The 72,089-nt window shown below is 36.4% G+C and overlaps 5 protein-coding genes and 1 long non-coding RNA gene across 11 annotated transcripts; 4 read left to right on the top strand and 2 right to left on the bottom strand.

Annotated features, from left to right (window-relative positions):
- Positions 1-14,304: 14,304 nt before the first annotated feature.
- Positions 14,305-20,183, top strand: LOC118268927 (uncharacterized). Its single transcript, XM_035583746.2, has 5 exons — positions 14,305-14,509; positions 14,640-14,813; positions 16,427-16,633; positions 16,953-17,159; positions 17,843-20,183. Exons 1-5 carry the CDS (start codon positions 14,341-14,343, stop codon positions 18,058-18,060), a joined length of 975 nt encoding a protein of 324 aa, XP_035439639.2. The 5' UTR covers positions 14,305-14,340; the 3' UTR covers positions 18,061-20,183.
- A 4,032-nt stretch (positions 20,184-24,215) lies between these two features.
- Positions 24,216-41,101, top strand: LOC118267208 (protein Teyrha-meyrha). Of its 2 annotated transcripts, XM_035581053.2 has the most exons (8): positions 24,216-24,368; positions 25,270-25,338; positions 35,440-35,633; positions 35,922-36,087; positions 37,436-37,614; positions 38,304-38,517; positions 38,704-38,806; positions 39,272-41,101. In XM_035581053.2, exons 3-8 carry the CDS (start codon positions 35,454-35,456, stop codon positions 39,492-39,494), a joined length of 1,065 nt encoding a protein of 354 aa, XP_035436946.1. In that variant the 5' UTR covers positions 24,216-24,368; positions 25,270-25,338; positions 35,440-35,453; the 3' UTR covers positions 39,495-41,101. The 2 variants fall into 2 exon arrangements, with proteins under 2 accessions (XP_035436946.1, XP_035436956.1); XM_035581063.2 differs by lacking the exon at positions 25,270-25,338 and having other exon boundaries at positions 24,221-24,368.
- Positions 41,089-51,853, bottom strand: LOC118267168 (uncharacterized). Of its 4 annotated transcripts, XR_004782925.2 has the most exons (18): positions 51,675-51,853; positions 51,228-51,308; positions 49,998-50,115; positions 49,501-49,577; positions 49,019-49,188; positions 47,907-47,982; positions 47,362-47,473; positions 47,021-47,115; positions 46,225-46,326; positions 45,695-45,865; positions 45,290-45,354; positions 44,670-44,864; positions 44,004-44,070; positions 43,557-43,600; positions 43,267-43,451; positions 42,860-43,082; positions 42,425-42,777; positions 41,089-42,028 (listed from the first exon to the last, which is right to left on the bottom strand). XR_004782925.2 is itself a non-coding variant. In XM_050704595.1 (17 exons), the coding sequence occupies exons 1-17, from the start codon at positions 51,700-51,702 to the stop codon at positions 42,661-42,663; spliced, it is 1,926 nt and encodes a 641-aa protein (XP_050560552.1). In that variant the 5' UTR covers positions 51,703-51,853; the 3' UTR covers positions 41,089-42,660. The 4 variants fall into 4 exon arrangements, 3 of the variants coding, with proteins under 3 accessions (XP_050560552.1, XP_035436884.2, XP_035436895.2); XM_050704595.1 differs by having other exon boundaries at positions 41,089-42,777; XM_035580991.2 differs by having other exon boundaries at positions 41,089-42,777; positions 42,860-43,079.
- A 102-nt stretch (positions 51,854-51,955) lies between these two features.
- Positions 51,956-54,143, top strand: LOC118267288 (uncharacterized). 2 transcript variants are annotated; one of them, XR_004782938.2, is made up of 3 exons: positions 51,956-52,188; positions 52,288-52,451; positions 54,029-54,143. It is a non-coding gene; the product is annotated as an uncharacterized LOC118267288 (long non-coding RNA). The 2 variants fall into 2 exon arrangements; XR_004782937.2 differs by lacking the exon at positions 54,029-54,143 and adding an exon at positions 53,795-53,929.
- Positions 54,144-54,180: 37 nt separating this feature from the next.
- Positions 54,181-60,286, bottom strand: LOC118267256 (cdc42 homolog). The gene is made up of 5 exons (XM_035581165.2): positions 60,126-60,286; positions 57,745-58,032; positions 57,513-57,622; positions 57,163-57,360; positions 54,181-56,693 (listed from the first exon to the last, which is right to left on the bottom strand). Exons 2-5 carry the CDS (start codon positions 57,920-57,922, stop codon positions 56,604-56,606), a joined length of 576 nt encoding a protein of 191 aa, XP_035437058.1. The 5' UTR covers positions 57,923-58,032; positions 60,126-60,286; the 3' UTR covers positions 54,181-56,603.
- A 295-nt stretch (positions 60,287-60,581) lies between these two features.
- Positions 60,582-67,201, top strand: LOC118267240 (peroxiredoxin-6). Its single transcript, XM_035581128.2, has 5 exons — positions 60,582-60,903; positions 61,472-61,647; positions 63,193-63,394; positions 64,951-65,023; positions 66,982-67,201. Exons 1-5 carry the CDS (start codon positions 60,818-60,820, stop codon positions 67,114-67,116), a joined length of 672 nt encoding a protein of 223 aa, XP_035437021.1. The 5' UTR covers positions 60,582-60,817; the 3' UTR covers positions 67,117-67,201.
- Positions 67,202-72,089: the final 4,888 nt, after the last annotated feature.

The raw sequence follows: 72,089 nt of genomic DNA, 5'->3' as shown, positions 1-72,089 counted from the left end.
TAGATACCGCATTTACGAATTAATATACAAAAGTGGCTTTTACAGGGACTTTGGGTTGAGTTTACACGAAATAATCTACAATTTTCTCATTTAGGTCATTATTTTTACTGATTGGTTTAAGTTTCTTGATATTGAGCTGAGTTTTATTTAGAACTTCAACAACAGACCTTCGGTTTTAATCATCAAATAATAATATAATTTTCGGTACATGTAGTAGCGGCTAATCAATCGTACCTACATTATTATAATTATACTAATCTCTGCGGAGAACAATAGGCCTTGCGCGATTTTGATTGCTAGTTAGGTAACAAACCGTCAGCAGTAGCGAGTAAAAAATAGAACAAAAATGGAATTTAATGAATTTCGAAACAAAACCGTGGCGTCTAAAAATGTTATTAACGTTTTCATTAAGGTGAGACTGTTCATTTGCAAAATGATAAATATGGCATAAATTATTTCATTTAATATTCAATTCGGTTCTTTCGTCGTGGCTTCAAATATTACAGTAACGGTAACGAGAAGCTACTTAGTCGTCGACACCCTTTTTTTCTGATACTGTTTGCTCACTGGCTCTTAATTTTCTGTTTAAATATGGGGGAGAGATACGTTCAAAAGAACACTCGACAAATCCTAGGCTAAGCGCATGACTTCACCTGCTGCTCTGCGCTGTCATTTACTGTGCTAATAGTTATACTGTTGTATTTTAGCAGTGTTAGTATTTGTGACGTCACAAACTGGATGAGGCATTGTTCCACTACTTCATCTATATTATAAAGCTTGACTCAAAATCCTTAAGTCTTTCGCGTCAAAGAAGGATAGTTTCAGAAATTTATGAGCTGTTATATTATAATTTAGTGTCGCGAACTAGCAGTAAAATCGGGCTTAAAAGATCAGGGTGGTGGCGGCGAGCGGCGCCGCGGGGCTTCTCACTCTCTACTGCCGAGGTAGCTGTAGTGTACACATTTATTAATAGAAGATATATAGACCATTGTGTATGAAAAATCGCCACAATACGCCTTTCACCCCAGAAAGTATGTTCTTATGAAATAATATTGTCAATCAAAATGAAAGTATTATAATTTCACTTCAAACAAGTTTCATTTCTAAAACCAAGTGATGTTTTCATAAAATGATATTAAAAGAAAGGCTTAACCCAATACAACGACCGCGAGATGCTCCCTTAATCGTGTCGCAGCAAGGCATTTTTCCGTCGCGTCAAGTCGTCGGTCACCGCGACCCTTGCGAGTTTTATGAAATTTCCAAAGTTTTTACCGCGCCGCCGGGGAAAAAATGTGATTAAATATGTTTTGTTCAAGAGCAAGACATTAAAGCGATGTTAAGGGTGTGATAATGAGGGCGTTGATAAGCGTTTATTAGCCGGGCGGCCCGTGCCGGCGATCTCAATAATAGCAGCGCCCGTAACGCTATCAGGGGGGAATTAAATCATTTTAACGTAGTTTGCTCGAGACTCCTTAAGAAAAACTCTGTGATACGACGCTTATTTGGCCTTTAAATTGCACTCTTTGTTCGCAACGAGTTTGAGGGAGTTGGCGTTGTTTTTAAAAAGATATTATTTTTAGTTTTAAGGGTGCCTTGTTTAATGAAAGAAGAAACAATTGTGTGGTTTTGGAAGCTCATTCTTTTTTTCTTTCTATCAAAAGTTGGAAAAATTTCACGGTTTATCAAAAAATCTAATAATAATAACTTACTGACAATAGCATAACAAACCACATGCTGTATTACTGAGGAATTATTGAGTATTAAGCAGGCTTAGATCATGTGTCGTACAACAGTAGCAGCGGTGTGACGAGCCCGGGCTGTGCGATGGGGTGCTAAGTTGTGGGCTTAGCTCGCGGGCCGCAGGTGCGCGGCCAGGCTTACCGCACGGAACCGCACTATTGATGACCCCTTTCCACACTCCGCGATGTGATTTACGCGCTCATACCATGTACACACGTACTGGTACTGGGTAGTAAGTAGCAATGTACACGGTGCGTGTACCGTACCTATATATGCAAATACCTAGGTTTACGAAACTTTCTAGAAGTTAAATCAGAGTAAGTAAGCAGTTCGTTTGGAGAATTATTTTCGGATTAAGCACCAACAACTTGATTCTAAATTAGTCACATCGGCTCAAAGATACGAATTCATACAAATGACTCTAAATATGAAAGGGGTGACGTTCGGTGTTTAATCATGCAAACGTCATTGCAACTGTACGAATTAATGCTGAACCGTAAAACATGTCGGTCGCAATTAGTTGAGTAAAATTGTGATTTGATTGGTGTAATTGCATCTCTTTAATGTCGGCGGTGCCACAGTTGTTATTAAGCGTTCCTAATTTAATATCATTTGCATAGACGTGATCTCCGCGCGCCTTCCGTTTACCTCACCGATATGGACATGTTTTTATATCTATATGTTCCCGTGTGTTGTTTTTTTTATTTAAGTTGTTTGGTTTTTATGAAAGTTTCCTTTTATTACCTAGTTGTCTTTATTTCTTCATGTCAGAAAGTTGACAATTTGACATCTAATTAGGAGGGGACAATATAAATGTTTGATCCATAATCAGGTCCGCATAAAAAGTGATGGGCAGTGCCATTACGATGATATTAATTGAAATGATTACAGCACATTACGAAAATATTAGCATTTTAATTGTGGAAGTGTAGGTGAGGGCTCGCGGAGGGTAGGGACGTGCGGGGCGCGGGGGGGGGGGCGGGCCCGCACTCCCCTGTCACAGATACAAATCGCGCGGATTTACGCGCACTCCAGCCCCACTGGAATTTATCTGACGCTTCTATTTACGTATCCTTTTATTTGTTTCACTCCTATTAGTCCCGATAGAGAATTTTTATGTTTGCATGCTCGCGGCCCGGCCCCGGCGCCTGCCCTCGTAAAGCGACGACTTGTGAACGCTTTACAGCGACGATAACACAATTTTCGAGGAAGCGATCTACGTTTATCGGATTATACGGCAATAACTTAACGTTGTTGACTCCAGTAAATATTTTCATTTGCACCGCGGCCTGAGCCTGACTAATTACACCCGTTTGTTGTCCGTATCCAGGTGCGCCGACACGCGTAATCCTTGGCCTATGCCAGCCCCGGTACCTAGCCACCGTTGAAGTTGAATGCAAATCTTACGTGAGGCCACGAGTTCCATCAGTAACAAGAAAAATATCTATACCAGGTGCCTATAACAGGTGCAACTATATTAAATTTTGCGATCTTACATTTCGCAGCCTGTGATCAATATGTTTTGTGGAATTCATTAGAATAGCTCGTTGATCAGTTTGTATATTTATGTGGTACGCAGGGCGGGCAATCCCGCGCGCAAACATTTAAATTAATGTAATAAAGAGGCGTGAAATATACGGCTCTCGCGGATCCGAGGATTAGCGTAGCGGCTCGTAGCATGGCGCTACGTCGATGAGCTACGAACAATATCTGATTCGATGTTCTAATTATAGAGGTAGTCATTTTTGTGGGTACATATATGATTTATTATTAAAGATCGAAAAAAATACTTATATTCATTGAACGGTACTTAATAGTCGTATAAGTAAAAGAACCATATTTTCAGAAGTTACATATCCCACGGCGGTTAGTTTAGAAAAATCCATTGCAGACACATAAACAATTAAGACAATCAAGTTTTTACGAAACAAACAACACGGCTGCACAATTCTGCAATTCACGGCATTCAGCGAGTACGGTTAACCGTTACAATTAGTTAGACTGAACGAGCCGGCCAATAAACGATCAGGATCGGCAAATTGCGTCCGTGCGATCATAAATCGAGCGATGTCGGGGCGGCTTAGCGTTGACTAAGCCTCGGCTGATAATGGGGTTAACACGTCTACACGACTTAAAAGTGTTACCCGTGTTACACGCTCTCACACCTATTTCAAACGATTACTATGCTTAAGCCTTTGTATTTACTATTCCGTGACATAGTTCAGAGTAGAACGTGACGAAATTACCATTATTTATTTGTTTAAAATGGATAAGTAATATGATATATTGCTTTAGGTTTTAAATAACTAAGTTCTTCTGTGATTCTATCTTATAGATTCGGTAACGATTAAAGTAGGTATCTAATATTTTTTTTATGCCCAGTTTTGATAATAAAGTTTTAGAGTGATCGGATAATAGTGGGTGAACAGGTGGCCGCGAGTCACGCCATGCGCCACTACTCTTGTTATTGCACAAGTTTCACGAAGCTAGGGCGGTCTCCGCAACTCACAACCCACCCCTACGTGATCATGGAAAAGTCTTATCCATATCTACCATAATCTACGTTAAAGGGACAACATAAACAACTATCATTAAGCATCCGAAACTAAGCGACACGCAAATCGTAAAAAGTGTCATCAATGTATAAATCCCACAAAAAAATTAATTACATTAACACCTAAATTATACGGCGATAAATTCCACATCAAAAGGAAAACATACATCATAACGGTCTCATATGTTCCGAGGGTCGAATAAAACATTCCAATCACGTTGGCTCGCTTGTTTTACAAACCGATACGACGTGGTTTCCGGTGACTTCGACATATAATCAAAGCAGTATAAGCCTTATATCTAAGAAGGTAAGGCATGGAATACGTTTCTACAGTTTTGGCTAGTAGACATGACAATGCAATCAGCGGTGACCGGGCGGGATTTGTTTCATACATGATCGGATTTGCGGGATGAATAAGTTTCGACCCCACAAAATAACAAAGAGCCTTATTGCACGGTAACGTTTTACAAGGTACTTTGCGAAATTCTTTCCTTTGAACTGTTTTATGTAAAACTATCCATAAGTGCTATTTATGGATAGTTTTTTTCAGAAGCTTTGCTTCAACAGACTATTTATCTTTAAAGTAAACAAAATGGTGTAGTGTAGGCGCAGCCCATTGTGTGACCAAAGCCGTGCGCCTCATCAAAAGCCGGACACAGATGAAAACGATGGGAAACCGCGATTTTAGAACAGGGTTTTTGATTGCTTGCGTTGTGTGGGGGGAACGGGGCGCACTGCTGGTAGGAGGGGGGGTCTGTGGCGACAGATTAATGTCGTCGATCTAATATTCTGACAGGTGCGGTCGCAGCGCTCACGAGCACTCGCCAGTTGTGCTGAAACCGCTGCTGGATGCGGCTTCTGACTGCGTCGATCACCAGAACATTACGAAACCTATTAGGGAAACCGAAACGACTATCAGTATGTTAAACGACTTACATAAAACTTCTAGCACTTACAGAAAAATAAAGAATAAACAATCAACACTTTTCATATTATTATATGTACATAATATACTGTTAAATCCTTCCTTTTACTCTCATTTGTAGCAATTTATAAACATGCAGGTCACACTGAACTTCCGACTTTGATGTCGTCAATAAATAACATATTCGCTAGGTATGACAGCTGCTGCTAATCGAGACCCCCCACCATCAGCTCCAACATTAGTAGGACTCGCGGCGAACTAAAATTTTCTCTGCAAGAAACTTTCCAAACACCATTAAGTCAATCTGCTCGTTTTACAGATGTTCTGCTGATATTAAACAGGGCAGTGGTGGCTAGGGACTTGCCGGCTACACGTCTCTCATTCATCAACTTGTAGGTATGTTAGTGAAAATATCATCAACATTAATAAACATTATTATAATTAATGTATATCGTTGATTTTGAATCCTTTTTGTAACATCATCTTTTGAAGGTATGGTGAAATACATAGTTTGTTTTGTTTGGTATCATATCGATGGTTGAAAGGTTAATTGATCTAAGCAACATTTTTTTTGCGATATTAATTTATGTAAATATTTTTTCTCCATCGAATTAAGTATTTAATTATTATGCGATATTGAGTTACATACATACGTATGTAACTCAATATCGCATAAAATGTCTGTTAGATTAATAGTAAATAGTCTCTCAACCGTCGATGTAAAAGGTGAAATATCAGACAATTCAACTTGAAATATCTAATAATTCAACCTTTGACCGCATAATTTCTGTTTTATTATAATTTGAAGTATCACGAGTAATTAATAGCCGAGTGACGGGCTTCGATTGCTTGCAACGGCGGGTGATTAACGATTTGGTTTTAATTATAAATTTTCGGGCAGACCGTGGGCACCGCATAATGTGGTGCGGATGTCGCACAAAAACTGAATGCAAACGGTCACTGACTGATCTGATTGCCATTATGGTGATTAATTATTTTGACATTTGACGATATTGATATTGACAATGTGTAAAAAGTTATGATGAGGAAGAGTATGAATCGGGTTGAAGAAAATGTTTGTTGCATGTTTTTCTTAAACAAAATCTTGTAACGATTTGTTGACTGTATGTATCGTATCATATCGTACAATTTACACAATAGTTATACAGTCTTTAAATAAAACTTAGTATTATCGTGCCGATTTCATCATCATAAAATGTAGGCCACAATATCATAGTCTTAACAAGACCAGTATTATCTCAAACTGAGTCCAGAACAAACTAGTTTTTCGTAACCTTAAGCATAAAAAATACCAAGTTCTCATATACGTTCGCATGTTTAATGATTCTGGTCGTATGTTCGCGTTTCCCCGCGGCTCTACGCGCCGTCGGCATTTCAATTCCTCTCGCGGCTCGCTCGTCAACATCTCACTTATTTACGAGATCCGACCCTAACGACTACAGCTGACGTCGAACAAAATACACACTTTCCCTCAAAAAATAATCTAATAGTTTTTTTTCTTAAATTGATAAAACATTTTTCTAACATGAAACTACAAGATTATTGGAAATACTTGTACATTTATTACAAGTTTACTGACACTTCATTCACCTTTGCAATGATGACGACATTTCGTTTCTATGCACATAACATAATGTGTACTTAGAAGTGAAAAGTTATTTAGAGTTCAATATCCTGAAGTCTAAAAAGGCTGGTCTAATAATAATCTATGTTTAAGTTTTAAAAATAGCATTATTACAATAACACATTTTGAAATGTTTGTAACATTACAATATAATAAATAAAAATTTTGCTCTATAATAGCCGAGCGCGTAGTTCGTAGCCGTAGCGGCTAGCTACGGCGTAACCGCGGCGGTTAGTCGCGCGCCGTAGCACCAGCTGCGTGTAAATTGCTTACGCTCGATAATGGCCTTTTCAATTTGCAGGGATTTGCAACTTGAGCTTTGAATAGACGTGACTATGATTTATTTGTTTACAAATACACTTTTTATAGCGTTGTTTCTTTGACTTAGAAAATAGTTACCATCGTATAAATATGTATGAAACAAGTAAGTACACAAGCTAAATTATGTAAAAAAAAGTGTATGCAATCAGCACCGTTGAAATTTGTACGAGCTGCGTAAAAGATGTTTTTGTACGAAACGCTTTGATACGGATAATCCGGCCGCGACATAACAGAGATTGTATTACGGCAATAAGTCCGCCTCGGAGCCTGTTATACGGGCTCTTAATCCTGCTAAGATTTTTTTCACACGTCCCCCGCGATGGCGGAGAGCTCGCCTGCCTCGGGGAAAACTAATAAAGAAACCATTTCGTAGTCAGCTGAAGCTTGAAATGTATTTTTTATATAATTTGCTGCGAACTGATTGTGCCACAGACACATCTGAAACCCTCTCGATTTTCAGTTAAACAGCATAGACGCCGCCGTCGGTACTCTGTTGCAGGTCTTGTTGAAGATTTTGATTTTATAAACATGTCGTATTTGTAGTGTCAATATGTTTATGAAAGTGATTTTATACATTTACTTTACTTTTTTATTTATATGTGTACAATTTATTATATTTTGGGGTTTGAAAACAATAATTTTATTTAGATTCTTACTAATACAAAACCCAACAACAACTGGCCAGGCAACTCAACAAGAAATAAAATCACTGGAACGTATAGGGCTAATAATGTAAGCGCAGACAATTTTAATATTATCTGGCGTAATGAGCATAAACAATTTGTATCCGTGACGTTGCGGGTACGCTGCGCGCGACAGACGTGACGCAGAGCGGCGGTCATGCACTAATTACGGCGTCACGTGTCACGGCAAAACACGTCGTCACCCGCCGGACGCGCGCCGGACTCCCGCCGCACTAGGCCCGGGCTTGCAACATCGATCAAATCCAAGAATCATCCTAAAATTTAAATATCTTTTAACGACTTAAACTGCTCTCTCTATTATTTTGTGATGCCAACAATTAAATCCGCATCTATATTTTTTGGTATTGTAGTGTCGAAATCTATCAATGTCAATTTTAAGGTTGAGATTTTGATCTTAAGATTTCAATCAAATCTGTCTTTAATAGTTTGGTTTTAGTGCTAGATTCTATCGTTTTATGTCGAGCGGTATTGTGCTAAGTGCGAACAGTGTATCAATTGGTTCCCAGAACGCATGCTGTAAGGATGCCGAGATATAATTAAATTATTTTAAAACTAAAATGTTAAAGTTAATTCTCGTGTGATTTCCACAGGTCACACCCCTACGTGTCGCCTGACATACGGCGTGGTTAGGGGTGTCCACAATGCCGCGCGCAGCAAAAAGCATCGGCAAAACGCAACCGAGTGCCGCTGCACTACTTGACCGCAAACTGCGCCCTACGACACTTGTACCAACACTATTTACATGCTGACTGTTCCGCACTGTTTTGCTGTTTATTTTACAAATGAATTCATAAAGTAAACATTTGGTTTTTTACGCACCAACCCGTTTGCATAGTTGATGTTGGATAATTTTCATTTGTTTAGCAAGTAACACATTATTTCTTTATGATTACGGTTCACTATAATTCAAGGTGTTAGTATTTTAGTCCAAAAGCAGCACAGCTAAAATATATTTGTGAAAGTTTGTGTAAATACCCTATGTGTTAGTGTATGATACAAAGCACAACAGGAGTGTACGGGAGACAGGGGCCGCTTTGAAACGTTTCAAATTGCATTACACTTGCTGTGATAGGAGTGGGGCTCGAAGCCTTTTTCCACTTACACGTTACAACTGCATTTTTATGTCCCAACGACACTCGTACGTAGGTAATTACCGATGTAGCTGGTTGTATAATATTTTTATTACATTTTGTAGTGTTTCGCTTGACTTTGGCCGTGTCTACTAGTAGCTACAAAGACTGTTTAGTGTTTGTATTGGTAACAGTAACTCCATAGCTCTATAAGAATATTTTTTTCAAGACTGAAATTTGTGAGTAAGCATGATTGTTCTAGTCTTCGTAACCTGACGTTGTCTTTACTGACTGATAAATAGAAATATTTTATTAATCACCATTAATATCTTCTTCCTTCCCTTAGGTATCACATTACAATTTTATGCAAGAAAATGTGTGTTGTAAGGTTTAATTTAATTACTAGAGCGTATTTGTATCGTAATCACTATGAGTCAGACTGTCAAAACGTGTTTACTTGTCTTTACGTCTGTCCGTATTAATTTGTTACAATCTCCTTTAGGCGTGTAGCCAGGACCAGGGCAATTGATTCAATTATGTCACGTTTGGAGTACAGTCGTTCACGCGAAAAGATGGGGAAAAACGGGAAAAATGTCGGCATTAGATCGCGTTGATAAGTGAATGACTTCTCGCATGGCTAGCCGTCAAAGAGCGGGCAGCGAGGCGCGAACCGGCCAACGCGACCGACACGACGCGCCGCCGCCCGGCACCCGGCACAATCCGCACAATCCGCACGATCCTTCCCACAAACAACGTTCTTTATGCCACCATCCAATTCATTTACGTTTTTAACTGATCCACAATTGTTCTAGTCTGTTACAATGGGTTTGCATTTACATATAAGCTTTTGTTGAGTGATCGACAGATTTTCATTGAGTTTCGGTCTCTTTTACATCAAAAATTCTGAGTGACTTAACATTAAACAAGCGTATTATAATAAAACTGCTCCAACCTATTAAAGGATTTTGGCAGCTTCTATCAAACCTATTTATTACCTGTAAATTACATAGTAATAAGAATTGATCGTCAGATTCAGCGTACGATGCTCCCGTTAACGTATAGCCGTAAAGCAAATCCTTTCTAAATTGCGTGTCGCGCACACATCGCCTCGTACCACAGATATGTCGATATTTTAAAAGAACACAAGCTCCGCATGACATAAAAAAAGATACGCGAGTTAGGACTTAGTATCCATTTGCTGAAATTGGCCTCGTTCAAGATAACAACAAGTTTTCGCACCCTCGCAACTAAATGTGCAATTCATACGTGTGTAAATTTATACGCGTGCGTGCTAGTTCACACCCTATGGCGTTTATCAGAAAGTTCGAAATGCATTGACTTGAAACAGTTTTAAGCATATGTCATTGCGGATGCTTAGGTAGTCTTATCAGATCTTGTTGGACAACGTGCGGTGATCGTGAATTCTTTAACGTTTGAGATTTTTATGGAAAGTACACAAGCAAATCCATTCATATTAACTACATGATTATAGTTTAAAAACAGTTTTCGCTTTCATTTAAAATTCCCACCGAGGCGAATAGCTTGAAGGAAATGTTGGACATCGTTAAAAAAATAGTCAAGTTATTTCAACTTAACGTTGGTTCACGAGTTACATCAACCGTCCAGTAGCCTCCCATATCGTTTAACATGTGATTATGTACGCTTCGACGAACAAAGAAAACTATCCGTCGCGTCGCGCCTTTCACCGGCATTGCATACTTCCTTCGATATTGAAATGCTCGAACACTTAAAAAGGGTTTTATGTGATGCGAAACTCACTTTTGAGTTGCATAGTAAATAGAATATTACGATACTGTTACTAGAGACGTATTCGTGACTATAAGATCTGCAGACCTTTATAATTCAATAAAATGTGATGATATCAGAAAGGGAGAATAGCGTAACATAAAGAATGGGAGATGGCAATAAACGAGTTAACAGGACGTCTCAGGCGCGGGTGTGCTTTCATAACCCTCCGCGGCTCCCACATACCGGGCCTTTTTGTATAACTGTCATCTTGTCAAACTATAACACGCTGCAAATCCCCACATTTCCATACAGCCGTATTTTACGGCTCACCAGAGAAAATAAATAACAACGATAATATAAATATGAGAATTTTCCGAACCTTTAAGTTTGGAGGTATTTACATATCAGTTGTTGACGGAAAAATCCCTTCAACAATTTAATAGTGTTTGGGACGCATGTATTATTTTTATTTTTTAGGTAGCCGGTTACAACGTAGATAACTATGGCATTTTTTGAATGAATCCTAATACTTTTCATTTTCAGATGGTGAAAATAGAAGGATTGATCACTACTAATCTTTACTAATTTTTTGCTGCATTAAGATATGTCTGCTAATACCATTCCCTCTTTCGTTAATAATACTAATTCTTATTTTTACCTTAGTAAGTTAGGCTCAGAGAGCCAACGACGATGTTAGGTGCCTGTACAGAAATTGAGTTTTGCAACCACAGAAGCCGGCGGGCTGGGCAGCTGGCCGGCCGTCGGCGGTTGCGTGGCGTCGGCGTTCGATCCGCGTGACGGATGTTGATGTCGGGGGCAATTTGGCCGACCCTCACCGTTGACCTGACACTAACGCCTCGTCACTACTAATATACATCATGTCAGCAAACTGGAAAGAAAACAGAGCGTAAGTATTATAAGTCATATTATATTGTTCGTTTTTACAAAGAGAGTAAAGATGGGATTAGGTAACTTATATTAAGTAATGTCTTAACTGTTTGATTATGATATGATATGGTTTGTATTGGTTAATAAAGTTACGTGTTAAACTTGTAACTATAATGAGTTTTAATATGAATTGTTCATAAACGAATAAATATGCTGACCGGTCTCGGGTTCGGTTGCCAGGGTAAGGTAAAGTATTACTTGTCCGATTTCAGTTTTTCACCACACTCACACAGTACATGGACACATATAACTGGTGAAAAATGAGTGTGACAATGTGTTTACAATATCTCTGACAACTCTTTCGGGAAGACATCGTATAAGTGGATGCTTTTCATCATATTATTATGTACGATGATTGAATTAATATTTTCAATCACTCTAGGTTCATTATTAGCACTTAGCTGCTGAGAATTTCCTCAAATGGAACATGGAATTGCGACATTTTTTTAAACGCATGTATTGCCCAACACTACATTTTTTTCCTGTGTCGTGGGTGCATATAAAAACATGACATGACACCCAAACTCGAAGCAGCAATTTTAATATGGACCATACAAAAAGTTGCTCCGTGCGGGAATCGGACCCGCTATCCGTTGCACGGCTGCCAGTTGCCCAACTACCACGTCAATAGTGCTGTCATTGCTAGGTTAACGAAATGCACAAGTCAAATGATGCCATGTTATCTAATAAAATATCGTTCGTGATTTTTAGCAGTTGGTTTTGATGTACGTATGTGATAATCTGTGCTGTCGCATTGGATCTGTTGTTCTCTATTTTGTAGACATGTCTGAGCTGGTGGAATATTGTCCAGGCTTAGTTTTTTAGATAGTTTTTACTAATGTTCAATTTTATTAAAGGTGGTTATGGGTCCTTAAAATACGATACGTATTCATAGAGTAGCTTGCTTACTTACAATTTTTCGATGGCCTAGTGAAGAGGGATCGTATTCTCAAAGTATTAGAACATACTCAGCTATGAATATAACAATTTTATTTCAATGCAGATATCTCGATTTTAGTGTGAATTCCGAGGCAATGGCGCGAGGGCGGGACTCAGTACTTTCGCTGGGCGGAGTTACGAGAAAAATATACCGCCTTTCTGGCGCCACGCCCCTGAGCTCTCGCTTTTCCACTCGACTATTTTACTTATTTTGCTTTTATTATGTTCTGAGTATAAGCTCATATGTCTGGTCACACACACACACACATACACACACGGTGCGAGGACACCAACGCCACACTGCGCCACTGCAGTACTTGCATTCCAGCTCAAAATGTAGCTCTTTACTAAGTCAATATTGAAGTCACGTTTTCAAGCTCTAATGTGTAAAGGTCTGTCGTTTTAAATAGCTGTTTTCAGAGTGCGTATTGTATAATTCTACTAAATTGTACAATTTAATAATAATCTTTAACGGTTAGCGTATTAAACAACGACGTCATTAAAGCCAAATAATCAACGAAGCCACATACGATTTCATTCTGTTTACGATTTGAAAAGTACAAGTTAGATATACATACAATGCATACATAATTATAATGGGTACCTGATTCATAAGTTCTTTCTTTGTACGTTATAAAATAATGTAACACAGACCACGACATGAAAACTGAATCCATATAGTGATGTAAGCTATTTTTAATATAATGTTAATGGCACCATCGATTAAAGCGTCTATTGACATCGATTCCCGAGTCTGATATACATTATTAGGTATTTCGGGTTTAGTTATCTCAGTCAGGAACAGTGGACGATGTATGAAAATGGGATTTACTCTTTATCACGTAGATATTTGGGAATGAGTATTACATTAGTAGAACAATTATACATATTAGTAGAACTATAACATGACTGAAAAGTTTGAGATGAACATGCACCTCTGCCTATTTGCTACTAATTAAAGGTGCTGTTATATTATGACTTTGACACCTTATTTGAAAGACTATTTACCTATCCTTAAGATTTATGATACGCTCATCTAGGTGATCAATAGGTAACTAAGCTTTAAAAGTATAAAATATAAAATTATAGCATATTTGTGTGCGTCTTTAAAGTACGTGTACCTATCGTGTATGTTGTATTGACAACAACAAACTAACTGGCATATTAATGCTTTTGGTAGTCTCAGTGACTATTTTCATTTACTAGTACCAGTTGTGCCTATGTTACTGAAAAATATCAATTTGTATTAGTCAGTCAGTCTAACCATTTAAAAAAAAAATCTTGAAATTAATGAAAATCTAAATAAAAATATTTTCAACAACTAAAACACCTTAGACCACTCGCAATACAGACAGGAGCATAATTTAAAAAATTCAAAAGTAGAATGCAGTCATGCTGTCTTACGCCATACTATTTTGAAGTTCGAACATGTTTCTTTTTCACCAGTCAATACTGCCAGTTATTGCAAAAGATACTTAATTTAATTTTCTACATAAATATTACAGATAATATTAATAAATTATGACCTTACTTTTATAATAAAATTATTTTATAAAAAAAATATATTACTTAACAAAATATTTATAAAAAGTTTATTCATATTTTTAAAGAAAATAAATACTAAAAATTACGAATGCCAAAGATTTGACAGTTTTAATTAAGACTAATACCGAATTGTTTATGGTCACCTAATAAATATTGTAATGAGATGGTGCAGAGTAAACAACAATCAATTATAAAAACAAATGTGGGTAGCAAATAAAACTTTACAAGTACGTTGGCTCTGTGAATTAAGATCTTCACACTTTCATATTCCGTGGTGGGATGGTTTTAAAATGGCAAATTACTTAGAAATAGCAAGTTCCACCGATTCTGAATGGATTGAAGTTTTGTGTAAGGAATACCAAAGGGAAGGTAACCAAATAATGCGTATCCTGACGAACTTTAAGTCATGTTTGTGAAATTGTAATATTGATAGGTGTGTTAAACGAAATAATTGTTTGTTTACACCTTCCACAAACATATTTTTTCTATAAATTTCCAGTAAGAGAATACGCCCGCTGGCCGGTGCTACTTTTACAATCAAATGCTCGGAGACTCGTGTGGGCAATAAGTGGAGTTCTTGGAGTCGCTGCCAGAGGTGTGCCAGGTAGCTCCTGCAGACTACTGGAGCATTACCTATCACGGAAAATTGAACAATTCTTTCAACAATCTCGCAGTAATTATATTTTATGACATTACATTATTATGTTTACACCGTAGTCTGACATTTATAATTAGGTATATTATTGATTCAATAAAAGGACAATGTCAGTGTTATATGGTAATAATGACTCAGTAATAACTTTGAAATTGTGAGAATGTACTACAATAAAGAGATGATATTTTAGCTCGATTAATCGAATTAAAAATAGCGTATTATACTATTCTAATTATTGTTGACATTGAGGTACTAGTGCTACTTAGTATATTACTTTGTGTTGGTTTATTTAGGTATACCTATAATCCTTATTGATTTCAAAAATTGGTCAATGGGAATATTTTTATTTCGTTTCTTATACTTGGTTCTTTATATTAGCTCAGTGTATGTGTGGTGTGTAGACAAAAAGCATCCTCCGTTTTTCTCCATACGATTTATGAATGAAATTTCTTTAGATGCAATCCAAAACAATCGTATTCATTTTATAAACAGATAGAAGTTCAGTGTTGTTCGATTATTATAATGCTACATTATTTAAGTCTTTGACTGCCAATAGAAAACTGCTGAAGGCAAATCCTCCGCTAACGTCTGTCACCGGTGACCACCAGGACGTTCAATGTGTTAAGTAGCTATTGCAGTACACTTCTACTATGTTAGGTGATTTATTTCATGAAAAAATCTTAAAAATTTGTGAGTATGTTACTTAGTTACCTATTCTTTGCGATGTCAACACATGTTTTGTAAAGCTTAAGCTTAATCTTATTGAGATATTTTTAAAACCATTTACTCAAATGACCTAGTTTAAAATATTAAATATGTATTACAATGAATATTTTAGCTAGGTATACTAAATTTATAATGGACAGGTGGTATAACAGTTAGTAGATAAGAAATATCTACTTACGTGATGCAGATGACATTATACTCTACAAGTAATAGTCAGCATTCAAGATCTGGTCTGCTTTATATTCGGGCTGAAAATCAATTAAAACAAGACTAAAATAATGATTGTTACTGTAATAGTAACTCGCAAAAAGTGACTCAGTTCAATTTGTCATTTAACTTGATGCATTGATCTCCAACAACTTTATCACGAGCTTGGCTAAAGACGAAATGAAGAAAACAAGGAGGAATGATAGAAGGAAACAACATACCGAAGGCTATGAAAACTACACTTGTGTGTGTACCAAGCTGTCTCCCATTTTTTGAACAATGCTGAAACGTAGACCCTTCGAGAACTAGACAGATAGAAGATAGATGCGCTAGAGATGTAGTACTTACTGAAGAAGAATGCTTTGCCTGTCGTGTATAGTTGCGTACTCCGAGAACTTGGCATTTAACAGCGTTTATTTCTCACATTCTGCCATTTTTAGATGAGTTTAAAGAGAGACAATTCTACCTCTGGAAACGGCTGGTTAGCCGTGGCAAGACTGTTTAGAAGACCTCTCAAGACAAACAATTAGAAATCCCTGTAAACGAATGAATATTTGTTTTAATACCCATTACAATAAAACCATAAAGTTTCTATTTATCTGTACTTAGATTGAATATAGTTGTACAAAAGGTATGTGGGTATAATGGTGGGCAATATATTATATGCAGAAGATTATCAGTCAGTTCTATGATGACAGATACTGAAGAATGGGATGCATACAAGAATAGGCTGGCTGCCAGGTTCATCCTGCTGGCTGTGTCCTGCATCCAGTTGACGGCCAAGATGCAGGATTTGATGGCACCTCTCACCGCGTCCTTGGTGCGATCCTCTCTCATGAAGGAGGGTATCGACCTCAGCAGAGAGGACATAGTCGCTATGGAATTCCACGTTTTTCGTGCTGTAGGTAAGTACTTGTAATTATTAAGTACTCATAAGAACATCATTCATTCGAATTTCATGCATTTTGTGCAGAATTGTAAGCTATTTTCAGTTTGTCAATGTCGTAGTTATGTTTGCGGAATTGTAGTCATGAAAAATGATATTAATATAATTCGCTAAGTTACGTGAGGTTTTTTGTTAATCAAATTGTGAATCCTAATTTTTATTTTCACGTTATGGGAGAAAATACGTGATTTGGGCATAACAGCAATTGAAGTCAGGGAAAAATACTACATCCACACATTATCAATTTAGAAATAAAAAACCATTCATATTTTTTCCAGATTTTACGTTGCCCCTTTGGACAAGTCTAGAAATATCAGAATTCCTGGCGACTCAAGTGGGGCTAGTGAAGCGGTCAATTTTGGAGGCAGTGGGGCTCATAACGAATATTACGGAGTTCTACCGGGACGAGCTGGAATTACAAATGAAGGGCTGGTTGACTCGCAACCCAGCCGGCACTCCAATAACTACAGCACCACAGAGACCCAGTAAGTGCGAATAGGCTACTTTTCCTACTAGTCAAATTCAATACTTTTTTCGAAACATTATTTACTATGAATTTTGTATGTATTTTGTATAGTGCGTTATGACGCCATTAATTTTTTACGTCAAACTTTTTTCTAAAAATTACGGTTTAAGACATTTATTTCTCATTAACAATTTACATTGGCTTGACTGAGAAATACAAAATATACATAAGTAGGTATAGTACCTACCCTACTGTATACCTACCTGTATTCATAAACACCCAAAATTAGCTAGAAATAAAACGAAAATTAAGTAGATCATAAAACTATGAATGAAAGTGTGATTATTTTTGAATATTTAATTGTATTGAAAAGTCGAAATTATTTATTTTTGTCTGAGGAAATTACCCTATCGCCAAGTTGAGTATTTAGTACGTTACGTTACCGAATAAAAAAGAAACACCACGTACATAAACTGTCTTACTTACAGACTGGCTGTATTCTAGATCATAGGAGAAGGTGTTATGTCCGAATACTGAAATGCTACTCAATTTTAAGACGTTCTCAAAACTAGTTCTGTCCCTATCAATTCTTTATAAAATGGCAGAGATAGCACGACATTTAAGTACAACTTAAAATTGAGTAGCATTTTAGTATTCGGGCGTTAGACGTTTATGTTAACAACTGCTTGCTTTACTTCGTAGGTCCAGACAGTGTGACTATACACAACTTGCACATGTGCGCAGGGGTCGTGCTAGCCACCGCTCGCTACTTTCGCTCACAGTTTCCCGACCTCGTCCATCGTATGGCCATCTTGATCAGGACTATACCCGATTACATACAAGCTATTTCTGACTACGTACTCAATAATGTTATTGAGGATACATACGTGCCTACCCTCAAAAAGAGACGCCTTAGGTAGATTTACGTCTTAGGTTAAGGTATTAAATAGTTTTACGCAACAAAAATGTAAAGTGTTGTGAGCCAAATGGTATGAACACTATATTCGTGTTAAGATTGGACATTAAAGAAACCTTTTTTACTATCTTTTGAAACCATTTTAACGTATATTCCGTAGATATAAGTGACGACTGACTGACCTCTATTAAGAGTTCAAATTTGATTGAACGGACAGTAAAAAAGGTTTACTTAAATATCTAACGAAGTATAGTCTAGATATTGTATAAATAGAAATGGATAGAAAAATCCATCCATATTGCACTCCCCAAGTTACGTATGTCTAAGATTTTTAACGAGCTTCAAGCCCGTACATTTATTTTTCTATTCAATTCGACCAGTTTGTGAAAAATTGTCTACATTCACGTTGTGCTTGTATCTATAGAAATTAGCAAACGGCTCAATGTGGTTTAGACAGAGAGGGCGATTAATTGACATATGTAATTGAAATTAAATGAATACACATTATAATGATTGTTAGAATATTTCTTATATGAGTATTAGTTTCATGTTAATTATAATGACTGGATTAGGGGCAAAAATATTTGTAGATTCAACAATTATTCCATTAAACATTAAAATTTGACTGCACCAGTGACTTTGTGACTCCATACATTTATATGGGTTTACAAAGTTATTAATGCAGTTGATTTATCTAAAAAACTGGACAGACTTTACAAAATATTAGATTTTTCCCTGATGTAGGTACTAAATTCAGGCTGCTTGTTTTATCCACAACGGAGTTATAGATGGTCGAAATTGGCCTGAATGGCTTTGAGAAAAGGATGGTATGGCCGTGCCGCTTTTTTTGCTCGACTTGACGGGGGCACTGCCGTGCCCCCAGATTTTCCTAGACTTAAACTCATCTTAAGGTTTCATACAAGGTTTCATGTATCCTTTATTTAGATATGTAACAGAAATAACACCATACGTGTTTTATTATTAATCTTATTACTTATTATTAATACTTAATTATTCTATTATTAATAATTATTAATTACAATACTAATAATTAATTATGATTACTTAATTTGTAACAACAGTAAGATATTAATCTAAAAATACTATAGAAGTACGTATATTATATTACTTTTCAATACAACGGTATTTAGGCAGTAAGAGAGAGATATATAATTTATCTATACAACTACATGTATTTGTCTTTAACACTGTTTTGTGATACTACATTCAACAATTTACATATTTCGTAAAAAAAATCTTCTATAAATACTATTCTCCTAATACGACCTTCTTGTAAGGTTCGTGTTACAATTTATTTTACTTAATACATATGTAATTTAAGTTATTTTAGTATAATAGTGAAGTATAATTTTGGACAAATTCATAAAATATGCATAAAAATGTATCCTATTTTTGAACATTCGGTTACGCACAGTGTTATATTAAAAAGCTATTTCTTTAGACGGCACTTATTTCAATATTGAAATATAGCAATACATTATATTTTCACCCATTTCCAAATATTTTTGAAATATAGGCAGGCCTATATTTTGCAACAAATACATAAGAAGGTAAGAAACGATCTGATCTGTATGTAAGAAAAATTTAACTAATTTGTAAGTGTTCGTTCCGTAGAAACTATTTAAAATCTATATATTAATACGTGATGCAAAAACTTTGGACCGCTTTTTACGAAAATTGCGCGGACGTAGGAGCATAAAATTTGGTACATTTATAGTTTATGTGTGGGAGAAGTGCAGAACGCTAATATTTTTCAAAAATAATGCTTATAAAGTACATTAAATCAATAAATAAAACATTACACACATATGCATAGTATCTGATCGTATTTGACAAAACGTCAAAATCGATAGACATTGCGATGATATTCTTACGTCTCATATGAATAGAGTTTTATAAAAGAGTTTGTTTGAGTTTGAGTTAAATAAAAATTATCCTTGAACGTGTGTTAAGTGGTATTGTAAATTAAATCGTATATGGTTGAATTTCGACCACTAGGCGACCGCTAGTGATAATAATAATATATGATAAATTTCCGCCAAACATTACAAAAATTGTATCCCTCGTTTAATTCTATTCTATTTATAAATAAAATCAGTAATTTTCCACTTGTGTTTTATTGAAAATCTCTTATAATAGTGAAGTTCTTTTCGTCTAGTGTTTTCTCTTGGGTTTGATTCTCGAGTGAAGAATTTGAAGTTTGGATTCTGGAAAATGGTCCATAAATGCCAATAAGCTTGCCCCTTGTAATTTGGGGATCATCGCATGGACAATAACCATTGAATGGTTAATATATTTGCACCACTGGCAACTCTGTTGAAGAATGAAAATTAAATGTGTGATGTAATTATGTATGTACAAGATACGTTCTTGACTTGTCTAGCTCATAATTATATTCTTTGTAGTTATGTAGTAGTTTGCCCCTCAAGTGTGTGGAGGTAAAACGGTGCAACTGATATTAAAGTGAGCGTTTGTTGTGGCATGCTTCGCTTTGATCGGTGAGACGCGAAATATGGATGCTTCCTCGGAACTCAGCGGCCTGCCGCTGGTTTTAATATCCCCAATCAGACGCATCAACTTTTCCCAGTTATTATTGCAATATGTTTATTGATTTTGCAAGTCAGTGGACACAGTGGGTTTGATTGCTTTCCATTTTAAGGTTATTAACTTTATTGCGTTGTTACGTCTATATAAAACAAAATAGTAATTTAAAAGGTATCAAAGTAACTGAAATTTTCCCCGGTAAATAATACTATACAACTTATACACTACAAATTGATAAATGCACGTTAACTTTTAATAACTGGTATACAGTAATAAAAAATGATATGAAATTTAATTAAAGCGTAATCTCAGTTTGCAGTGGTGCCCTTATAATTTGCAAAATGTTAACAAGTTATAAAAATTATGAATTAACATCGCGGACGAGGGTCCGGCGCGGGGAGGGTACGTCGGGTTCACCACAATAGACGCGACTCAAGGGTGCCCAATAAAAACTTGACAAATGGCGTTTCATAATCGTGTTGCATTCCAAGCCTCGTCACAGCGAGCCCGGATTGTCCTCCCTCTGGAAAATATGTCTCTTATACAGAAATTACCTCGTATGCTGACACCCCTACTATATCATCACGTTACATCCACGATTAACGGTGAAAGTTGCTATATTTTTATATATTACGTCAATGTTTTGTTTGTGAATTTTATAAAAATGTTTAACAGGGACCATCGATGCTTATCGAGGGTAACCACCGTTACAATTGCGGTGACTACGATGTCTTGGCTGCAGTAGTGATTAGACCACAAATGTAACGTCATTGCCACAGGATGTGTAAGACCACTATGTACCATTACCGGGTCCTTACATGATCTTGATCTCAATTAACATTACCGCATGTTCCTTGCGGCTTATTGAGGTTCCCAGTGTACACTGCACATGCATTACAACCAGTTGCCAGCACACTGGTAGAGTGTATCCAATCATTGTAATAATAACACCCTTTGATTAGTATCTGAGTTATAAGCGATGTGCATCAGTAGTTATTAATATAACCATGTTTATGTATATGATTTTAGTGTATAAAATAGAAATTGTGAATAAATTATACAGATACATGTCATGGTTGCAACATCATCCAATATTAAATCGTGTATGAAGCCTTATTTATAACCAGTTTACTACTTACATCTTAAAAATCAATTACATAAAACAATTACTTAACATAATTATTATTAATTACACATTACACAGAGGGCCTTTATGAGAGGTTGGACAGTTTAATCTGACATAAAGATTCGCAAAACTCGTAAAGTAAGTCTCGCCACTATTATTAGGTAGTAGCGAGTAAAGAATGTCGTAATAAGGGGCGGTATTAGGCTCGCCAAAATATTGTGCCACGTCACTAGTAGGGGGCGCTCACCGGCAATATTATTAAAAATAATTTCTCATTTTTATTGCCGGCTCTTAAGTAGTAGCGTAATAAATTACAACGGGTTTTATAACAATTATTGTTGTTCAACAAACATTCTTAGTACTCATATTTTAGATTCGATTATTTTTTTATAATTTTATTAGAGTAGTATGTAGTAGATTCATTTCTGTTAGTTGATAAAAATAGAATTTATTTTTGATAATTATGACTACTTTTTACTAATTTATTTGCAATTTTACATAACTTTTGGATCCATGCTGGATTGCTGGAATTTTGACTACAATTTTGCAAAATAGATTTGTCTCTGTTAAACGATTGCATACATAGTGGAAGTATTTTTAATTACTTAATTTAAGTTTTATGATATTTCTATGAAACATTTATAACTATCTTAAATTATTTGCTTACAAAAGTAAAAAATGATTCGAATTAAGATTTAATTACTAAAAAGTATGTAAAACCTTTATCGAAGTTATGCCGCAACGCGTAGCAATTTCGTAGCGGCGGCGTAGCACCTAAGTCCTTGATCCGTTAACTGATATTATTATTTAGGAAGGTGCAAGTAGCAAAACAAGTTTTCATAACTGTTCTAGTATATCCCAAAATACTTGTAAGATGCACAAAGTCGGTGGATGTAGGTAAAATACTCTTCTACAATCGTCGAGTCAAAATAATAAAAATCACCCATACATTTACCAATTAAAATTAAAAAGGCAAACATTATTTCAGAGCTTTTCAGTCTATAATAATTATTATTATATTTATAATTAATTAGCAATAGATCTGTAATAAGAAAAACCTAAAGTAAAAAGATCCGTTCAATTTTTTCTTCGTAGCATTTTGCTACGAAAATTACAATCTGATAGAGACCACTTCTTCAACCAGTCCTGTTCTCCATCACTTCTCTCAGTTTCAATTAGGGCTAGAATTGGTTAAGGATATTAATTCACCTACTAATAGGCTAGAGTCCGGAATACGAGTATCATGCTCAATGCAATAGGGTCAATCCAATACCGACTGAGGAATCCATGTTAAATTGTAACAACAACAATATTACTCCTGTTCATATTCATATTATGGACAAGGGTTAAATGGGGACTAGAGGTGTAAAAGTAAAAGTGTATTAAAAAAAGTATTTTTATAGAATACACAACGTCACACCTTTTTATCCGCGAAGGGGTAGGCAGAGATGCACATTACGTCATGTAATGCTGCTATACAATGTACACCCACTTTTCACTATTAGTGTTATTAGTCCCATGTAATAGGGGGTGAGCCTATTGCCATATTATTATAGAATAATAAGGCCGAACTCATTTCTAAATATTGAGTACAAATCCAAACTCAGTGTTGAGATTTCTAAACCCTATTTTGGGATCAAATTATAAAGACAACATTCATTCACACTAGACTAAAGCAGAAATTGTAGTCAAACATTAAATTATAAATGTAATAGAGCCAAATAGAGACTAGAATAGAGAGAGAAAGAGATGCGTATACAATATAATATTGCATGAATAAAACTGTTTGTACAAATTCATATACAGTACAGTAAGTACCGTGTCAACTTTTTACATGTTTTATGTTGCCCTCTCGTTTCGTTTTAAGTACAGTCATAGCGGTTTGCCCAGCGAGATGTGAAAAAAAAGTAAAAAAAAGCAAATCCTCTTTGGATCAATTTGTTTTCGCGTGTAATCCTGAGTTTCAGCTGCTGGGAGTGGTCGCACGCTCCGCCCAGTTCACTCTTCTCTAACAGTTTTCTGTCACACTCGTTTCATTTTAGTTTTTACTGAATTAAAGTTCTTTGCACACAATTACTATTTTTATTTAAGATAATAAGAAACAATAGATTCTGTGATGATATATCGATATATTTACTTAGTGTTTTTTTAACTCCTTATTATAATGTAATAAGTGTTTGTTTTTTTAAAGCAAAATTCGAATATCACGATTTTTAGTTCATTTAGGTATCGTGGCAAATAAGTTAGACGGACGACATATCTTCTTGAGTGATTCATGAAAAAAATCGTAAACTATAAAACTTCGTGATTCTACGAATAATACCGACCCACCTGTATGTAGGTAAGAATGGTACATATTTACATAGAAAAAGTCATTCAGGATATCATTGAAACACAGACGTATTTTATGAATTTAAAATTCTTGGAAGTTTCTAGATGAAAAGTGGAGTTTTCTTATTATTTCTGGGTGTGGGGCGTGTCGCCGCCGACGCCCGCCCAGCGGCCGTCGGGCACCGCACCGCAGTCGCTCCGAGGCCGTCACGCGCTCTGCACGTCTGCAGCAAATACCGCGCTCGCATATTCTCGCTTTTTACGCACGCGACACACGTAACGCGGACTAGGTAAGTCATTACTTTGATTTTTTTTATACAAAAAAAGTTTGGGTGTTTGTTTCATTTTAGTTTTTTTAAGTTTAGTTAAACTTCTAAGTTATTATTGTATTTAAGTTAGATCATTGTTTTATTTATTTTTTATTTTCATGTTAACACTAAAAAGTATTATTTATTTAAACAGCATTTTTTTTAAATAGGTTCTTCTATATATTTGTAAGCTTTAGTACTTGTATTTTAAATAGTTATTAATACACGTAACATAATCACAATTTGGATTAAAAGAGATAAATTTCAATTTTGTTAATAACTAAAATATTTTTATGATGAAGTGAATATAATTTACAAGCCCTTTTTCTATTATTTTTTTAAAAGACTTATTAATTTTTCATTACGCATGATCCTGATTATTAAATAATAAATATTGAACGTTATTAATTATCTAATTTATTATTTTCTTTATTTATTTCTAATACGTAATTTTGTTTTTTTAATATTTAATTTTAAAAAGAAACATTTAAAATTATAAAAAATAAAATCTATTATTAAACTTGTAGGGTTCACACATAAGAATAATTTATTTCAATGGTCAGTTACACAAAAATACTTTGGTAACTAAATAATTAATATACTTTTACTAAAATTCACCATTTAAGTGATACAGTTCATTTATGAAAACCATTTTTTGACACATCTTGAATATTGAACTTTAAGGTTAGTTAAATAAAAGTTAAATTAAGCACTGGACCAAAATTTTTCTCAAATGCTGTGACATTCCTAAAAAACGTATAATTTTAATAATAAAAAAACATTTTTCTTATGCTAGGAAGTGTAATTTATTCCGTTATATCATAATTTATTAACAAAATACAAAATTCCGTGAAAAGTTTTCAAGAAACCAAACTGATTTCAGTTTTTGACTGGAGGAAGAACGCGAGATTTTAAACAATGGGAGTGTAACGGTTAGAACTTTGAGTAAATGGTAATTATTGTTGAATATATACAGTATTATAACTGCTTTGGCGATTTTCTATTATCATTGTTACGTAAACTTTAAATATTACCAAGTTATAGGTACTTTTTCCCTGCCCTTTGGGTAAACCTTAGGTAGATGAAGATTAGTTTATTAGTTTCCATCAAATCTTCAAGAAAAGAGGTTTCTTTATCGTTTTTCTTTGTTACTTGGCCGATGGTACATCTAACTCTTCTATAATAGTTAGTATTGATAAACAATACGTAGGTTTTATTTTAAAGTAAAAACGTTTTTAAACCCTATTTTATGCAGTACCTACAATGTGACGATAATTTTCCAGATGATACTAGTTTTATAATACGGAACTTATAAAAAAAATTGGACGTTTCCGTGCAAAATATAAAGGCACTACTTTATTTAATTATTTCATTGTGTGAAAAAAACAATAACATCAATTTTGTTTAATAAAATAACATTATAGAATAAAGTAAAGAATCTTAACTAATTGACTTTTAGGTTTCCAGCAGTTGTATAATTTAAAACACATTATTTTTTAAGTCTTTTGGCAAACAATTAATGACAAAGATTGTAAGAACGAAAAAAAATATATATTAGCGAACTGCACTCAAGAAAACCCCAAACGGGTTCACAGTTAAAATAATCAAGAATTTCTTCAAACTCTAACTTAACATGCGTCTTCTATATACAAAAAACGAGTTAACCGCATTTTAAAATCGCGCGCTTACAACTACATGCATTTTACTTCGAATGTGTCATTTCAAACTGAATAAAATGATAATATAATAATATGTATGGAATATACATGCAGTTGCAAGCTCGCGTTAAGACGCTAGCCATGTGAACGTGAGACACTCCGGGCGTCAGGGATCGCGAGACGATCTCCGGCCACCGTAAGCACGAGCCTGCGGACGGCGAGCAACGGTAGCTCGCCACCCGACCAGACCCTGATCCGTGCGTGCGGCGCGTCGCGTTCCGCGCGCGCCTCAAAGAGCCATCAGACCACCACAGATGGGGCCCAACAGGGCTGATGCCTGATCCGGAGCTGCGGACTACCTAGCGGGTTTACCGGGGCTCCGGCTCGAAAAGCAGGAGAAGGAACGGGGTGGTTTTTAGTCAGTAAGAGTCTGACACTCCCTCTCGCCTCGCCCAAGGCGAGAAAAGTCATTGGATGATTTTCCTCCCTCAAAAAAAAAAGCCATGTGAACGTAGGCTTATTAATTTTTTCTTTAAAAAAATTATGCTCATAAGACAATTTATTCCTTAATAGTCCCTAATAGCATTCCATAGATAAACTATTGCTGCATAATTCTAAAAAGAATAAAATTCGAATAAAATTAAAATAAAAGATTTAGTTCTTTCGATAAACGGCTAAAATTGTAACTACATACTGAATTTGAAAGACTCTTCGCTTAAATTAGTTAACTGTTGGACTATGAGTCTCTTTTATATGAGAAGGACTGGTATTAAGGGTGAAAATTATCTAAGACTTCTCCTGCCCTAGGCGAGGCGAAAGAGAGTGACAGACTCTTGCTGATTAAAAACCACCCTGTTCCTACTCCTACCCTTCGAGCCGGAGCCACGCTAAACCCGCTAGGTAGTTCGTAGCTCCGGATACGAACTGGAGACTGTAGTAAAAGATTCAGAGTATTAAAGAGCGCTGCTACTCGATCTTTGTCCAATGTCTGGCCTCTCAGTCGGCTATTATTACCCACATTAAGAGTAAGAGTGGTGCTAAATATATGTAGGTATGCTACTTATGACGTCAACAAACGGCTGTTCCTATGTCCAATGTAGTAATCACATGATTAGTTAATTACGATGACAGTTAATTACAGTTTAATTATTATAATAGCCTGCTAATTAACTTCGTATTTCACTTTACTTAGATCATGGTTTGGGAGGAACTAATCTATGTAATTCCATATATATGATATGACTCCTAAATAATAGTGTTCTGTTTCTTCTGACTAGTGGTCGCCTAGTGGTCGAAATTCGATCATATACGATTTAATTTACAATACCACTTAACATACGTTCAAGGATAATTTTTATTTAACGAATTGCTATTAGTTTTGTAAAATTCAAATTAATATATTCCGGCGCATCATGAACAGGAAAACTCTATTCATATGTGACGCGAGAATGTCATCGCAATGTCTGTCGATTTTGACGTTTTGTCAAATACGATTCATATTCTATGCATGGTAGTGTGTGTAATGTTTTATTTATTGATTTAATGTACTTTATAAGCATTATTTTTGAAAAATATTAGCGTTCTGGACTTCTCCTACACATAAACTATAAGTGTACCAAATTTTATGCTCCTACGTCCGCGCAATTATCGTAAAAAGGGGTCCAAAGTTTTTGCATCACGTATTAATATATAGATTATTCTGTGTAGTTTAGATTTCCAAATATTTGTAACATAATTCTTTTGGTTATAACGTATACCCATGTAATGACAAAGTAGAGCAGCACTGCTCTAATTCTACTCCCTATTAGATTATAAAGAGAGGCACCAGTGTAAAGCCGAAACGAATCCCCTTGTTTTTAATCTAACAAATAATAAACGCAAATATACAACTAAAATAGAATCGTTATCACGCGTTTTACAGATGAATTATTTAAACAATAAATAATTATACTCTACCGTACCTGTGAAGTACTTATGTGCTAAATTTTCACTATCACTAAACGTATACATAATATATTTTTTCAATACAAAGTTCAGTTGTTTCAGTATTCATTTCAAATATTAGATACTTTGCTATCCAGAGCTGCGGACACCCTTATAACGGGTTATTGGGGCTCTGACTCAAAGCAGGAATAGGAACAGGGTGGTTTTTAATCAGTAAGAGCTTGACACTCTCTCTCGCCAACCCGAAGCGGGAGATATAAATGGATGATATTCCCCCTTAAAAAAAAAAACTTCGCCTTGAACCGTGGAAGACTTAAAAGGTTGCTGGGGGCCCGGGGCTTTGTCTCGCACCAGAAGTAGTGTTTTTTAGTTTGTTTAGTTTGTTAAAAGTCAGACACTTCTTCTCTCCACACCCATAGCAGGAGGAATTAATGATAAGCCCATCCCAAAAAATAAATATCGAACTTCCTCTATAGTTAGACTTAGGTCCAACCATTTCCTAAAAAACCGTTTTTCCTATAAACGAAATAGTTGCGCCTGATGTATGGCGAGAGGTTCACCCCCTAATCTATTCTTAAACCTACTCATAAAAGCACTGGTTAAAGGCGATGCGTTTTTTTCTTCAAGGAATTAAATACTATTATTATGTATACTCAACTTTTATTTAACCTTACTTTTTCTGGTTTAGGCTTTTTATTCCACCAAACACATACCATTAGAATACCAATTTGAACGCCGCTCGTAGATTGGTGTACCTTCAATAAATTATGATGTATCTAAGTAATTAAAAATGTAGCAAACTAATAGAATCACATTATGATTTAATGATTCAGTTCAATAATCCGTTTACCAATTAATAGGATCGTGTAATTGGTGCGTTGGTGTCTACAATATACAATGTGATAGGGGTGAGACTTCTAACCCGTTAAGGCTGAGTACTACATCTAATTTTATCGACAAAAGTCGGGGGTCGAAGGGGTCGAATCCCCTCCCCCTAAAAATTATGGCTATTTTAATATATTTTTTTATTTTTTTTTTGATATCAATGGTTGTATGCGTCGTAGAAACAAAAATAAAACGACTAATGGTAGCTAATAACCTTGGCTAACTAATTCATTACTTTTTTCATATGTTTGATAATGTTTTGGTGAGAAAAAAAAATTTATGAATTATTTTTACCGAAAAAATCACTATTTTTCAATATTTTCAATTAGGGGTTCAACTCCCCATATTATTTTTTTGTCGATAAAATTAGATGTAGTACTCAGCCTTAACGGGTTAGAAGTCCCACCCCTATCACATTGTATACGTACCTACATAGTTTTAAATGTAATAGTGTGAATTGAAATTAGTTAATACTTATTATTTAACTAACTATATGTGTTGTAAGTTTAATTTATTTTTAAATGGGTTGATTGGAATGATTTGGTTCAGGACTAGTGAGTTTTGAAAAATACTAGGTACTTGTGGTACGATATGAACATTGGACAAAACCAAATTGAATTATTTTAACGTATAATCGGTTAAAACTGTTATAATAACCCAAAAATTAGATTTAGATTTCCCTTTTTTGCAGGAGTTTTAATATTATTAGTAGACTATGTAAAAGATGGTTGGAGCTACATTAAATATTAACCTTTATAATAACTGTATTAGATTACAATTTAGATCAACAATAATGATTGTATTTTGATTCCAAACGTTGCATCGCCGATGCTACGAATGTTACCCGCGCCAATTCAACCACAACTGATGCAAAGCTTGCATACTTTCATAGGGCACGAGGAAAAGTTAGGTAAAATGATGATTAACATAAAAATCAAATCATATCCGTATTAAAAAGCAGATGGGGCCAGTAGGGCTGATGCCGACCCAGAGTCGAGTACTGCCTAGCGGATTACCGGGGTCCCAGCTCGAAGAGCAAGAGTAGGAACGTGGTGGTTTTTAGTCAGTAACAGTTTGACACTCCCTCTCGTCTCACTAAATGTGGGAGAAGTCATTGGATAATATAGGGTATATGGGAATATAAGAATCAAAAATAAATCCATATTCATTGGAGAGACAGCGTAAATAACAGGCAGGAACACAATGATATAATGTTTAGATCGTATTAATTAGGCAATTTTTACATATCGTAAATGGCTGATTCATATTGGACCAAAAAAATGTTTACTAGTTTTATTTAATGCATATTATATACGGGTTTTAAAATGTCAAATATCTTTAATCATCTCCAAGGGAAAACTAAACTTGCATAGCAGTGACTTATACTAATGTAATAATTGTTAAAAAAGCCAATTTGTTTGAAAAAAGTTATGTAGTAAAAAACATTGTTAAGACAAAACGTGAAGTCCTGAATTCATTGTAGGTATAACAGTAGGCTCAAGAATAAGCCCTAGGGATGTGCCGTAACAGGCGTTGCACCGTGGGGGCTCCGAAGTAGGTCTACTAAGAGGTCTCGGTGCTCCTTACAGGTGTAGAGGGTGGCCACTGGGGTGGTTTTAGTGAGATAAAAATCCCACACTCCCTAGTCTTTTATCCACAAAAAGCTAGGCGCCTTTTGAAGGTTTCACCGCGTTATCAAAAAAAAAGCTCAGGAATAAGAACAATATATAGGTACATTTATTTTAAACGGTTAAAAACGTTCTCTAATATCTGTTACGAGTATGGTTAAAAATACGTAAATAATGAATATATTTATTGAAACTTAAAAGTCTTAAAACAGCAGATGAACTAGTGTTTGCAAAGTTATATTATTAAGTTATTAGTGGTTTATAATACTAAATTAAGTTCACACAGCCATGAGATTAGAGCATTTACCTAATTAACGAAATAAATTATTCAGTCACGTTCAATTAATGGGGATTAGTATTAGCAGCTCGATGTCGTGCCTCACATGACTTGTTATTGTAAAATCTACAGGCTAAGAAGATAAAACCAATTTACTTACTATTAAAATAGAAGTTCATAAACTAGATCCGACTAAAGAAAATTATTGTAAAAAAAATTGAAACAAGAAAACATTGTTACTGATTTTAATGTACGGTATGTATTCTTTGGATACATAAACTATTTTATTTTTGACCCTGGAGAATTATCCAGTGACTTATCCCGCCTTGGGCGAGGCAAGAAGGAGTATCAGACTCTTACTGATTAAAAACCAACCCGTTCCTGCTCCTGCTTTTCAAGCCGGAGCCCCGGTAAACCTGCTAGGCGGTCCGCAGCTCCGGACACAATCTACCTTAGATTGTAGTTATGTATAAGCTACTTTGTCATTAACTTTAGGCTTTTAGAGCTAAAGATACAACCGAACAGACTCATAATCCTACTTTTTGCATTGCTGTAGTTGGTTAAAAATAAAAAGGTATTGGGTCTACAGCTCCATACCTGACAAAAAAGATTTCTTTCAGGATTTACACGACGTCGTCAATCTTAAAATTCATGACGGTTCCGGACGCCATACAAAACACAAAGTTCTTTGTATGTTCTGTTTTAATTATATATCACCTAATTACCTGTGTAGGTATGTAAATTGATTTTAATATCATAAATGCTGCTGTTTCTGTATAGTGCTTTTTGATGCGTACGCCGCGCGTTAAGATGGATATGTTGTAAAAAGTTAAATATAAAATTATTTTGCTTGAATTTTAAGACAATCAGGACATTTTTTGCGTACAAGAAAGACTTGTAAAAAGCGAATTAATTGCATGCCTCGACGGTCGTCACGCGGCGATAGGCAATGATTCTTATCAGGGCCCTTATTGAAAAAGGGGCGGCCGCGTTCCTATCACGCATAAATCAGGAGCACGCGTATTTCTTTCAGCTAATGTTGGCTCTTTTATTGCCCACTTATTGGTAACTACGATCTGATATATTGCACCGATAGAATTAACGATCTAATACAACTATTATTGATTTACAAGACTGTTTATAGTCCGTGTAGGCGTTTGTTGCGCACATAACACTTCGGACCATATTCACAGAGGAAGAAAAATGTTCGACAGTTCTTAAATTCATAGAAATATATTTTATTTTCATATCAATTGTTTCGAAAAGGTGAAAGGTTTGAAAGGTGATTTTATCATAACTGTGAAATATCATAACAGTCATAACGTAGCGTAGCCATTGAAATTGGTTTGGAAACTCCGCTAATTTTCGATAACGATTTTTAACTTAAATTTTTAACGTGTTGGAATGCATGCTTACGTAACTCTGTTATCATCATTTGTTAAACATATTATGCGCTTGGTATAATACTATTTCTATAATATACGAAGGAACAAAATTAACCTCCATGTGCACTAACAAATAACAAAAATATAAGAAGCACATAAGATATTACAAGTTAGCTTCACTGATATTATTTGAAGCCAGTATTCTAGAACAGGCAGAAGTGTTCCATAAATACAAGTACAATTAGGCGGAATGCGCCGTATGTATCATTTCATAACGTTTACACTGGCTGTGTTTATCGCCTACTGTTCCGGCCATACTATTCTTTTCCCAGTGTTTACACGTAGCGGCAATAGAATAGATAGCTGCAAGTAACGAGGGCCAACTGCTCGCTAAGTAGGTGGCGGCTCGGTAGGGCGCGACCACACTGCGGCTCTTACAAACACCCAATAAACGAGGTTAACTCGTTAAACAACATTGTTATTACATTTTTTTGGTGTTACTTGAAAGGAAAGCGGGTTGCTGATAATGCGATATGTATCTAAAATATTTATATAAGTAATGATTATTTTTAACTTCTCCTGTGAATGAGTTTACGTTTTGCTTCTACTCACAATGGCAATGTGAAAATGTCTTTACTTTGGATGTAAACATTTCACAATACTTAATAGATTTAGACGTATACTATTAATCTAGGTGAGCTATCTATTGTACCTGACGTATGGTAGGGGTCTTAAGACATGGGATTACCGAATTAATATAGGCCGAACAGCCTCTTTATTCAATTGTAATTAGCCCCTTCGTAGTCCGTGCTGACGTACCATTGTCCCGTCTCAAGGATCTTACGGTTGGGGGATGTGAAGCGTATCCTACGTTACACTAATGCAAGACAGCAGGACAATCAGTTCTATTAGTGTACGTATGCAGATTCCTGGGATTGGCGCGTTTCCTTGGATTAAAACTGTTACTCCTGGTTTTATTTAAAAAAGTGATTGGGCAAAGGGTGTTGCGTGTTTTATTGACTAAAATAAAAATTATAAAATGAATCACGTCTAGTTTTCAGAAATATTATTCTACGTCATTAGTCTATTTAAACAAAACTATAAATGAAATCTTACGAAGTGTCCATAACCTCTGTACAATTGATATAACTTTTAGGTATTTTAGTTTACTGATAAAAACTATTTATCAATATTGTAACGATAGCTCCTTCTCTATAGTTCTCCATAGACATTGGTCAGTGGCTGCAAGTGGCGAGGTGCACTGCGTATTTACAAAAGACATCAGTAGAGCCGGTGGCGGTGTGACCACCCTCAGTACAAAGCAATACCCACTGTTTGCTCACCGATTGATTACAGCGACAACACTTAAGCCATTACGCCGCTCTACTAATTGGAGACTCAAACGGCCTGATATTGAGATCTTACCTATATATGTCACTGTTAATCAGACGGGTCGCTGATTGGATCGGCTTGTCAATGATAATTGTACATTAGACCTATAATTAATTCTTTGACACGTTAATTATGTCGCAGCTCAGTATATTGTCAAGTCCACACACTCATTGTCCTGTTGGATTGGACAATTAACTTCTTACTCCTTTGTCCTTCTTGAGATATTAGAGTTTGATCTTAATACACTAAGTACTCTACACTTATTATGAATTGATTTTCAAAGGGAGGGATAAATACTTTGCATAGCGCATTCTGGCTTAATATGATTTGAGTTCGCTCGCTGATTTAACTTTATAAATTGAAAGGAAAAAATTCAGCTATAAATAAAAAAATATAATTATAAATTGATAGCTGACAGTCCAATTGTTTTGAGAATAGACTGTCTAAGCAGCAGAGCACATATTATATTGAAAAATAAATGTAATTAAGATATTGTTAAAATTGGAGACAATAATTAACCATTAATCTTCTTAGTTGCTGATTTCAATTGTGTAGAATGTGATCGTTTGATCTCGCAACATTTGCCATTCTACCTAAACAATATGTCTCTGTATTCCGGAGTCCCTATATGTACCTATGGCCAAACTTACATGCCACAAATACTTAGTAGCGTTCGCTCTGGACAAACGTTTACAAGTCTGCTGGTGACATGTGAGAGGCGGGTGCACCTGTAATACGAAATTAATGGAAAATGCTTCAACAATCACATCTGTCTGCCGGCCAACTCGTATTCGGATGTGGCACAAAGGCAAGTTATGCGGGGTCTCATAACTGCGGCTGTTCGATGCTACGTATTGGGACGCGCCAAAGGGATGTCACAGACTCTGTCCGAAAACTGTAATATTGAACTATTGCGTGAATCGGATGACAACATTATTACGAGTAAAAGCTAGACACAAACACGACACTTGCAGGCACTCCATTTCGGAATTGTCTACCAATTTATAGATTTGGAGTTCCCTTTTGTCAATCAGTTTCAATTTTGTCTTTGACTGTTATGATCCATATCGAGGAATGCATTATTGTAGCTGGTGCACCAGTGCAATACCAACATTTCGGCTGATATTATATTACAATTAATATCAGTAATATTTATTTTTTTCCTACTATAAGAAACCGCTCTAAATAGTGATTGTTTAGAATGTGTCTAAAATGTAATAATAGCAAGATAATGTTTAGGAAGTCACAAATGAATAATTATTCCACACGAGGATAAGGGTTATGATTTGTGACGGCAGCAATGAGATGACGGGTGATGTTTATTTGTTCGCGTTGTCCTCCCGGTGATCGGCGCGGCGCGTGCGCACGCGACGCAATATGTGCGCTTTCAAAATAAACACCTTGTCTATTCGTGTGTAGTTAAGTGCCTGTAACTCTGCTTTTTTGTTTGTTTCCTCGAAACCGTTACGATGACCACTTTCTGTGGAAATGTTTTTTGTGGCGTAAGTAGCTTTGTGTGATCTATCGTTAATAAAAAGTCAGTTAAATTTCAAATGTTTTCACTCCAGATTTATTATACAACTCGTGTTTGTATAAAGAAGGCTCCAGTAGGCTTTGCGTTTCGAACAAATATATACATAGATATGCTAAAATAGGAACTCCTTGAGTATTCGAACGCACGCATTGGGCATTGAATGGAAACTGCAGATTCTATTCAATGTCACATTGCTTGCTGGTTGGATTTTAAGCTAGGTTCCGCGTTATTCGCTGAGCGAACACAATGTCTAGCGCTTGCGATTACTTACATCTGTTTTCTTTCCGATTTTTAATAAGCTGGCGTATGGCCTTTTTAGGGCCCTTTGATAACAATGGTATCATGTTTAGAGCACCCGTCAGTCATGGAGGGGTTCCTGCACCACATGGCGCCGCAGTTCCTGCACCCAGCGCTGCAGAGCTTCGGTTGCGGCGCTTTTCGTCCGATAGGTGGCGCCTTCCACCCTCTTTACCCTGGAAAAGCGTTCGCTAGGCATCTCGGTGAACAGTATGCGCTTGGTCAGAGCGTTGGACAAGCTTTGAGGGTGAGTTTTAATATAAAGTTTTATCCGATTTGGAGTGCCTTACTTTCTAACGAGTAACGGTGTCTTGTTAATTCATTGATGAAAATATAAAGAGAATATTGTGAGAAGTATAATGAAAAGTTTGTTTAAGTAAAACACTTAGAACAATTTTTATTTGTGTGTATTTTTGGTACATGCTGAATAGATATTTTTTCTTTTTTCAATTTGTGGATCATATCGGTCACTCAGCCGCCGACCGCAATCAAAAGTTCGTTCCATTTAACATTTGTTTCGTAATATATGGCGTAGAACGTCCGCGATGATAGCAGCACGCCGCCTTTGTACCGCCATGCGTACGCGCCGCGAGACGACACGAGCTCGCCGGGCTCCGCCGCGTCCGCCTCGCCGCGGCCCTGCAAGGATGACGACCCACCGTCAGCCCCTACATGCACCGACTCTCACGACTTTTTCTCACGTAAGTTACTAAATTTCATGTACATTTCTATCTATAATATGTATAGACCGACTGCTGAGCAGGAGTCTCGGTTCGTGTGTAGTGTGTAGAACAATTATCATATTTACATTTAGTTTTATAACACGCAAAATTTACAGAGTTTATCTGAGAAATAGTCAACAATATTACTGTTAACATCAGTGCCGGCGTAAGGGCCACTGATACCCTGGGCGAAAATATTGTGGCGCCCACTTGAGGGAAGCAATATCAAGTGTTAGTTTTTTGCGGATCCCATCGGCGGCGGCATCGGCGCCCCCCCCCCAGAGTTTGTCGCCCTGACCCCCCCCCCCCCTAACGCCGGCACAGGTTAACATTTAGTATAAATAGAAGAAAAAAGGGCGTGTTCTTGTGATATTTCATTGGACATTAGAACTTGATTTTTGTCCTAAAAGCTTATTAAGTGGGTCACCGTGTCACCGCGTCAGTTTACGCTAGTGATCTCGATAATGTAAGTGGTAGCCAAAGTTTCTGCCTAATCAACCGCAGTAGCCTAGATACACGACTCAGTGACAATACATAATAGACTGGTAGTGATACATTCTGATTAGTGTAATGGAGTACGTCTTTAACTTTAATTGACTTTCCATTATCAACAGTCGTGTGAGGTATGCAGAATTCTGAAACCTAATTGAGTACCTATTTCAAATGATATCTATTTAATTAATTATTTAGTATTGATTTGGTTATATGGTCACTATTTGTTTTACAACAGCTAATGGATAATGATCGCAAAAAGCTCTAAACAGAGAGGAGTGGAAGGAGGGTAGGGAGGCCTTTGCCCTGCAGTGGGACGATCATGGCTGAAATCTAAATCTAATGGATAATGATGAGAGACAAACAGCCTGACAATTAATTATTACATTACTTATAGGATAATGGGAAACATTGGAAAATGTTTCATTTATTTTGAAATATTTATAAAAATCCCATATAGGAGATAAGGTAAGGTACGTAGTAGCAGCTACATGCATTTAAAATAGCGTAAATTTGCAAAGACATAAATGTCCAACGTCGGATTCAATTAGATTTTATGCAGGATCATCCCAATCCCCGATTCCTCAACAACCCTTAAATTCTAACCCCCAAAAGGCCGGCAACGCACTTGTAACGCCTGTAGTGTTTCAAGTATCCATGGGCGGCGGTGATTGCTTACCATCAGGTGAACCGTCTGCTCTTTTACCGCCTTATACCATAAAAAAATGCATCATTAACGGGGCAACAACAGAGCTGCAATTTTGATAATACTAAAGTCTATTAATAAATTAATTCAGTAGCAAATTATAACGGTATATTTGGTTGTTTACAATAGCGGATGGAGAGCGCAAGTCTTCGTGTGGTGTCTGTGGAGCGCGGCTGGGCCCCGGTGTCGCTCAGGCGCACTTCTTGCAGGAGCTGCAGCACCTGTACAGCCTCAGCGCGCTGCCGCGGGACACCGCCGTGCCGCCACAGCACTCGCTGCACCACCAGGACGAAGATGCTCGTTGGGAGGTAAGCTATATGATTAGACGTTGGTATGAATGGGCCGGCTCAACTGGAGTAATCACCGTCGGTGTGAAACCATGCTTGCATTGTGTTTCACTGCGACACTGAGGTTACCGGAACCAATCTTTTCCTCTCATCCCTAAATCCCCCAATGCTCATTTCACCAATCGCAAATAGCAAGTCCCTGATCATCAAAAAAGCCGGTAGCACTCGTTACTCTTCTGTTGCGAGTGTCCATGGGTGGCACAGATTGCCTACTATCAAGTGATCTGTGTGCTCGTTTGCCCTATCCTATAATATGACGATAATACCCGGCGGTAAATATTGCACATTGGCACAAAATCCCATATCTCTTGAAGTATTTTTCTCAATATCGTTTCAGAACCATTGTAATGAATCAGTTCTCTAATTTTTGTAAGATAATTGAAATAACTTCATTTTAATTACTTTCTTGATAATTGAACTGACTTCAAACCACGATGGAAGTCTAAACCGAATGCAATACAACAATAACATGCATTTCAAAAGACTGATGTGCAATGTTTTTCTTCTATTAGGTACTACACTCCACTGTATTTCTAAAACTTGTTATTTAAATACATAGTAAATTAAAAGGGGATTGTTATTTTTTCCGTAACATCTTCTAAAAATGTAACATTAGGTATATTGACAATAATACTTTTCCGTGGTCTCAGACTTACCAACGGATTCGCGCCAACCGCCAGCGTCGGTTGAAGCTGCGCACCCGCAAGCGCCACCATACTGTTGAGAGCATGCTCGGCTACGACCTGGAGGAGGAACGGCGGGAAGAGCGGCCTCGGGAGTCCCGCCCCTACGACGCTGAAGATGAGCCAGTTGATGTCGAGGGAGACTCCCTGGGCTGGCCCGAGGCGGCCATCAACGTTGATGGTAATTTGACTTGGTTATATTTGCAATCTATATGCCTAGTATAGTAAGGTACAATTTACTGTAAACCTTTTCTCACATTAAATACACTATGTCTAACATTTGGTGATTGCTGGAATTAACTCTGTTTTGGTAACAAACATTATATTTTCACTCCAAAAAAATTATAATAATGCAATATTTTTTTAGAAAAAGAGCAACGTGGTGACGGCGACAAATTGCACATGAGCTACGCTGAAGACTTAGAGATCTCCAGCACAAACGACGCCATGCAGTCACCAGAACGCGTGAGGTATTTTTTCTCTAAGAACCCACACCTACCCTTGACCCGAGTCCCACTAAATGTCCCGTTTCTAAACATAACACGAACTAACTCTAATTGTACGGATTATAGCAAAATGCATCAATTCGTATAGATGGCAAAATTAAAGCTGAAAAGCTCCTAATGCTGAAAAATATCTTAAGTTAGCAGATATCACAATTCTTTTTTTTTGTGATAGTGTTTCGGATATTACTACCAATTTTTTATTCTATCTAATGTAATGTCAATGTTGACCGAACTATTTTAATTGATTAATTTAACTGCTTTTATTAAGATTTTTACCAACTAAGTATTTGCTTCTTTCCAACAATTTAATTCTTAAACCTGGATTCTTTAAATATGGCACATTCCAGTTTTTACCACAAGTCACAGTAAGGGAATATTCGAAAACTTAACCAATTCTGTAATATCTAATGGGTGTTTCGTGTTGTAAAGGATTGAGACGCCAAAATCTTTGTCGCTGGAGTCCACGCCAAAGGCCACAGAGAGCGTGGAGAGGCCTGCGGAGGTGTCGACGACGGAGGCCTGGGGCGGGGCCGGGGCCCCAACAGCCGCTACCGATGCCTGGCCGGCCCTGGCTGCGGAGGCCTACATCCAGGCCACGCGCCACAAGATTGATGGCGAGAACCTTCCCTCCTCCACCGACACCCGCAACTAAACCGACAAATCTCCCACAATGCAGCTCTTTTCTTCTGCACGATTGGAGCATTTAATGTAGGTACTTTAGAAGCTAACATCAAGGATTTGTAAGTATTACAGTATAGTGCATACAATGCCACGGTACATTACTAGCTCGGGAAAGAATATTAATTCGTTCTCCCTAAATATTGGATTGTTGTAGGATTACTTATTTAAAGATGACTAGAGTATTAGAGTAGGATATGTACATTACTTACGATGCTTCTATCGTACCTACAAATACAATTCAATAGTTTAGTACAATCAACAATACTTTAGCAATAGCTCAAAAATACTCCAATTACATACTCAATTTCATGAAAATGCAAATTACAAGTCTTGTACCTAAGGATTCCTGATTTTATCGATCGCTAATATAATGTCTATTTATAAGCATAGTATATTTTGTTTTTGTTTTAAGTATAGTTTTGTAAAAATATTAATGTTCAGAACATAGGTACTAACGACTAGGCCAATACAATTATTAGAATTATTTATGAATATTATAATAATGAATGCATGACTTTTATTAGCAACACATCAATAGTTTGCAAGTAAATGAGTAAGCTTTGCTGAACGGGCCAAGTTTTATGGCAATTAGAGGCTGTAGGTGTAGGCAATATAGGCAACTGATTGCCCGGTCATCACAAAAATATATTGTTGTAACTGATGGCCGAGCAATCTTTAGCTGGGCAATGCGTTGCAGTATTATGTATTCAATAGCACGTGGTGAAGACTCCTAAACTGGCCAACCGGTAACGATGGCTAATGAAACTACACATTGCACGCAGTACCATAAAACATTGGACTTGCATATATTCCGGTCATTTGTTCAAACGCTTTTGGTACAGCTTTGCGCAACAGATATCAATGCGCAAACACTTACACTTAAATTGGAAGAACTTTACTGCAAAACGTATATGCGCTGCGCAAACGTAGACACTTTTTGTTTCCAGTTATTGACACTGAACTCCTTTTGACCGATATTGTGTACTTGAGAAATAACTGGACACGTATGCGTAGGCTGTGAATGATTTACGTTTTATGTAAATCAAATATCATCGGTCGCTTGTGTCTGACATCAAAATTAAAAGTGGCCACGTTTGTGCTCTGTCTTAGAAACACCATAGGACAAAATTCGGTATATTAAGATATATTTATTGTTATATATTTGTGTAAATACTTCAATCTTTGTAGATTGTAGCGAGCAATTTTAACGTTATGTTCGAACAGTCTAATTAAAATATTGTAACCACTGTAGGTATTGTCTGTCGCTCCGCTTATAGTTATTTATTACATAGATAAGTAATATAGTGTAATTCAACTCTTCGTTGTTGTTAATTATGTGTACATAACAAAATGTGTCAAATGTTTCATGTTATTAAACATTATGTATTAAGATATAGATATTAAAAGTTCTTAGGTATGAATCATCATTACCCTCGCGTACTACATACACTGTGTACATAACTCGTATGTATGCGACAATTGTATGTTCATGTTGCTTAGTAGAGCTCATATCCGCTATTATATTCCCTCATCCATTTTATAAAACGAAATTAATAAAACAGTAATTGAAAATTCAAAGTAATATGTATTCAAACTTCTTTATAACATGACATCATTCACAAACTTTTACTATTCTCAGCCAATAAAGATTAGATAACATTTACAATTTGTATTCGACGTAACAATCAATATGCTTTCAAACACCAGCCGAAACTCATCAGGACAACAATATGGGACCGGTCGCGTCACTAAACATTCGTACACAGCTATTATTACAATGCCCTAGAGTAGTCCCGCGCTGGACACTAAGCTACTACACTCTAGTCAGCGCCCTTGTTTGTCAAGCTGGGCCTAGGCAATCTCAACAGGCTGTCACAGGTGCTCCCCGAGTGAGGCGTGCTCCCGGACAGGCGATGCAGTCCACACGGAGCGTACCCGAAATTTTCAAACAAATGCACTTTAAAAACGTCCGTCGAATCCTTTGTACGCGAAATTAACTCGAGTGCTCGAGTAACAGTTGCACATTTCTAGTCAAACTACCATATCGTGCTATTGGGCTTGAAACTTATTTTATGGCGCAAGTGATTTTATCCGGTTAAAATACGTGATTACACTTACACACTTCGTATTAATAAGTAAGCATCATAAAGGTAAACTATGTAGGTATGTACAACAATAAATGACAAGGCTTGATAAATGGGCAACAACTTACTAGAAAAGTAAAAAAGGAAAAGATAAGAAAATTCCTACGAATAAAGCACATACATAATATGTATGTACGTGTTAAAGAAGCTGAAGTCATTTCAGGAAACTTTACAATCAAGATTCATAAAAGTAAAAATATAAAGTATTGATAACGTTCAATGAGTGGGACAGTGGAGAAGGATGTTACAACTCCGATGAAGACATGAAGGTAAATATTTTTTTAGACGTTTGAATAAAATAAACAAATATTTTACAATCCAACATTACACATACTAGCACATGATCCGAATTAACATCGACCTTCACCCATCTCATACCCAAATGAAATATATTTTATATAAAATTTTATACACATACAAATACATCTTGTATGTATTGCTTAACAAAATTAGTTCCTATTCATTCTTAATTTAAAATATATTAATTAACTTCTTTAAGCAATTATAAAAAAATGTACGAGTAACCTTTGTGGCATCAAACATTGTACCAGTGTCAATGATGAAAAATTGCTAAAAAGGGTAAAAAGTGCTAAAAAGGTTAATCAATATATTTTTTATATTTTGGAATAGCAATGAACAAATTTCAATAGGCAATACATGCAAGAGGTATTTGTCTACATATGTATAAAATGTTATACAAAAATGTTTCTTTCGGTTATTAGAAAGATGAAGGTCGATCTTAATTGTAATCTTCGACTATACGGCAAGCGGTTTAATCATTAATTTATAACAATTCATTTCCAATATTTTACAATTTTTACATAAATAAATAGAAATATGATATTTTTTTATTGACAGGTCCGAGTCACTTTTGTTGCATTAGGTTTACTATGAGGACGTTTTTGGAGCGCAAACTATGTATTCGGGTTTTTTTTTTGTTGTATCAAGTGAAACATTAGAAAACGAAGAGACAAGCGACGGTTAGCGCATTGTCTACTGTTGAGTGTCTCCCAACTTAAAGGAGGAGTGCCGGTAACCCTCTTCGGCCGTTGAAGCCGAAGCGCGTAAGATTGGGTCTCCTTCACCGCCTGTTCGATATTCTTGAACCACCTGCAAAAACACATATCCAAGATTTCATTGGAGAGGCCAGACGCGCGGTGGAGTACTCACTATGTACACGTCAGACACTCACTCTGCGTATATGCTCTTCCCGGGCAGCCAACTCCTTCGTGAGCTCGTTCCTGCGACGCTCTAGTTCAGGCTCGAAATTACCTTCCTTGATGCACTTATCGACTTGTTCGTACTCTCGGTACAAACTGGCGTACTCTGCGAGACTCTGTTTGGCTTCCTGGCTACCACCACGACCACCTTTCGACGTCGCCCCATCAAAATCTTCTCGATTTGTCGCGAGGCTGCTTGAAACATTAATACGCACTTGAAAATATTTGCAAAAATAACATACATTGAACATATAGAAACTCGGAATAATTTTGAGATTTAGCTAAACTCAGTGCGGGTTTCAAACCGATCGAGTAAAATGTTGCCAAATAAAAATGTTGTGTGTAGTAAGTAAGCTAAGTTTTGATGCAGATAACTCACTTGTACATGGAGGTGTAGAAGTAGTGAGGACGTGAAATGGCCCGGAGGAACCTGGGCACCATGCCGTCTCCCTCGCGGTAGAGAGTCAGCAGTCGGTTGTAGGACATGTACTTGTAAGACGGCAGTCGTAGCAGCCGCTGACCGACTCGGATCGCATTTATCTCGCGGTGGTCTAGAGACGGCTCCTTTAAATTAATATTGTAACAATCAACCGCTTGTGAGTTAACCATAGCAAACGTACGATGTTGATTTCTTAAAAATATATGAAAATTATTAAAACTAATACTTACGACGACTGTACTCTTCGCTCCATATGTCGGTACGTGGCCTAAACCTGAAATTCAGTGTAAACTGTATTAATTAAACAGATATTTGATTACTACAACTACTAGGTATATTACAAAGCACTGTAAGTAAATGTTGCAACAAATACTTTTTTACGTGCGCACACTTCTTTAACCCGATGTTGTCACATACTTAAGAATATACACTTTTTATATCTATTAGTAGTAGTAATATTGACGTTTTATCTAAGATATATCATGTCATTCAGTTTATGCAAACAATTGTTAGTGTTTAATGTGAAGGTTCAATTAACTGGTAAGGTACATACTGTATGTACAATTGTACATGTTACATTATATTCAAACTATATGCCCGTGCAATATTCCTCTCATTCTATACGCAAGGAACTAACAGTTTAGTCGATATTTTTATGGAAGTTTAAGAATTCTCACCCATGTGATGCGCTATAGTAAGAGGTATGCCTGATAATGGTTGTTGTATTTTAAGACCATTTAACACCTGCAAATAATAAAGAATTACATTGTTTTTTTATTTTATGGAACACGAGTAGACGTGCGTGTAAGCAATCGCTGCCGCGAAACGTGCGTGTAAGAATTTGGAAGGGAGGAATTGGGCCTCTGGTAACCTCACTCACACAAATAAACACAACGCAAGCATTGTTTCACGTCGGTTTTCGGTGAGGCCGTGGTATCACTCCGGTCGAAAGCATGGCTCGCCCACACATCGTTTAATTTACTCAGTAGATTATATCAGCCACAAAATAGATTAGTGCAGCTCCTCTACTCCGGTAAGAAACATTGAATCAAATTCAGAGTATAGTTTGCTGTTAGTATTGTAAGTAGGTATGCGAGTCCCTTCTATTTTGCAGTCAAAGTTAAAGCATTTATTTCAATTATTAATCCTCAATGAGGCACTATTGAAACTAGATATTCCGACTTTTATTTGGAACACACTTCATAAAATTTTATTTAGTCGATTATTTAAAACACAATTTATTCGCATAATAGTTGATTGGTCTTATTTAATAAGGGAAATAAAATTAAACAAAAGTACCTCATATTCAAAAAAGGAAGTCAAGAAATAGTAACAGCTATCACCTGTTGTATGTTGACGCCGATGTTGTGTGAGGGCGCGGTACTCTTGCTGACTACAAACGGTATGTTGGTGTGGTTGGATGTCCCGTAGTAGTACCGCATGCCAGCCTGCTTCATCTGAGACGCTACTGTAGGCAGCTCGTAACGACGACTTCTATATTTGATGCGGCGAGGATGATGTGATCCTTCGTGATTTATCTGCAATTTACATATTTACATTAAGTGCCATTGAGACTTAATAAGTTTAGGGGTTTCCTATACCAAAAAAGAGTTTGCCATAATCGCTACGCTTGCGGGTTTACGCAAGCGGGTTGGATATCGCAGTTCAAAGGATCAGGTTTCTTAGTCAGTTCTCTGTTGCTCTTACGACACCCACGGGAAGAGTAGTCACAAATGACAAATTATTAAGTAAAAATATTTTTTGTCCTTTATCAATATTTTGAGATTTCCACCCACTAATATGAAGCGTTTCGCTTCGTTTAGGGGTGAAATTCCTTGCTAAAGTCTGTTTCCAAAAAAACACAACTGGCTGGGTTAGGCTGCACCGTCGACCACATCATCGCTAATGGTAATCGAGTTAGTGGCTGACGCTACCTATGAAGTAAAAACAATCATAAGCAAACCTTCTTTGGTTCCTGTAAAATGTCTTCAATCTGAGCAGTATCATCGTCGTACTTTGAATTGCGAACTGAAAAAATAAATATTTACTGAACTGCCGAATTTCAGATGTCTACGACCAGTATATGGCTGTGCGTTGTGGGGCAGTCAGTCAGTCGCTCAGTAATAGACGCGTTCTATATATATTATAGAAGATTATAGTCAACACAATCTAAGAGGTCAACTCTGGCAACTACCATGTTGTGAGAGGTAAATAAGATCGGTATCTGTTTATGACCTAAGTCATATCGAACTAAAATAATAAGAGTTTGTAATAACTGGTATTAGAAAATGAAACAATAGCTCAAGAACTTCCGAAATCACTGAACGGGTCTTTAGTATGGTCCTTCGTGTCTAAAAAATATTCTTACCTTTTTTGGTTCTCTTCTGGGGTTCGTGGGTTGCATGGGACGCTAGAGGTGCCGGGGGCGGCGCCGCGGCAGCTAGTCTCCGTGCGTCCCCGGGATTGTGCCGACTCTTGTTGAACAGTTCCACCACTGGCCGGTCCTCCCCTTTGTCGTTTATTGTCATTTCATCTATACCTGTCGCACAAACGAGTAAGGAACTTGTCTCACCGGCAACGATTAAAGAGTAACGAGCAGAGCTAGAACTAGAAACGAGTTAGCGTGACGCGGGGAGCGAGTGCGTAGTTCCGATATTTAAGATTTATTTCCGATGTTTAACTAGTGAAGCGAGTGCTCGCCGGCAGTGTGGACAGTCAGCGATCAACTGTTTGTATATGCATCTCTTTTGTTCACACGGAAAGTATATCTATTGTACGTTGAGCGAGAAAATAGCCAATAGTCGTTTTCTCGCCGTGGGACAACTGCCTAAGACGCGTCTAGTATTAGGTAGATGTTAGGTGTGTGTAATTGCAGACTGGGCACAGGGAAATTCTTACCAGTAGATTGATGACTTCTAGTGGTGTGTCGACGAGGGCGAGGTATCGGCAGTTCACCCTGTGCGCCGGCTTGCCAGGACTCAAAGACTTGATCGGTTCCACCTATAAAAATATCACATAAGACTTGCAGGATAGTGATAGCATACGAAATTGTAATTCAGTATTTATTTACTTAAGTTAGAAAGGAAAACTTGTACGGGAGTTCCGTATTGCTAATATTATTGTATTTTGGAATAATTTTTGTTTTCATTTGTAGTAAAAATGATAACCAAGCCCTGTTTGAAGTAATATATTTTTAAAATATAGCTGACATATAGGTAAGTATGTCATTTGAGGCGCGTAGGGTTCCGCGCATGCCTTAAAGAGCTTTCAGCTGTTAAATTATGTCAGACTACCACAGGTGGGCCCAGTAGAGCTAATGCTGACCCGAAGCTTCGGACTGCCTAGGGCAGGGGCTACAGCTCGAAAAGCAGGAGTACGAACGGGGTAGTTTTTTAGTCAGTGAGAGTCTGACACTCCCTCTCGCCTCGCCCAAGGGGGGGCGGGAGAAGTCATTGGATGGTATTCCTCCCTCAAAAAGGTAACCTCCATATTTCCAATAAAATGATCAGTGTAGTAAGATTTATAAACATTTTCATTTTTTAAGGGTAGGTATGTTATTTTGTGAGGCAAATGAGAAGGCTACATACAGTGTGAATGAACGTATATCCCGCTGAGGAGTTTGCAACTGGTCATATCTTATGCCATATGTTGTTTAGAAACAACTGCTGTCAAAGAATAAATAGTGAAACCTTGCCTTCTTTAGATATAGTTTCCTTGGGAACGTGCCGTCGCCGACTAGTTTGCTTCATATGACGCAAATCCGTGGGTTTCTTAGGAGTAACGACTGGGCTGTGAAACAATGTATGTGTATTTTATGTGTTATTTGGACAGTCCATTTATTGAGGCTAGGACCAATGGAAGCTGAGCAGGTCGGACCGCACAGAAGCAGCTAGGCAAGAATATAATACGATAAAGAGAACTAGAATCAGGGTACGATTGTGGTAAAAACCAGACAAATACTTCACGCAGATTTAGTTTAGATACTGTATTACTTAACTAAGATTAACTATATTTAGCTTTAATGAATATACCCACTAGTCAGGCGCTTGGCTAAAGACGTCGAAGTTAGAATATTCTTCAATCGTGTCATCTTGTCCACAAGCTACCTCCAACCCTTCGGTGGGCGGGTGGCTCCGACCGCCCATACCTTTTGGATGAAATATTATATAAAAACAAGTTATTAGATTATAAAATTCACCTTATTATGTTAATCACAAAGAGACGTAATATGAGAGTAGATCGATAGATTAAATTATTTCAAAACGGTGATAATTTGCATTGTTAAGCTTATCAATCGATTTCTATTCGTCATCATGCCTTAGGCTCTGCAATAGGACTGCAAGCCAACAGTGCAGCCCAGCATTATGTGAACCGACTGCACGCAGTCTGAAATTCAACTGCAATCGGACTGCACGTTTGATTTGCAGTCCTATTGCAGTCGTGTCAACTGCATTCAAACTGCCCTTGAACTGCAATTTGCTGTTGAAATGCAGTCCGTCTGTCTAGAGCCTTAGAGAATGTCTGTACTGTAAGTACTCGAGGTACATAACGTTTTTATTCAATCAATCCAAAGTACTCACTGTCACCATCAGCCTGTGAAATCTGCCGCCGCAGTTTTGAAAATAGTCGCCGGTCCATGGTAGGCAGAGGGATTTGCTGTACGTCAATAAATCCGGCAGTTAGTCAATAGTCTACATAATACACAGTACCTAAGTAAAACAGAAGTTCAATCGATCGAAATGTTACATGTAGAGGTAGGTACTGCTCGTGACAGCCCCTGCTCCTTCCAAGCTTTTGCCATGGGCACTTGTATTGTTTATAAGTAAGAACTTCTTTGACACTGGCGGTATAGTCGACACGACTAAAAGTAAAAACTGTCAAAGCACAGTAATGTATAGATCAACATTAGATAAAAGATGGACAAAAACCTTGTTGAAACCAACCTATTATTATATTTTTATCTCCATTTTGGATGCTTTCAATTTAGTGGATTATTTATTAATACAAACGTAATTGCTACGAACCTTTATGTCACTTTTATTACAAAGTTGGTTTGCTTACCATCAGGTAAACCGTCTGCTCCTTTGCCCCCTATTCCACAAAAAAGTGAGCCCTAAAAATAAGCTTTTTTTACTTCTGTTTAATGCTGTCTAATATACTAGTTATAAATATTAAAAGTAATTCAAATATTGCTGTAGATATAATTCGGTACGCATTGCAAAAATATCATATAATGATTGCCCGGTGTATGACAATAGGTATGCGCTCTCACCCGTTATTGTTCGAGTCTGAAAACATAACTGGTGAAATATCATGCTACTCCCAAGATTAAAAAGGCGGGCGTGATGATAATGTGGTAATTGCTAACCTGTATGGGTATAATATTATATATCTACAATACAGAGTTACAGGTTAAGTGGACTCGATGGTTCTTTAAGGCGTGTACGACTCGTACTCGCACATCGTTCCTGACATTATACCATGAGGACCCAATCCCGAGGTAAACCGATACCAGTGCTGAGTTATTAATCTTTCAAAAATAAGTATTTTGAACTATCTGTGCCTCCTTTTTGCGTTTGTATTTTTTATGAAATTTCTACGTATGTCAACCTAGATCCATCTACTTGGTCTATGTAACTTTATTTATGAGACGTAACTACATTTGTTTCTTTTTTAAACAGTGCTTACAGACCCCATAGCTTTCCTGTTGCGGCTTGAACGTTTGGTTATAGCCACGCACTTGGCCGATCATGCGGTGCTGTTCCACGGTAGCAGGGTCCAGGTAGCCTCTTGTAGGGTTCGGCGGCACCTCTAGCCGACGTAGTCTTGCGGCTTGTTGCGACACCTCTGTAATCAGCAAAGCTGGCACCATTTTTCCCTATGCTAAACGATACTTATCACAAAGCCTAACTTAGGGTAATCTTGGGGCCTCTTATTGAGAGAAGTAGGCAGTAGGTATCCTCTCAGAATAAAATGACAGCTAGAGGCAACATAGACCGTTAAGCTCTCCTTATATGAAGAAAAATCCTAATCCCAAAATATATAGTATAATTCATGCCACGTACAGGATTAGCTGTTGTTCAAAAGGAGGTACCATCTCACCCCCGACAAGTAGCTCGTATGTTTGCGAGCAATGATACAGCCTACATAGACAAATCACCTAAAAGTACTTACTTTTCTTCGGTTGCGTACGCACAGTTATAAATGGAACGCTTTCTGGTGTCATTGGCGGGTCTGTTACTTTGGTCATGCTGGAAAATAAGTCGTACATTATGCTCAAATTGCAAAAAAAAACAACAAATAGAACTTTTTATTGCAAGATCACATTTACATATCCTGCTTGTATATTGTGGCAGCAGCACGGACGGCTAGACAAGTGACTAACATGGATTTTTACGTTTCATAAAATATTAAAGAAATATTTTTTCTCGTTAAAACTTTACCCTCTCCCTCTTTTTTTGAGGGTCGGCAAAGGACTTCTACCGCCTTGGACGAAGCCAGAGAAAGTGTCGGACTCTTACTGAATAAAAACCTTCAAATTCCTAATTCTCCTTCAAACCCGCGGCCAAGGAAGGATATGTACCTACCCTCTCTCTAGTTATAGTTCTCTCTAGTTTATAGTTTTGTAGAATGAGTATCTGTTAGACAAATTTAATAAATGTTATATAAACCTTCGTTTTTTCAGTTTCCTTTTCCTTTTTAAAGATTTTATTAATTCAATTTTCTCCTGAAGGTCGTCGCATCGTACTTCAGCTGTCGCAAACTGGTCATCCATCTCCGGTATAGAAGCTAGCAAAACAGAATTTATTTTATGGGTAGGTAGATAGGTACTAATAAAACATTTTGTGTGGCATAAAAGCCAACTTCTAGCAGTCTAACTTGGAAAAGCCGTGCATCAGTATTCAGTACGAATAGGCTCAGCTCGACGGGAGTGATACATACTAGAGAAAAAGTCGTGAAAAAACGTTTGCGATTCACCGGCGACATAATCCGGCAATGTACTTGTTACCAACTCCTCTGGTGTTGCGGGTCTTTGAGCGGCATTGATTGTTTACTTTCCCATTTACAGTCTAGAATAAGGATATATATACAGAGACTTTGAAGGCTGATTAGTAATGATTTTATTTATTAAGTACCTAAGTATTGTCTTGAAACCAAGCGTTAATAATTAGGTTCTTCATACACGAGTAGGTAGATACTGGAATCTTCAGAATCTTCCCAAGACATTCAGTGAGAAGTAGATCGGGTTTTCACATTAATATGGCAATATTTTTTTGTGATTTTGTAAAATATGGAGGGACATTCGGGAGCAGAAAAACGGAGCCACTTGGCGTTCGTTTAAACATATTTTAGTAGGTACCTGGTAACGTGTGCCGTGAGAAAGACAAATTAATTATCCTTTAAAATGAGGGAATTTTGTTATAAAATTACCTAATCATTTTGTTAAAAGTTATGCAACCCTCTTAACCCTCTTCTTTAACATAATACATATTTTGCTGTTTATTTATACATATGCTTCTAAGATTTTTGATGTGCTTTGTTTTAAAATTTTGAAAAGTGGTTTAATTTATCGTCTTGGCTGTGGTTTGCATCAGTGTTTCGGTAACAATTAATTGGAACAAAATGGATTCCACGTCTGAGGAGACGGCTCTTATTATAACTTTACTCGAGGCAGCCTTTATTTAAGACAATCAACAGTCAATAGTATCTAAAAACGCATACAAGAGATACCAACAACCTTTTATCCCTTCACCTTCCTCGATAAATGGACTACACAAACAAATAAACTTTTCAGCTTTATATATTAGTATATAATATATAGGTAAGATAGATACTAGGTAATAGGTATACAGAAGGGTAAGTAAGCTTAAAGAGACCTGCTTATACATATAGAAACGTACCCTTCATGTCCAGTTTGCGTTCGGAACGTGTTCCGTCTAACACGGCTCCAGCCAGGCTGCTGGAGCTCCTATGACGCTTATCTGCAATCAAAGATTTACCAAACAACGGAAATCATCTTAGCAAGTCTTTGGTATGAAAACTTGTAGGAAAAAGCCGGCAATCTTCATGCTAAACCACGCTATGGGACGTTATGCTTTCGTGTGCATTGGTATCAATACAATTAGGTAAGTATTAGGTACACCAAAGAATGTGTATCCAATGCTGTAAAGCTCCACTATTCGTTTTGTATTCCAATGTCATTAGTAAATATAGTAGGCATTTATATCCGAGACTTACGGGAATAGGAACAAGCGTATTTCAAAAAATATTCAGTAAAAACCACCGAGTCTAATATTTGTTAATTCAAATTGTTACCGCCTCTTTACAAGTAAATAATACGAACCAACCTTTAGATAACTTTAAACCGTCGTCCATATTAACTTGAAATTTTCATAGCACACTACTTGAAGGCTTTGTGCTAATTTTAAAATAAACAGAACGACTGATTAATAAATATAAAAAGGGAGTTATATTAGTAAAAGCACTAAAAAATCATTACGTCAAAGTTGTCAAAATAATATCAAGCCTAGAACAATGAAACATCAGCTTTACTTCAAATCTATGTGCAGATGAGTAATTATTGATTAAAACACTGGCAGGATAAATGGTTGTTGCGTAATAAAACAATAAATATTTTTGATTACCTAACTAGCCGTTCATCCCAGTTTCCCCAATGTGTTTTCTAGGTTTCCTAGTAGTACCCCATTTATTTTTTCGTGTGTTCTTTATCCTCATCTGACAAACAACGCAACAAAAATAAATACCTATCTATTTATTCTGTACCTAGTTATAAAATAATACGATCTAGTGACTGATTCTTCACTACGAAATGCTAACCATCAGTGCTACAAACATTGAAATGTAGGTATATCACTTTGTTATGTAGGCACCCACTAACAAAGGCTTTTGAAAAACAAGTTATAACGTATATGTAATTTTCACGCGTTCCACTCCTTCCAGTCCTTGCAGACCGTCTACCACCACCTTTCATAGTAACTCCAAAAAAGTGGGACAAACAGATTTATAGCAGCAGAGCAGCGAGTGAATTCATGGAACTTAATTTCATGATATTGTATTTTGACGGAGTAGCCCATCGTGCAGCTACAACCGGTGGTGCCCCAGAGGTAAGTCCCAAATGTTGCGATAAAATAAATGCTACTGTGTCTGTGACCAGACTCAATTATAGGTACCTGACCCGCCTGATCCGGAGCTGCGGACTACCTAGCGGGTTTACCGGGGCTCCGGCTCGAAAACCAGGAGAAGGAACGGGGTGGTTTTTAGTCAGTAAGAGTCTGATACTCCCTCTCGCCTCCCCAAGGCGAGAGAAGTCATTGGATGATTTTCCCCCCTCAAAAAAAAAGGTACCTGACCCGGAGTTGCCTAGCGGGTTACCGTGGTTTCGGCTCGAAATCAGGAGTAGGAATGGAGTGGTTTTTTAGTCACTCCCAGTCGCCTAAAAAAGGGTATTAGATACCTTATAAATCAATCTAGTTAGCCACATCGTCGCATCCACCTAGGATTAATAGTCATGGTTATAATTTCCAACGCCAGATAATTTTTATCGGTGAATTTAATTAATTTTGACAGTTCTTCCATACTAAAAACCGGCCAAGTGCGAGTCGGACTCGCACATGAAGGGTTCCGTAACAGCAAGTAGATGACATATTATAAAAGTTATAAAATAACTTGGTTTTACATAGTGTTTGTATGAACGACAAAGTTATATTTGCGGTTTTTGAAAATGTTTTATTTCTTAGAAACTAATAATGATATCTCGTTCAAACCAATTTTCGTTGTTAGTTTCTATTGAAATCTACAACATATATTTTTTTTAAGTTTTCTTATTTTAAAAGTTAGAGGGGGGGGACGACACTCATTTTTCCACTTTGGAAGCGTCTAACTTTCAAACGGTTGATTTTGACGAAAAATGATTTTAGGAACCTTAATGTCTTTTTTAAAGACCTATCCATAGACACCCGTCACGGATATGTTAGACGAAAAAAAATTTTTTTTGAATCAGTTCCATGTATGGTGTAATTTAATTTTTAAATTTTTAATTTTATTAATTTTTATTCAAAATTCGAATAGCGGTTATCAAAAAACACCATCCTACAAAGTTTCAACTATGTAGACCCAACAGTTTCGGAAATAAACGGCTGTGACATACGGACGGACAGACAGACAGACAGACATGACGAATCTATAAGGGTTCCGTTTTTTGCCATTTGGCTACGGAACCCTAAAAACGGTCAAATGTCAAATTTATTTTACCGACAAGGATTATCTGTTCATTGAAAAATCAATCCTAATTAGAAGAAAAACTATATTGCTTTTGAACCGGAATAAACTGTCGACATTAACTAAGGGACACCACGACGTTCGGTTTGGTTCATAATGATCATCCTGTCGAGGCTGTCTATCATAAATACTCAGTTAATTTGGTCATTTCAATATTTATTGCGCATAGAACCCACGACAATCTGGAGGTAATAAAGCTCGCGGTTGCGCACGTACCCCACCCGTTGGCTATATGTTGAAAAGGACCGCATCAGCCTGAGAGTTCCACAAGCTATAAAGACCACAACAGTGGCGTTTGGAGGAGGGTCGTAAAACAAATGCAGGAACGCATGTACCAAACCAGAAACGATCTTCAGTGATGTAGAGAATGACTAAAAAGTTTATTCAAATTACGTGATTACAGCAATACAAAACTATGGGTGCACTTGTTTTTGAAGGGGACACAAATTACCATTTAAGTGCCCAAGAATTCTTTAAGAAGTGCCTTAGAAATTCCCACAAGATCAGGAAAATGGAGACATCAAGAAGGCAGAGTACTAAATAAAATAAGATAACTTAATCTCATTATATATTTATTTCATATACACCTATATCTACTTCTTGACACAAAGAACATAATATAACTGCACTGATAATGCATAAACATACAAAAATTGTCGTTCTTGCATATTACAAAGAACATTAAATAAATATTTAAATCAGAAAACTTGTTACCTTTTTCAATGCGTAAAAAAGTATACAGTAACTTATATATACATAAAAATGTAGTTAAAATGTTGAGTACATGTATATAATTGTAGTTGATATAATTAGCCCCGAGAGTCAAATGATGTTAATAATTAATTATTATAAAATCTTAGATTGCACCCATTATATAATTTTCAATCATTGCAAATTAAAATTATTATTATTATCAAGCGCGAGAATCACCTAAATATTACATGAGAGAACTTGCAATTTACGTTGTTCATATTCGGTGCCAACGCATCTCGCCAAATCAGTATGAGCGATTGCGAAGCATGTAGTTGCCGGCAACCGCGATTCATTGTGCTCACTATTACCGATGTAACCTTTTTAACAGATTAGAAAAGTCATATGCACTCCTTGACGTCGTAAGATAATATATTAGGCGCAAAGTCATTCTATATTACTACATGTCATAATTTTCATGCCAGCTTATTTTTTGTTTATCTCAAATTTAATTCGTGTTGAATAAATGCAAAAAATATTTCATGGAATGATGAATTTATGTAATTATCAGTCCAAACTCATATTGCATGACTCAATTTAAAATAATTATATTATTTATATACTCTGTATAGCATCACACACATTTCAATTTATTAATCGTTTCAAATCACAAACAGTTATAACTTTCCTGTTATTTTTAAAAATAATGAAGTTTTAATAATTTACATAGTAGCTTGGTGTTTTTTGAAGTTCTAAGTGTTTTATATCAATCGTAATTTTAAGATACTCATACTCATACTTTTTAAAGAACACATGTAAATAATATAAAACACAAATTTTGAAAGCCATATGTGACGGGTCTTACATTCATTAAAATATAATAGACATTAGTATGTTAACCAGTAATACTTATAAAAATACATAGACGCACTGTGCTTAGCAAAATATTGTGCATGAAGTTGCTTCATTGATTCTGTCTTCACACCATGAAGCAAGTACAAAGAGGAGATGCCATTATGTGACTGTGTACAGTACTGTGACACAAAAATGGCTTGCTATAAAAAGGGTGTAGGTAGGTTATATGCGCTCAGAAAGTGGCACATAAAAATTTAACAATGGGTATGGGAACTTTTTCAAGTATGGGAATGCTACATGGAAAATAAAGAGGAGTTTGTGATGTCTTGTGTTCTTTCCCCTTAATGTGTCATGCATTAATTGCATTATGTTAAAGGGAAATCCAGTTATGACGTCTTTGTACTTGCTTCATGGGCTTTACACAGCCAGCATAGAAAATTTCGTTATTATGTGATCAATATCATTATGTTAATGCTACAAATACAGTTATTGTTAAGAATACAATTTCTTTATATCAGTCAAACTACAGGGTGGTCAACATAAATATAAAAATACTGTAGTCCACATAAGAGGACCAATTGAAGTTTTAAAAATTAGTAAATTACTTTATTAGCGACGGATGACGTCATTCCCATCAACCAGGGAAAATAATTAACTATAGCCTTATATTATGGTATCACGTATCGTTAGTATAAAATATTTACGACGACGACACGTGTTTTGTTGTATTTAGTGTTTAGGTACAGTAGGCGTAAGCAATACTTACGCTTCTCAGTTAAAAGATCACTATGATCTGAAACTATTCAATATTTATAGACCAAGCTCTTGTAGAATATTTTTATTATAAAAGCTATATAACGTAAAGTTAATATAATAGATCCCAATGACTCTTGGATAAAACAAATGCTAAAACATTAATATGACATTTTATTTGCTAAAGTATTTCTGCTAAGGCCAAGTTCTATGACAGGTTTTTGTCTTGCACACACTGTAGCTCTGTCGTATAGAGCGAGCGTAGCTTATACAACATACAAGCAAAGTAATTGCAATATAGTTTATCTTTTACTTTGCAAATAATGTTTATATCATTCATTCATAAAAAAACCCAGGACACACCTTATCGTGAACCTGAGAAAGAGACGTATTTTTTTGATACATTTTATTTTTTGTATTCAAATTTTATTAAATGTTATAATTTAATTTCATTCATTTAATCCACTAATATATTTGAATATATCCCGGAAAGACTTAATAAATAATCATTATATCATCATAAATAAAAGTTAATTATTACTTGTTCAAAAACCATTTTGTTATGAATAATGTTATACGGTAAAATAGTAAAATGTACGCGTTATGAGGACACAGTCGCAGTGCGCTCGTGACGCTTGCGTCTCGCTGGTGGGGCGTAGTTGTGACGAGCCCAACACAACTTACAACAGCACACATTTCTTTTTCCTGGCGGGTTCTGGAGGCTCCAGTGCTGCTAATATGGCCTCGTCGAACACGTTCTTCAATCCTTTCTGGAAATAATACATGCAATTATTGTTTACCATTTTATTACACCGCAAAATGATTATTGCTCTTAAATATGATCAGTTGGATAACACTGCAACTGTTTTTGATGCACTTGAAACTGTTGACTTTGATGATACTTGAAACTGTTGAAATACTGTTTCAGTAATATTTACCTTAATTCAAAGCTGTGTTTATACATCAAACCAAAACTATTCTGTTAAACAAACTACTATCATGACAATATTTGACTTCCATTTCGAAGTCATTATAAACAGGAGGAAAATGTCTTAATTTATATAACAAAGTGTCTTACTAACTTCGTATAAAAAGGATTGCAAATGATGTCGTTACATCATGTGAACATCTATTTGTAACCATTTCAATGACAAATATATAGTAATTAATGTTTTGTATTTATATAATAATTGTTTTGTATTTGGATTTTATTACATAGCTACACAAATTTATTAATACCTGTGTCAGCGCTGAACACTCAACGTATTTGACAGCCTTGAGTTCCTTTGCTAGTTTTTCACCTTGTTCCAAAGAGACAGGCTTCTGTTTTATCTTAGCCAGCTTCTCCATCGTGGCTGCGTCATCTCGCAAGTCTATCTGAGTGCCCACAAGGAGAAAAGGCGTCTTTTGTTGATGATGAGTGATTTCTGGTACCCACTGGAAACATAATTACACAAAATATAATTATGAGCGCATTTAGAAATTATAACAATCTGAGTCATTCATAAACCATTGCAAATTAATGAAATAAAAATATTCAAATTAAGTAAAGTAATGATGGTATGTGTCAAGCTATGTATAAAACTTACTTTTTCCTTGACGTTTTCAAACGAACTGGGGCTTACTACACTGAAGCAAACAAGGAAAACATCTGTCTGTGGATAACTTAATGGTCGCAGCCTATCATAGTCTTCCTGGCCTGTTAAAAAGTAAAAAACAATCTTATTTATATTACTAAGTACTGTGAGAATAATTAAAAATTAATAAATAAACTATTATTATAAACTAAGTACTGTGTGAACAAATATTTGATGTATTTACCTGCAGTATCAAAGAGACCCAATGTATATGGCTCTCCTCCTATCATGACAGTGACAGCATAGTTATCGAATACAGTGGGCACATACTCAGATGGGAACTTGTTGGTTGTGTAGCTAATAAGTAGGCATGTTTTACCAACAGCACCATCTCCCACTACTACACACTTAATTGTCTGCATGTCGGCTAATGATTGGTAACTAGTCAACTGATATCTGTAGTAAAAACTTTACTTGGTCTTACTCCCACACAGATGTAATTCTGTGATCATAGCAGCCTTCAAGAATAGATCTGGAACAAAAAAATGTGGTGTTATACTGGGTATTCATTGTGCTGATGTTGTAATTGAATGAAAGAACTATATACACAAGGAGTAAAGAATAAATAAGATATCAATACCACAATTAAAAACAAATTACATAAAACTGCATGTTTAGCATAGATAACTTGTTTCAAATATAACTAAAATTAGATACAAAATAGCATTTAGTATTGTAATTTGTATGACACAATTTGGGATGGTAATTTTTAGAAAATACCAATTTATAAGGATAGTAAAATATGTTGGGAAGATATGATGACGTCATCACCAATAATATCTATGCAACATGAGATGACTTATTTAGAATGACATTCCACACATTTCTTCAAGAAAAAGGCAGTCTAATTGCATATGAGTGTTGAGTAACAAAAATTGAACAATAGGCTTTATTTTAAGAAGTGGACAAGAATAATTATTTCTATACAAGCAATACAAATTTAAAAACACATGAGTCATAGCATTGTTTGCATATTTTTTTAAATAATCTCTGATAAAATGTAGCCCTTGGATTATGCATTTCAAAACATTTATGTTAAGTACTGAGTAAGTCTAGATTAGGAGCGGTATATTTAAATTATTATGATTACAATATTCCCTATTATTAAAAATACTGCAATTTGGGAACTTGAATGAAATAATAATCACTGATAAAACATGATTGAGTAAAAGGAAAAAGGAACTGCAGTCATTAACCTTGCCGAAACAATAACTCTGTTGTACAAAAATAATCTATTTAATCCTATGATATTTTCAGAGTGACTTCAAAGTTAGACTTAGTAATCAACTAGCTTTTACTTGTGACTTCACTCATTTAATTTGTTTTAAAAGTATTTAGGGTTCCATTAATTTTTTTCTGAAATTTCACTGATGCGGCAAACTTAATTCTGCCTCAAACATTTTTTTAATATATAAATGTTCCATGGACTTTCACAAATAATTAATGAGCATAATTAACCAAATCGGTCCAGTCATTTTCAAGGTTTAGCAAGACTTTAGCAAGACAGCAATCCATTCAGATGGATGTATGATTTCTTTTTATAATTAATGATTGTACAGGAGTCTTAACTTCAGTTTGTAAATATGGTACTTACATGCATCACAATTACATAAATAATTTAACAAATTACTGTTTATTCCTATTTTGTTGTAGTGTTAACACTACTTCATACAATCACAATTCGCTCACATAATGGCTGTGGCGGTACATGAATGCGCATTCGCTGTAGCAGTTAACTGTTAGTGGATCAGAAGAATGATTTCACTTCATGACAATAATAATAATTATGTAGTAATATACTAGGTTAAGCACATTATAAATAGTCATTGTTTAAGTAACAACAAGTATTGACCAACTTTTATAGCTAATAAATAATCACTTAGGTATTGCATTACGAAAATATGTTTGAATAATAATCTTTATCATTTTAGGACCCAAGTAATGAGAAAACTATTTAATCATTCTAAATAACATAATATAAACAAAAACAATCACAACATTCCTAAACATTATTTGATGTTAAAGCAAAAATTCCACACGACAATAGTATCTGACTAATAAGAGTAGGTGTGTTAAATGTAGGTGAATAACTCGCTAGGCAAATAAAATACAAGCATTTAGGATGACAAATAGAACTACAATCCACACGCACGATATAGAGCAATGACCCCGAAAGGGGTCATGTAAATAACGCGTGGTGATTTTCTGGATGCCCAAAACAAAGACATCTCTTGATGCATCGATATCGCACGACAGGTATCGGTGGTTGCCTATGCGCCGCCACTCATTGACATGCCTTCCTGTTCGTTTCCGTCACGACTGTTGTTCTAAATAAATATACATATACAGTTGCTCATAATGCTCGCAGATACACCGGTATTAATTAGAATTAACATTAATCAATTAATCTACATACCGGCGCCTATATATTCAATATTGATAAGTATTTTTACATAATCACGTCACAATACCTTTGACGTCCATTTTGTGTAGAGTCCATCACAAGAAACTAACCATCACGATAATAACATTATATAAATACTTTAAAGTATATTCTTTACTTACCGTATGTTGAAGTAACAATTTCAGACTAAAAAAATGAATTGTATCTCGATACAAATGTGTTGAAAACTACAAACTGTACGTTGCGGGCTGGGTCATTGACGGTGACGCCATTGATTGGATGAATAGTGATGCACTAGTTGGTTATTCAGTCTAGTGTAGTGGCCACTATGGTTAGAAATTACTAAAAAGTTTGATTTAGTCGATTAAAGAATATATTTTGTATGCAATTTATATAATAAAAGGCGGTAAGTTAGCATGAATGGTTATAATTATAATATTCATAAACACATGTAACTGGCGATTATTAAATATAGGTAAACTATTTAGGGTTTTGTATTTGAAAACCAATTGTACTAGAATATTAGTCGAATAAAGAAGCCATGAAACCCTACTGTTGCTAATATGAAACTCAAACAAAAACAATCAAGTTGAATAAATATCCATGATATTTAATCTGTGCACCAGTTAATACAGAACACTGGCTGTTACTTGTTGTGAGCATATTGGCGGGAAATAAAATTATCTTCAAATTCAGAATTAATTTTCGTTTGTCAAAATAAATATTATTATAAATTCTCATTCTCATTGACGGGTTGTTTTGTTAGAATAATCAAGCGAAAATTTAAAAAGTGGAATCAATTGCCGTGACGGATTTAAACTTATTCAGCGAATAATATTCATCTAACCTTAAAATGCTCCTGTTAGGCGATTTTTTCCCTAATTTCACCGCTAATACCACCGCCGGCCAGATAGATTTTCATGAATATCTTGGAGACTCGTAAGTGCTTTTCATATCTTGTTTTTCCTTGATTATTATACCTACCTATATTGCAGCTTGTCCGCGTTGAACAACTATATTTTGGTTTCGGATAATTATTTGCTTACCTATTTCTAAAAGATTTATTATTTTAAATGTTACGTACTGAGGAGGTCAAACTGTTGACTATGAGAACTTTAAAAACCAAGCCTGATTCTAGGCCAATCCAATTGAACAACAGGAAGGCATAATCAAGAGTTACAACTGCAATAGCATCCTGTCGCACTGTCAATTTTATACTCTTGTAGTTGCTAGGAAATTGCAATATGTATGTGTACCTATACATACCTTGTATCGCACTGTAATGTAAGCTGAATTACTTTGACCTGAATTGACTTACAACTGTAGACCGGCTCAATAATTTATTTATTGTAGTTGTATTGATTTTACTGTTTCTGTGTTATTTTGTAGACTTTACTGTGATTTTGGACCTGCAGTATTGGATGTAACATTAATTTAATATGTCGTATTTTTATCACACATCAAAATTTTCTAATCATATGTGAACTTTGTATCAATATAATTGCAGATGGGGTATCCTTTTCTCTCACCCATCAGACTTCACTCCAGTATGTACTACGGAGTTGGCCCGAGTTCTAACTCTCATGCCAGAGTTCAGGAAACGCAATACCAAAGTGATTGGACTGTCTTGTGACAGTATTCAGTCTCATGAAGATTGGTGCAAAGATATTCAAGCATATGCAGGTAATATTATTGTTCTATAACAAGATAAACTCTATTAAGTAAGTCATTTCATTTATGGTGATCATATACAATCATTTGACTAACTTATATTCTTTTTATTTATGTATATTCAATCAAGTATGTATATGGTTTACCTAAGTAAATACATACCTCCCAGGATGTATGACAGAACAAGGAACATTATAGACCATTCTTCAGAGCCTTTCATGGCCCTGTAGTATATTTCAAGGCATCTGTGTCTTAGCAACAATTCAGTAATCTCTTTGGAGAAACTAAAAGATTTTTATGTGCAATTATGAACAAAGTTATCTATATGAGTATGCTGTATTTATATACTAGAAATATATTATGAGTGATGGGATAGTTGACATATCAACGGTTAAAAGGAAATGAGTTTATTATACTATCCTACGTAAAATTTTATGCTCTTTCGAATGTGCTTACTCTCATGGCTCTACAATGACATTTTTGGCAAAAAAAAATTTCCCTAGTATTCTTTTGACAACTGACGAGTTTAAATGGCTCTCCTGAACATTTCATTTTTTGTCGCTTATACCCTATTTCCTTTTAACCGTCGATATTATTATTATGTCATACATAGTCCCAGTGAAACCATCAGACATATTATTTATGGTTGTGGTTGGTTGACAAATAGTGGATATTTGCATAGGCATAATTAGGTAGACAAAGTCAAGGTGGTCTTCTCATAAAAACATTATTTAAAAATATAGTATAGTATACAAGTATGTTGTTACCTCTAAGTTTCAGAAAATAAGCAGTTCATTTAGATGTCAATGGTATACATTGACATCTAAACACAAACAAAATTAACATACTTTTATAAAAAAAATCCCAGCCATATTCAAAATTTGTAGTCTTAGTAAATTTAAAAGTGTCATTAAAAGTAAATTTTACTGTAAAGCTTTCTATAAAATAAAAGACGACTTAGATAATAGTCAGGCATGGGAGTGAACTGCTGTTACGTCTGCACAGGTCATGTTGACAAGTTTGTAATATATAGTTATTTTTTTTATACACTATGACATTATTACTTAATGTGACATTGTTTTTAATTTGAAATTTATAATAAAATATTATTAGGTATTTATTTATTTTATTCATATACATTATTGTTAGTGCAGACCTCATCTAGATTTTTTTATATAATTTTTGACATGTAAATGTGCTCCTTTGTAGCCCATTTACAGAAAAATAAAATCATTTCAATAATTTCATTTCAAGATTATTTATCAGCAACTTTCTTTGCACTATTGACTTGAGTCCGAGTTACCATACTACAGGTATATGCCCACCCCAGTTTTGGAAAATTACCATCACATTGACTACAATGTGTTGAAAACAAACACTCACATTTATAATATTAGTAAGATAAAAAAAATAGTGATAGATATTCTCACCACTACATGTTTGTCTTAGCGGGATCATTTTGTAGTATTTTTCCCTATATCATATTTTTGGTCAACCATTATGGAGCATGTTATTAATTGAGGATTTTATTTTAATTTTGTGCATTGATATTTATAGGGTGCAATGAAGACGAGAAGTTCCCTTATCCTATTATCGAGGACAAAAACAGAGAGATTGCAAAAATGCTCTGCATGGTGGATAAGGATGAACTAGATACTGCGGGGATGCCGCTCACCGCGCGCGCTTGCTTCATTATCGACCCTCTCAAAAAGTTCCGGCTTTCGTTCCTTTATCCAGCGACTACTGGCCGCAACTTCGAGTAAGTGCAAATCATTCCCAAGTACCTAAAGTAATACATATTATACCTATGTATTTTCCGTCCACAGCTTCGCCTGCTTGGAATCCTTTTCTAGTAGCTCCTTTAACAATATGAGGATATGAAGTAAATTTGGACCTTTACTAGGTCCCTGGCCGCTCTTTATAAAATTTTCAAGCCAGTATTTAATCATTATGCCTACCACAAATGACACAATATCCTATTGTCAGGGTTAGGTTTATAGATTGCCCTGTGTTATGTTATCACCACATTCCGATAATATTTATCTTTTGAAGACGTTTCTATTATTGGACAATGGTTTATCGCATTATCAACCAGAAAATGAAGCATATTGACAAACTGACTTCGCAACAAGTTTAAACTCTGGGTTAAAAGAGTGATACACTTGACTAAATATTGTTACAGTAGGTCTTATATCCGCTTAGTCATTGTTCACTTAGGACATACACGAGGAAATTTGACTTGTATTATAATATTTTCACGCATACCTACCTAATGGGTGTAAAAATATAAAAAAAATATTAATATTTTAAAACATAATTTATCTATCCCTGAAGGGTGTTCCTGAAGTCGACGTCCATATGTCAGAAAAATATAAAAAAACTAAAATATAAAATAAAAAAAAGTAAAAAGTTTTAAGTTTTTTATGTTTTATAAAAAATCTAAATTCTACAAATTGAAATAATAATCTATAGTGAGACATGACGCATAACATCAGTTCCTCTAGCGATAATATTGCCGACAAATGCTACAAGCGAAGTCATGAGTAGACACAATTATTTAACAAGAGATCTTCGCTGATTTTCAACATGATGATGACAAATTGCGAGTGTAATCTAGTGGAAACGAGATTAAAAAGTAAAAAAGTATGCTTTGAAAACACATACATATTTTTGTTGCATTTAAGAAATAATGTGCTAAATGGTGTACCACTTTGGAGTCCTTATTAAGTGCGCCAACTTTGGTGAAATTTGCCACTACTAGCGCAATAAATTTTTTTAGTACAGTCACTTTAAGTAACGTGTACTTGGTCCGTCCAAAAATGTCTTTTTTTTCAAGCTAAAATAGTTGGATTAGTATTTATTATTCCATAATACAGAAGCACTATTCAGTATAACATAAGCCAAAATACAGACGAAAAATAAGAAATTGTAGCAACAAGAATCTAAAGACTGACATGAGGTGGATAACACAGGTTTACGTGAATAACACATAAGTCACTGTAATTTAAAAAGTACTTAATTTTTTATTTATATTTTTCTGATAGCAGTTTGTACCTTGCCGATCATCTGGTGCCATTCGGACGTCGACTTCAGGGACACCCTGTATAATAAAACTGTAGAAGTGTTGATTTTGTACATTGAAAATATTATAAAATACTAGAAAGACAATAAAGCCGCCGTCGTCGCGTCGTCGGTACTAATACACAATACGTTTACAATTATGAATTTTAAGTATGAACCCCATTTTTTTATTTCTTACTATTTTTTTACTTTTATTTTGTGGCTATTATAAAAACATGTTCTTTTCTATTTCAGTGAGATTCTCCGTGTCTTGGATTCCTTGCAGCTGACGGACACCGCTAAAGTTGCTACTCCTGTAGACTGGAAGGTATTTTTTTTTGTTAAATATAGAATTTTGTTTTTATTCTTATTTATGAGTATGAGTGATTTCGGGAATCACACTGGGAACTTGACTTAGGTATAAGACTTATAAGACTTATCGCCAACCAATGGTACGTGTTTTCTTATTATATCAAAAAATATGTTATAAAACGTGTTTAGGTATTCGTTAACTGTGTGATCATTCAAGAAGATTCCTAGAATGATAGTTTTAGTCCCGAAAATCTCACGAAAATAACAACTATGCGGAGAAATCCCGGCACCAATCTTTAAAACCACTGAACCTATTTCAGTGAAATTTGGTACAACGATAGTTCGAGGTCTGGTAAACAACATTTTATAGCTTTTATCCCAGAAATCTCACGGGGTCGGGATCTATGCGTTAAAATCCCCGGGCTCTCGGTCTTTTAAATGTCTGTGTTTATTTGATTTTAATGTAAACGACATAGGATTGTTTTTAGGGTTCTGTATTATCGAATGGGAACGGGCACTGTATTACGCGTATAATCCCTATGGGATTGTTTATTTTTATCTTTACGTAACTAAACCTCGAAAATAAATTCACAATAAACATAACTTAGATACCGAATAGATTCTGATAAAGTTTACTACAGTCGTAGTATAGTATAAATTGAAATAAAAATCCCAAATTCTGTCAGAAATCATTATTCCACGCATTCTATTCAAATTATTAGCAAGATGATTAGTTAATCATCTTGCTAATAATTTGAAGAATTTGAAAAGACACTAACTAGTGTAAAAAAGCAATTAAAAATAACTTTATATACAAAATCTTGTTCAAAGTGACCCCTACGATGAATTAATGCCAGGGTGGGCATTAATTCCTTATCTCTGTGACGGTCACACTTGAACAGAAAATGAGTCTTATTTCTTCAGCTACTTCTATTATTTTTCTGGAATGGAATTGGCATTGCATAAACAAGGGACTTCATGACACATCCCCCACACCGCACACGCGTAAAAATCAACCGGCGTTCGGTCTAGACACCGTTCAGGTTATGGAATTAGACCCCTGCCAATCCAATGCCTTGGGAAGAGATATCCAGCCGCTGCTGACCACTAAATCGATTGAACGTTGAACAACCTTCGTGTTGGATAGATTATTTGTTTCTGGTCATTGCTTGAAAATGTGTATTTTGAAACTAGGAGTCGAATGATGTCAATTTCTAGTTAACATCCATTTTTTCGACCAAATTATAAAACTAATAAATTAGTTTATTGTGCAGATGAACATTTATAGGCTAGGCATAATACATGATCACCCGGAGGACACGGTGGAGCATACAGTAGCGGTGTGCCCTGCATGGGCTGAGCGGTGACCTCTCGCGTCCGGCTTTGGTTCAGGCCATGGTGCGGAGTGAGGGGGACTGGAACGCCGTCTCCTCCTTCTGCGAAGCAGTCATGCTAGCTAAGGAGGAGGCGGAGCGCGTGAGGGAACGATCCTCCTCACGCCCCAGCCGCCGCAGAAGATACTCCGGGCGTCGGGGATCGCGTGACGATCTCCGGCCACCGTAAGTGCGGGTCTGCGGACGGCGAGTAAGGGTAGCTCGCCGCCCGACCAGAACCAGACCCGTGCGTACGGCGCGTCGCGTTCCGCGCGCTCCTCAAAGAGCCAGACCACCACAGATGGGGCCCAGTAGGGCTGATGCCCGATCCAGAGCTGCGGACAACGTAAAAGGTTACCGGGGCTCCGGCTCAAAGCAGGAGAAGGAACGGGGTGGTTTTTAGTCAGTAAGAGTCTGACACTCCCTCCCGCCTCACCCAAGGCGGGAGAAGTCATTGGATGATTTTCCCCCTCAAAAAAAAAATAGGCATAATACATAATGACAATTGCGGTAAAAATGCTGTTTTAGTACTTACCGGTGCCAGTAGGAGTATGAAAACTATAGCCTTCACTTCATTAATTTTTCTCTTCCTGATTTGCAGATGGGTGAAGACTGCATGGTGCTGCCTACTGTCCCAGAGGATCAGATAGCTAAAGTGTTCCCTCAAGGTGTGACTATAGTGCCTGTGCCATCTGGAAAGGGTTATCTGAGGAAGACGAAGTGCCCTAAGCATTAACCGACAACAGTTGAACAGATGTAAACCTTGATATTATATTTTCAATTATATGCGAGTACCTACTGAATAAATTTATCTTTGTAAACATTCTGTTTTAATTATGTTTATGGAAAGATTCTATTGAAAGTTATTTTTGTTAGATTAAGGGCCGGCACGGCACGGCACGGCACGGCCAAGGAACATTTGAACATTATTTTAATGAATTTAGAATTTATGTTACTTTATGTTGATACCACGATGCCGCGGCATGACGCGACACGCCACGGGATGACGCGACACGCCGCAGGATGCCGCGGCATGACTTGTCTTGCTTTTTCATAGTCCATTCTGTAATAATCATAGAATTTTCGCATGTCGTATTTCAAATCATTAAACAAGTTGTTGAATTCACCATTTGTTGATCTTGTTTTCCATAAATTATGCACTCAGAATTGTCTTTTTTTAAATTAGCAGTTCTTATTTGTCTCTTCATCTTCAGTGCTATAGTCCAGTCATTTAAGCTTAAATTAGGTAAGAATCTCGGAATGCGAGATACCCAGCTGTAAGTTTGTACCTATATACTTGTATATTGACACCCTTAAACTTAAACCTACACATATAATAGGGAGTAAGCAACTATTCAATTTTAAGGTCAAAGGTACAAAAATCGTTTTTTTGCGCTTTTTTGGAAATATCTAATTTCCTATGCGTTTTTGGTATTTGCATTTAATATCAATATTGTAGAATACAAAATTCTCTACAACTTTTATATTGTTTTTTTATACGGTGAACCGTTTTTGAGATAGAGGGCAGAGAGCGCGCGGTCACAGCATCACATCAAAAAAATATTTTTCAGCTTATCTATTCGTGATGGTTGTCTTTGCATAGGACATAAAAAATACATGGTTCCTAAAACCATTTTTCGTCATAAATCAATTGTTTGAAAGATATTTTCTGAGCTTTCAAAGTGGAAAAATGAGTGTTTACATTTAAAAAATTAAATGTAATAATTCTTAAAAACTAATAATGATATCTCGTTCAAAGTTTTCGTTGAAAGTTTCCATTGAAATCTACAGCATATATTTTTTTTTAGTATTCTCCCTCTCTTATTTTAAAAGTTAGAGGGCTGAACACACTTATTTTTCCACTTTTAATTTAATATTAAATCCTTTCTGCTTTTAGCAGGATGCCACGGGACGCCGCGGGATGCTACGGCACACCGGGGGATGCCACGGCACGCCGCGGGATGCCACGGCACGCCGCGGGATGCCACGGCACGCCGCTGGATGCCACGGCACGCCGCGGGATGCCACAGCACGCCGCTGGATGCCACGGCACGCCGCGGGATGCCACGGCACGCCGCGGGATGCCACGGCACGCCGCTGGATGCTACGGCACGCCGCGGGATGCCACGGCACGCCGCTGGATGCCACGGCACGCCGCGGGATGCCACAGCACACCGTGGGATACCCTACCATGCCATGCTTGACAGTGCCGGCAGTGGGCGCCGGCCCTAATGGTCAAACCAAATTTAACAAGCGCGCCTTCAGCTCGGTCCCGACACATGAAATTTTCTGCATAAGTAATTATCAGACTGGTCTTCAATTTTTAATCGGAAAGTGTAGTACCTACTTAGGAGCCATATCATCATTCCACTGCCTCAAAGTGTAAGGGATACTGTATAAATTAATAGTGAACCTGTTGATGCACCGAATGATGATAGGACTACGGTGGTAAGTATTCACAAATGCAGTGAAGAATTTTTCGGAGACCTTTGGAGGATGCGATTCGGGAATACCGGTTTATATCGATATCGCCCTCTTTTAGGCCGTGTTTACCTCGTTTGCCCATGCATAAAAAGAACAGGGCGCTAATATGTGCTCTGCATTCGGAGCCTCACACACAACACTCATTCAATTGTGTAATGTGCAGCAATAGCAGCATGCCGTGTAGCTAATATAAAACTACTCGAAAGAAACAACCAGCTGTACCAGCTTGGCAGTGCAGGATTGAACGACGTATTGGTGAGGCCAGAACACTCATTGCCAAATTGATGTTTCGGGGAGGGCGCCTAAGTATTATGGGTTTATGAGGCGGGCGTACTTGGGGATGGATATAAGTCCGGGGATTATGTTTTACATATTACGGAGCGTGTTGATTTCCTGAAACAGAGGATTTATGCAAACCGTATTGGGCGGTATAAGAAGGAAGTAGAACGGTATACACAGAATCGACATTCCAAAGGGATGTAAGGTGGGTGTATAGAAATTGGGAGCAATAATAACAGACTAGGACTGACACGTGCTTACCAGATGTTGATGCTACGACTCCGTCCTGGCGTAGCATTTGGACATCTGCTTGTCACACTGAAGGACATTGGATTGAAGAGGTTAGGCGAAAATGCGAACTGATACCAGAAATGGAATCTCCGTTGGCTAACCGGAAAGCTCCAGGCTCGGATGAGTTGCATAATTTCTGGATAAGATGGATTACCAGTTCGCATAGTCGCTTTGTATTGCAACAGAAAAGTCCGTTCATTGTTGACTAAACATCGGATCAGTAGTCATAACTATCAGTAACTATCAGTAGTAACTAAAAGTAGTCATAACTATGGCTTCTTAAATGCCAAAACCCTCCACAAAAGTGAAGTGTGCAGTCTCCGAAAATATATTTTGAAAATGGGGGATATATAGAGATCTTGTCGCAGTGGACAATGGACTTACTCCGCTCTCCTTGGAGTTTTTTTAATGCTAAGCACTAAGGATCGCTAGGATGTGTGGCAAAGTAGGTAAGCAGTTCTTAGCGTCTGTCCTACTAGCATTCTGGTGTTGCTAACTAAACGCAGTTTTATAAAATATTCTTTATAATATGATGGACAGTGTTGCCATACATAAAGAAAGTAGTTGTATTCATAAAATAAAAGGTTTATTTTGAAAGTGTGTTGTTTTTAATTCAGTTAAAAACTATAACTTATTAGTGACTAACTAAACTCGGGGTGAATAATTGAATATAACACCTTCCCATTCACCACGGTTTTTTCGTTGTAGTATACCGTGGCGGTTTATTCACATAATCAACACCACGAAACAAGCTAAAGTCCCTCGCTCCAAATATCATATTTCTGGTTAATGGTATCAACTGTGACCATAGAATTTCCGAGGCTCGAGCTACTGGATGTTCAAATCTGAAAGGTCTTGGGCCAAATAAAGGATAATCATCGTCGAATATGAAGTAACTATAAACCCATTTTGGTTTAGGCGTTGTAGGTCTCCACCGTCGAGCGATAAGTGGCCGATGCGTAGTTGTAAAATAATTAACTTGTCTTTCCGTCCATCTTGTATTCTGATCATAAGAAAGCTCAGACGAAAGTACGCAAACTCCAGTAGCGCATAAAACGAAATTCACTAAAAATGTATTAGTTTATTATTTAATTAAGTATGACAATATTTATCTAAAATTCTCGAAAATGACCTACTTAAAATTATACATACACACATGTGAAAATTTAAAAATAGGAATCGACCAGTTCTGGGAGCGAGCTATTGGCTTTATAACATTACGCTACGATCAATAGGAGCCGATCAATGGGTAAAAAATTATAAGTATAAATACGAAAAAGCTTACGTCTCTGTCTCTTCTTTCCGCCCAAACCACTACCGATTTGGATCAATGTTCTAAACTACGGAATGGATTTGGTATAACGATACAGTGAGACCCGAAAAAGAAAGAAAATATACTATTAATACCGAAAATCGGGAACGGGAACTATGGCGGTAAAATCCCGGGATTCTATTTAGCCACTGAACTTATTTGAGTAAAATTCGGTACAACGATAGTTTGAAACCTGGGAAGAGACGTCTGAGAGTTCTTATACCGAAAATCCGATAGAAAGGGAATAGTGCGTTAAAGCCCTGGCCTCTATCTTTTAAACCACTGTACCTATTTCATTAAAATTTGGTACAATAATGGTTTGTGTCCCGGGAAAGGACATAGAATAGTTTTTATCACTGAAATCTTACGGGACTGTACGAGTAAAACCCCAGTGGGATTGTTGTTTTTTTAAACCACGATATAATTTAATTTCTTGATAAATATTACTTAAGTACTGAATCGATTCCGATGACATTGGTTGCAGCTGTAGACTATATCTTGAATAAGACTATTAAAAAACCCAAATTCTACAATAACTTATTATTCTACGTGGACGTAGTCGCGGGCAACAGCTAGTCTAGTATTATAAAGAGATTTGCCTACTTACACCAAAAAATTGTATACATTTTATAATATCAATTTTAACTCGTTGACATTTCAACCATGCTGTTCAAGATTTGTTAAATGAATATTATCCTTAGGCTATAAGTTGCAATAGGTACCTACCTACTGCATTTATGTGTTTGTGCAACTAGCTATAATCTATGGTTTCGCCTAACTTAAATATGCTGATGTACCTACACAAATAGGAATATTTAAATATAACTCTCTGCAGCTGAAACCTAGACGGTAGGATATGAATATTTTTTGTCGATTATATTCATCAAAAAAAGTTTTTTTTTTTAAATCATACCAGCAGTTCCAAGGATTAGCGTGTTTAAACAAACCGATTCTTCAGCTTAATTTTACTACTTTACTTTTTTTTACTAGCCCGCGACTTCGTTGGCGTAGAATAATGACTTCCGGAAAAAAACGATTTATCCCCCTAAAATTTTCTGGAACGCATGTGGGGTAATCCCTATTGACTACATAGAACCTACGTGTTAGGTAGCTAACACGACAATGGCGAATATTATGCCAATTTAACCTAATTTTACCTGAAAAGCGACCGCATTTGGCTAAGAAGAAAATCCTTTTCCAGCAAGACAGCACACGAGTGCGCAGCATATCTGCGCGATTTCCATGGCCAAATTACATAAGTTGGTATCTCACAGAGCAGATCATGCTCGAAACCAATGCCTATTTCGAAGGGTTGCCTAACTCCTACTTTACGGAAGGGATCG

The sequence above is a fragment of the Spodoptera frugiperda genome, chromosome 25 (genome assembly GCF_023101765.2).
Source record: "Spodoptera frugiperda isolate SF20-4 chromosome 25, AGI-APGP_CSIRO_Sfru_2.0, whole genome shotgun sequence".
NCBI classification, from domain to species: domain Eukaryota; kingdom Metazoa; phylum Arthropoda; class Insecta; order Lepidoptera; family Noctuidae; genus Spodoptera; species Spodoptera frugiperda.
This window is presented reverse-complemented; position numbering and strand designations above follow the sequence as displayed.

Bases quoted from the DNA above. Each gene is read 5' to 3' on its own strand.
- LOC118268927 (XM_035583746.2), top strand. From the start codon at position 14,341: ATGTGGGTAGCAAATAAAACTTTACAAGTACGTTGGCTCTGTGAATTA. The intron at 14,510-14,639 runs GTAACCAAATAA...ATAAATTTCCAG, and splicing joins TAAGGAATACCAAAGGGAAG to TAAGAGAATACGCCCGCTGG. The intron at 17,160-17,842 runs GTAAGTGCGAAT...TTTACTTCGTAG, and splicing joins TACAGCACCACAGAGACCCA to GTCCAGACAGTGTGACTATA.
- LOC118267208 (XM_035581053.2), top strand. From the start codon at position 35,454: ATGGAGGGGTTCCTGCACCACATGGCGCCGCAGTTCCTGCACCCAGCG. The intron at 38,518-38,703 runs GTAATTTGACTT...ATATTTTTTTAG, and splicing joins GGCGGCCATCAACGTTGATG to AAAAAGAGCAACGTGGTGAC. The intron at 38,807-39,271 runs GTATTTTTTCTC...CGTGTTGTAAAG, and splicing joins CAGTCACCAGAACGCGTGAG to GATTGAGACGCCAAAATCTT.
- LOC118267168 (XM_050704595.1), bottom strand. From the start codon at position 51,702: ATGGACGACGGTTTAAAGTTATCTAAAG. The intron at 51,309-51,674 runs GTTGGTTCGTAT...CTTTGATTGCAG, and splicing joins CGGTTTAAAGTTATCTAAAG to ATAAGCGTCATAGGAGCTCC. The intron at 43,452-43,556 runs GTAAGTATTAGT...ATTAATTTAAAG, and splicing joins GAGCGAAGAGTACAGTCGTC to GAGCCGTCTCTAGACCACCG.
- LOC118267256 (XM_035581165.2), bottom strand. From the start codon at position 57,922: ATGCAGACAATTAAGTGTGTAGTAGTGGGAGATGGTGCTGTTGGTAAA. The intron at 57,623-57,744 runs GTAAATACATCA...ACTTTTTAACAG, and splicing joins GGGTCTCTTTGATACTGCAG to GCCAGGAAGACTATGATAGG. The intron at 57,361-57,512 runs GTAAGTTTTATA...TTATGTTTCCAG, and splicing joins TTGAAAACGTCAAGGAAAAA to TGGGTACCAGAAATCACTCA.
- LOC118267240 (XM_035581128.2), top strand. From the start codon at position 60,818: ATGCTCCTGTTAGGCGATTTTTTCCCTAATTTCACCGCTAATACCACC. The intron at 61,648-63,192 runs GTAATATTATTG...TGATATTTATAG, and splicing joins AGATATTCAAGCATATGCAG to GGTGCAATGAAGACGAGAAG. The intron at 65,024-66,981 runs GTATTTTTTTTT...CCTGATTTGCAG, and splicing joins CTACTCCTGTAGACTGGAAG to ATGGGTGAAGACTGCATGGT.